The following is a 72,089-nucleotide window of genomic DNA, read 5'->3' on the forward strand; positions in this document are numbered from 1 at the left end:
GTCACCACCACACATCTACCAACTCCCTCCTCAAGGAGTGGTCACCACCACACATCTACCAACTCCCTCCTCAAGGAGTGGTCACCACCACACATCTACCAACTCCCTCCTCAAGGAGTGGTCACCACCACACATCTACCAACTCCCTCCTCAAGGAGTGGTCACCACCACACATCTACCAACTCCCTCTAGGAGTGGTCACCACCACACATCTACCAACTCCCTCTAGGAGCGGTCACCACCACACATCTACCAACTCCCTCCTCAAGGAGTGGTCACCACCACACATCTACCAACTCCCTCCTCAAGGAGTGGTCACCACCACACATCTACCAACTCCCTCCTCAAGGAGTGGTCACCACCACACATCTACCAACTCCCTCTAGGAGTGGTCACCACCACACATCTACCATCTCCCTCTAGGAGTGGTCACCACCACACATCTACCATCTCCCTCTAGGAGTGGTCACCACCACACATCTACCAACTCCCTCTAGGAGTGGTTCTTACATGGGTCTCTTTCCCTAGGCTCCCAAGTCTAAGCTATACGTTTACGTACACCAGTAACAAAAACTATTGTAATAATGATAGTTACCCTTTCTCAATATCAAACTATGCTTTTTTTAAATATACATATGCCCTTGTGGTAAGAATAGTACGACTCTCTATAACAAGCTTCGTACTGGTCTCGAAATAATTGGTTTCCAAAGGCCAAATCTAACTGACATTGATAGTCAGTCGAGTACTTTTCTTCCAGACCCGGCAAAAGAGACATCCCAAATGAATCAAAAAACTGCCTCAGTGCCGTTTTGCATTTTAAAAAGTTAATATTGAAATCTCCAACTACAACTGTTGGAACAGAAGAATCATATTTCATATCGAACAAAGGATTAAAATCCTCAAAAACTAATTTCAAACTGGCTCCGGGAGATTTGTACAACAATACCAGAGATATGGATTCGCCATCTATGGAAACATCTAACCAGCAACGTTCCACATGCGAATTCCTGAATGGTCTGTCGCTTCGTAAAACTCTATTATCCATCTCCTTAACTTCGTTTTCGGGATTGTCTCTCAAATATAATGACGAACCAAAAGCAATTCTGCGTGCCGTCCTTGGCAAGTAAATACCACCTACTTCCCTAAATGACGGCACGCTAAAATTATCATTCTCTTTTTTCCAAGTTTCAACAAAGCATAATAACTGACTACTAATTATTACATTATCTGCTAGAACATCTTCTAAATGAGCATTTAAGGACTGCACATTATGAACGTAAATACTCACCGGCTTTTCCAACAGCGGCAATAAAATGCTCTTTGTTTCTCTCAATCTCTTAAGTTCCAATTCTACTTGGTTGTTTCTGGGCGAAGTAGGATCTTGAAATTTGCCATCAATATATAAACCACAAGCGGTTTTTGCTCTACTACATGCAACATATAAATGCGCTCTTTCTAATTTCCTTGTAGCCTTACAATGCACAACTACCGATGAGTACGTGTCACCTTGACTTTTATGTATTGTAATAGCCTCAGATATAACCAAAGGAAATTGTTTCCTTGAAACTGAAACATTATTTTGTCTCCATTTTCTACTAAATGCCTTAATGACCTTTTCAATAGGCGTCCAAGAACCATTAAAATTATTTTTCACGTATAAACCATGACACTTTTGCCTCAAAGTTTTCCCAACTTTAGAATCGTCAAACTCAATCCAAACCCTGAACGGTATTTTCTCCCCGAACCTATTAGTACCATACTCAATCTTTCTTAACCAACCGGTCGCACCATTAGTTAGTCCGTCAGAAGTGTCAACATTGTTGGTCATCATATACCTTGCACCACACGCAAGAGTCAATTCTTTTGGCAAACCGTACGTATCAGACGTTGCTAGGTTTCCAATTTGGGATAGAACATTTTTTTTAACTTCATTAGTAAGATCACCATTTACAACATCTACAGATATTGAAAAAGCCTTTTCAGTATTCATGTTTAAAAGCTTAGCTTGATTAAATCGGTTCACTTCCGCATTAGTGGCGAAAAGATGAATCGCTTCTTTCGGGGGTACCCGCTGACTGTTTACTTCTAAACTACTGAAAAAATCAATATCGTTCTGAGACATATTTCCTACAGCCATTCTATTCAAAGCTTCAGCAAATGTTTTATCATCTTTCTGCCTCATTATTTCCTCAAGTTCAGCAAATTCAAATTGCTCCCATATTGGGTTTCCAATTAACGTTGCGTAAGGATTATCATTCTCACTTAGAGGTTGAAAAGCGAAATAATCGCGAACGGGTCTAAGTTGGTTAAAATCTCCTACAAGAAGGACAGACACACCACCAAAATAATCAGGGCATCCCATAATCTCTTGTAATCTCGAGTTTACTCGATTAAAGACTTTCGCTCCAACCATGGAAATTTCGTCAATTATTACTAATTTTACTTGACCATATAGTAACCTACATCTATGAAGCGTTTCACTTTCCAATCTCGATATATTTCCTGCAAATTGGCTAACGGGTAAACTAAACGTACTGTGCAAAGTTGCCCCACCTATATTAAAGGCAGCTTTGCCCGTAGGGGCGCAACGGATAACTTTCGCTTCCGATGGATTACTCCCAGGTTGTTTGTTGTAAAACCTTGACACAGATTCAAATATAGCACTAATCAAAAGGCTTTTTCCAACACCAGCGCCCCCTGTAACAAAGAGGCGCAACGGGGTTTCTTTGCTTTTAACATGATACAAAACATGGTAGTATATCTCTCTTTGTTTTGAATTCAGTTTTCTAAGAAGTGAATTGTACTCTGAATCATTAACTAACGCAATTGAAGGGGCAACAGTATTTCCTGTATTACCATCCACAATATCTCTATTGATATTTCCCACAGAATCTTGAACCGTATTAATTAAAAAATCCGAATCATCCATAGCTAGAGACCTATCAATTTCATTTCTATGTTCTAAGTCAGGCTGCATATTAGTAATATCAACTTCAATTTCCCCATTTTCAAAATCTGCTACGGCCTGATCAACGGCCTCTTCGTCAATTTCGTTATGAAATTCTTTCCTAACTTGATTAATAGTTTCGAGACAAAGCTCATATACCGATTTAAAATTCTTCGTCAAAATATCATTAATTTCATCGCGCCAGGGCTTAAACAGCATTATTTGTTCACGATAAAAGTTGTCGGGATCTTTTTTCAAATTGAATCTCCTGTACCGTATAATTTTAGAATGGCCACGTTTCCTGATAAACCCTGAACCATCTTTAAGGTTCAGCCACTTACCACAAGATTCAACTTCATTACTCTCTCCCTCATCAACGTGATTGTGGGCGGCTTTAGTCACTCTACGGGATTTGGAAAATTCGTACCAGGCACCAAATTGAGCTAAGGTTATTGCCTCTAGTTCCTCTGGCCTTTGAACATAATGTTCTAGGATCCCAGAGGCAAAAACTTCCGTACTGTCTTCTGGTAATTCCTCAAGTTCAACTCTACTCTTAATTATGTGGACACGATTTTCAGGGGCATTAGTGTTTATAAAAATGCAGGCGCGACTGCACCTGGAGACAGGAATTTGTAAACCACTGTAAGCCGCTTCCTGCGCGCTTACCTCGTGGGCATTCAAGAACTGATTAGCTATTAGTTTTAACTTCTGTTTTACTGTGCATTTATCATTTTTCGCTTGTTTAGAAGCTTCACGCAGAAGCAATGACATTCCACGTTGAGACTTCCCTATATATGACACAATATACATAACTAGCGCGTAAGCATCAAGAACGAATTGAATGTCCATATTCGCTTGCCAAAGACGCAAAGCGCAGGAATTGTACGGATTAACTCTAGTATCTTTGGGGTGTCTTTTCAATAAAACTGTTTTCCTTTTCAGATCATAAGTAACAGCATTAATATATTCCTCTTCCGTGACACGCAATTTAGCCAACAACTCCTCAAAACTATCTACCCACATTTCTTCTTCCTTAGATTGCAAAATGTCATACAATTTCTTAGACATTTTCTTACATTCGTGTTCTTCCTCAACACTACCAAGCTTTCTTAAATTGGGATCATAAATTATTGTTCTGGGCATGGGTGGAAAAGGAATTCCAAAACGACAAACAGAAATATTATTAACCTTCTTTCTACACGTCGTTGTGTGTTTGTGAACTTGTAAACGTGTTAATAAATCGAAATGTTCGTCATTGTGCTCACTAGCACAAGAAATAACTTTATCAATAAATTCCTCAACTTCCTTGACATTCGAAAAATCATCCTTAAGTTTTGGAGCATCTTTTATCCAAATTAAACCATGTTGGTGGGGCGAGCCCCTTTGCTGTATTTCAACTCTAAAATAATAATCTTCTATAACACCAAGAGGACCTAATTTCTGCAGAGCCTTTAGAAGAGCCCGAAAACGGTGGTCAAAATACCTGGCGCAAGTAACAGGATCATCCTGAATCAGTTTCGCCCTTTCAGAAAAACTTAAATTAACAATATCGTCATTCGGTAAACGCTCCTGCCCAGAGGTTACTCTTAATATATTTAAAAGCTCCGGCCATTTACTTTCTGCAGCAGAAAACGTTATGAAAAAAGTAGCAGAGCCCAGCTGTCTGATCATAGCCATCAATTCTTTTTGCCTGTGTTGCCAATAAGAAGGAGAGCTCTGTAGCCTTTCTAAAACTCTAAAACCATCATCCTGCTTAATTAACGCATCTAGAGAACCTGCAGAGGCTAAAACCCCAGCAGTATAATTCGAGCCATCTGTCCTTTTAGTTTTTCTCATGCAAACTTGAATAGATTGACTAACTTTCAAGGTTTCTAATTTGACAAAGGAATAAAACAATTTCGAGGGATTCTTGGCACAGCGCCTATCGGTATTACGAAGCTCCCATTTAAAAATTTCACCAAAACTTCCCTTAACCTTAAGGTTCCTTTTTTCCCCTACATAAATGCTAGGGAATGACAATTCTTCTGCATCCTCGTCAAAGAGTAAAGACATTGGGGTTTGACCTTCACCAGGAGCAAACTTAACATGCATTGTATTAGTTGGTAAAAAGTCTTTTAAGGAAACTAATAATGTGTCTTGATTCCCAACTGGTAAAGAACTACTTTCGTTGGGTTCATTCCACATATCATCGCTGTCATTACCTGTGTTTTGTGGCACTAGTGGATTATCTCTTGAAATATTATCTTCATTAACCTGACGGTCATTTTCATCAACAATAAAATCAAGTTCTTCAGGAATTGGATCTAATATATCACTCTTAATTGTAATTCCATGTTTAACATACAAAGGGGTATTCACAAGAACATTAAGGGCTTCTAGAATTACTTTCGGTCTAACAGTTTCATACAAAAACGGCGTGTTATACTGCATTCTTCTCATGAACTCAATTTGAATTGTATCCGTGTCTCGAGGTAGCCTAGGTAAAACCGACACAGTAGACTCTACATTGATAGGAACGTTAACCACATTTCCTTTAATTCCCCTTTGTTGGTCACATCCTAGCCTTCTTATTTGCATGAAAGGTATCCGTGGTGATATCATTCTTTCTTCTAAATTACTAATGTTAGCTAATTCTGTAGGAATTTCAGGAAACTGAAATCCATTTTCCCTTGCAAATTTTGGAATTTGGTTTCTCTTAACAGCTTTATTACAAGTACCACACAAAAATATTTCATCATGCAACTCCCGTCGTTCAATACCAGGAACTGACAAAAGACCTATGGACTTAACTATGGTACCAGATGCCTTAAAAAAAAGATTTGAACAACCTTCGCACGGCCATGTTGGACCTTCTTTTATGCTATCAAAATATGTCTGCTCTATAAACAAAGGATTTGCCCGTCTATCTGCCGCAGAAGATCTATTTCTAGAACGTTCAGAAGTTCTAACACCAATATCTTGACGCCTCGCAGCCATACCTGTCTGGTTTCGATCGCGTTCATTATCTCTGTACTCAGGGTTTTGGCGTTTAGCAGCCATACCTGTCTGGTTTCGATCACGTTCATTATCTCTGTACTCAGGGTTTTTGCGTTGAGAAGCCATACCTGTCTGATTTCTAGCTCGTTCATTATCTCTGTACTCAGGGTTTTTGCGTTGAGAAGCCATACCTGTCTGATTTCTAGCTCGTTCACGCTCCCTAAACTCTGGGTCTTGGCGCTTAGCTGACTTACTTAACTGGTTTCTATCACGTTCACGCTCCCTAAACTCTGGGTCTTGGCGCTTAGCTGACTTACTTAACTGGTTTCTATCACGTTCACGCTCCCTAAACTCTGGGTCTTGGCGCTTAGCTGACTTACTTAACTGGTTTCTATCACGTTCACCTTCCCTATACTCTGGGTCTTGGCGCTTAGCTGACTTACTTAACTGGTTTCTATCACGTTCACCTTCCCTATACTCTGGGTCTTGGCGCTTAGCTGACTTACTTAACTGGTTTCTATCACGTTCACCTTCCCTATACTCTGGGTCTTGGCGCTTAGCTGCCTTATATAATTTGTTTCTATCACGTTCACCTTCCCTATACTCTGGGTCTTGGCGCTTAGCTGACTTACTTAACTGGTTTCTATCACGTTCACCTTCCCTATACTCTGGGTCTTGGCGCTTAGCTGCCTTATATAATTGGTTTCTATCACGTTCACCTTCCCTATACTCTGGGTCTTGGCGCTTAGCTGTCTTATATAATTGGTTTCTGACACGCTCTTTCTCCCTATACTCTGGATCTTGGCGTTCAGTAGCCTTACTTAACTGGTTCCTAACACGTTCGCTAGCTCTATACCATTCATCAAGCCTTTTTACCTTATTGGAAAATATACCACCCTGATTTTCAATTTCACGATTTGACTCTTTCTCTCTCTTTCTATATTCTTCATTTTGCCTCAAAATTCTTAATCTCTCTAACGGATACACATTACCATGGGACGTACTAGGTACCTGGTCATTGTTCTCGACAATTTCAGTAATATCTGGATTATTATAATTACGCAAATTATTGGATTGCTCCTCATTAGATATGCCTTCATTTATAGAGCTTACGTCAGCGCTTTCATCTAATTCTTTACCTTTCCTAGGATCATGGCAAACTGGCCGCCCGGTAAGACCAACATTAGGTATACTAGAACCTGTCTCTAAAACTCTAAACTTTTTTCAGCTGCTAACACTCTCCTCCTTTCATTTTCTCGTTTCCTAAATTCAGGATCTGACCTCTTTGCCCTCATTCTTTCCCTTGCCTTACGCTTTCGTATTTCCTCTTTAGTTAAATCATTGTCTTTCTCCATTTTAATAAAATCTACAATACTCACAAAATAAGTGGACAAACTTATGTTCCTCAATTCTTCAACTTTCACATATTATTTCGCCAGTAGTTAATTGATAGTCTACTGACTCTAAATTAGAGTCTAAATTAGAAAAAACACCGGCAGTTAAAAAGGTATTTTTAAAAATAGGTGGGCGTATCAACTCAACTATGTTTCTATGGAGAAATTTTCTAGGATTGAGAACGAAAATCCCTTTGAAATTGAATTAAATGCATCTATATCTAATTTACTATTGCTCCATTGTGGCAGATTGCTAGCAACCAATGAAAATCGGCATTGATAAAAAGCGATTTCTGTTGAATTTCAAATAAAGAATAAGTCTCTCGCGTAAAAAATATCTCTTTACAACTAGGGGACTCCGACTTACCAACACACCTACTTTTGTCGTCACACTTAAAAAATATTGATAGATTGAAAGCATAATTATTACCTTTGATCTTACTACAGCAATTTATCTCTAGCCATAAAGCAAGGAGGATGCACCAAGGGGTGGAAGTTAATAAAAGAAATATGAAATAATTTTGCTAATGTTAAAAAGATTTGCTTGAGATAGCTAAACGAAAGTCTATCGTTATTTAAATTTAATCTATTTCGCTTCCCTGTTTTCGAAGACAACTTCCTTTTATTGAACTTATAAAAGAGTAACTTGTTTTATACTAACTTTATTGAGCCTACACACATGCCTATACCTTACGTCTAGCGTAACAGGGAAAGATGTAATTACTTGTCCTATATTAAATTTTGAGAGAGCAAACGTGATTTGTAATACAATGGAATAATACCTTAACTACTCTTTATCTATTAACTATTAAATGAATATGCATATCGATTTCACAAGCAATCTTCATTACTCGTTCTATATAAACTTTGGCGGGTGTCGTTCCGAAGAAAGAGGTTTTTCTTGATTAGTTAAATAAATATAATTGATATAAATTATTTTAATCGTCTTTAATTAACCTTAATTCTAGTTAAATCGTTTTAAGAAACTTTATTCCCAAATTCATTGTTAACTTTTTAACTTTTGAATTCAAGCGTATGCCTCTTTAATATTTTTTGGAAATTTACGGTATATAAGGCGATTGATAAGAAAATACACAATTGGTGTCTATGTGGTATAAACGAAAGACCAGCAGATGGTGGTGTTAGAAGCCAATAAGTACAGATTGGTGTGTATGTGGTATACACGAAACACTAGTGCATTGTGTTGTTGTTAGAAACAAGTTAATACAAATTGCTGGGGAAGAAGAATTGGCTAGTTAATGAGTGGCATAACTTTCGGAATTTCTGTGAACTGCGAACGCGGTCCGGAAATTGCGAACACGTTTGCCCCGATCTGCCAACTTCGAACGCGGTGTCAGACAGACAGACAGACAGACAAACACACACCCTCACACATCCCGACACGTCCAGTGTAGTAATTCTCCGTGACGTCATCGTCACTCGGAGAGATAAAAAGTCTCTTACACTACATCGTTGAGAATATGATAAAAAATAAATTTTTGCAATCATCAACTTCTAGCGGAACTATTAGATGCGAAAACCAATAAAAAAGAATGTTACCATAGGAGCGGTAAAATAAATTGTTAAGGTCTTAAAAATATTTGAAAAAAAAAAATAATACTTTTTTTTTAGGTAGAAAATAGCCTAAGATTTCATAATTCTGGGTGGGCGAAAGCAGTGCGCAGAAACCAAGTAAATTAACGGCGACAGGGAAAAGCCAGTAATTGACTTGCATTCTAGTCCTGTTTCTCGCGGTGCGTAGTTCTCAATTTACTGCAATCTGGATATTGGGGAAAAATTTCGAAGAAATGTCATTCGTTAAGTAAGTAACCTTTTTACTAATATATATATATATACGATGGTTATAAACTATCAATAAAGAATCATTTAGACGAGGTGTTAAAACATAATTATTTCTAAAACTGCGATTAGTGTTCTACACGAAAAAGACTTTTGAAAGAAATTTGCCTAACCTTAAACTAGGATTGTTCAGAAAATCATCAAACCTATATTTTATATTCGTTGACTTTTGAAATCGGCAGGCTTAGGCATAATTTTAGGAGACTGGAAAGCAGAACAAAGAGGACATTACACCTAAAAAAACCTGGATCCAAATCCAAATCCGGAAAATAATCGACGTTTGTCACTAGATTTCGCTATATTCTTTAAGAAGCCTAATTTATAATCTTTCTCGTGAGAAAAACTAACACAGTTTTAGAAAACAAACAGTGGTTTATTAAAGCATATTTTTTACAATTCGCCTTAAGAGGGTAAAAACATGGATAAATAATACTTATCAGGAAATTTGTTTTCGAGCTACAGGATAGGCAACTCCGACGCCAGCTTATTCGATATTCTAGAGGGCCGGTAGGCCCTTTTAGATAAGAATATACTCGTTCCAGCTTCGGTTGTCAGCACGCGCAAACCTAGTTCTCTATGTAAGGTAGTTTTGTACGTGCTCACAACAGACGAAAGCGATACTGATTTTCAGAATCTAAATGAGTTTCTCTTTCGCCTCTTGTCAGCACGCGCAAAGCTAAAATACATAGAGACCTAGATTTACGCGTGATGACAACTGAAGCTGGAACAGAGTATAATCGAATAATCTACCGTCTGAGATAGGGAGGAGCCTATCCTATTACGAGTAAACAAATTTCGACTCGCGCATTCTTTATCCATGGTAATCAACAAACAATCGTTGGTTACCGTCGTTAACAATACTGCAGGTTTGAAAAACCACCGTTTGTGGTAAAAGTAAAAATTGGAGTGGCGAAAGTCTCTTGCGACGGCATAATACGAAGCGACCTGTATTTATCAAGAATGCCAATGGCATTATGGAAACTTTTCAATGAAAAACCACTTCAAGAAATAGATGACTGCATTAAACGTTTAGAAGATACATCAGATTGTTGTGGGCAAATTTTGGTGAACATAGATGTGTTAGATAAGGTACTTCAAAGCCACAAGGTCCTAGTTTCGACGAAAGACAGTGATTTTTTTCTGGGATGCTATTCTCTTTTTGCTCTGGGAGCAAATGTTAACTTTAGGACCCAAAAGTTGACCTTCAACTTTCCTCTATTGAATGAATTTCACTTGAAAAGAATTTTCAAAAACAAGTACGAAAAGGGCAAAGTAGAAAATTCAGGAAGATTCGTTAAAAATGTGAAATGTTTTCGTTGCGATGGATGGGGACACGTTCTTGCTGAATGCCCCAGTAAAAATAGATATCACCCATATACTGTTTATTCTTCAAAAAATGGTAGTATTGATTTGAAGTCATAACTTTTCATAAAACATGATTATAAACACTTACCGTAATATTTACAGTTTCAAGTCAACAGACACTACCAACAAATGAGTTTTCACGAAGTCTTTCGTTGGAATCGTCGACCAAGAATGGTTTGTATAAATATGTGTTTAATATACTTAATAAATGAAGCCATGTATTGTGATCGTTGTAATAAGTCTATATGTTGGTTTGAAAAGTTCATGAACCTAATATTTTAAAAAAAGGAAATTCATCAAGTACAACTGTCGTTGGAAGTGTGATTAAAGGAAATTTGCAAGATGATATTCAAATTCTAAACAATTCCGTTGAAGAAGATTTTGAAAATGATGTGGAGGAAATGGATAACGCTTTCTTGGATAGCGCGGAAAAAGAAGGTTCGAAAATGTTAAATTATGTGTATAACGTGTAAGCTATAATTTTCTATTGTTACTGAAGCATCATTGCTCGGAAGCGAAGACAACGGGGAATATAGTTTTTCACCAGACGTTTCAGGAAGAAGTTCTTCGGAAAAAACTGATTCGCTGGAATCTTCACAATCTTCGACATCATCTCCAATGAAACTTAAAACTAAATTAACTCTAGCTTTAATTTTTGCTACTAATGAGCCTGGAACATCATGTACTGCAGATAATTAAAAATAAAGTATTTCAGACGTCTTTTGTGCGTGTCTCCATTTTATTAGTTAATTTCAGGACTCTGGTTATTTAATTTTCAATAGGAAAAACTAGCAGCTAATAGTAATCCTTTAAATTATTATCATCCTCCATTTTATTAATCAACTAAATAAATACAAACATCGGCAAAAGCAAACTACCGTCCTGAAAACGTCGTTTTTATAAATATTCAAGTAGATTTAGTGATAAACTGCTATTGTTAAATTTCTAAAAAAGAATAATTCTAACGCGTAAAAAAGGTATATTTACAATAAGGGGTGTATCAACAAAACAAGTTCTTCTCATCAGATTTTAACAACCAAAGAATATGGACCAAGAAGTAGAAATTTTAGATTTATAAAAATATTTCTAATAATCTAAGCTTGGTCTATTAGGTAGGAAATCAATCTTCATTAATTGTCCTATTTGATACGAGTTGCAGCTAAGGGTTTTCATAGAAAAAATGGGAGGCGGAAGCACAAGATGGTTATTTAATAATTTTTAGACTGAGCCTTTCGGATGAGTTTAGTTTCCTGACTTGGGTTACATTGATTTTGAAAAATGTAACGTTTTCTTAACTCGTTCTATATTAACTTCGGAGTGTTTCCACCATTTGTAATATCTTGTGGGCGAGAATAAGGTTTTGAGTTTCGAAAAATTCCTTATATACCAACGCGAGGCAAAAAATAGCAGGGAGTATGAACCAAGGAATAGAAAATGTATAGGAAATGTTGTAGTTTATCTTTAAATAAATTTAAGTGTGACGCAATGTAGCTTTTCTTGTTGATTTCCTATATTATGAAAAACTACTTCTCTACCATAAACGAGTCACAAGAGATACTTCGTTTCTCATTTAAGCTAAAAAGACATATATATGTTGATTTCATAAACATTAAGTGCCAACTATACTTACTTGTCCTATATTAACTTTGGAGAGAGTTTCCATGTTTTGTAATAAAATGGGGTAAGATCCAAATTACTCGTTCTATATTAATTATGAAATGTATGTACTGAATCAGCTTCACACGCAATCTTTAATACTCGTCCTATGTTAACTTCGGCAAAAGAAATTTCCATTGACAGAGGTTTTACGTAAATAATTTAATAAATATATTTGATATTAATTATTTTCATAGCCTGTTACTGAAATTAATTCAAGCTATATCATTTTAATAAGCTTTAGTCCTAGTATCATTTGAAACATTATATATTATATAATCTAAGCCTATGTATTTAACTTTCGGCCCACTCTGAACCGTTAATGTCTCTGCATTAGAGAAACGAAAACCAAACCCAAGCGTTTACTTTTGGGTTCACTAGGCCTATTGACAAATAAAAGGTCATTTGACCGACACAGTAGCGTTCTTCTTATTATCAAGAATGAAAGGATTATGGTATAAACAGATGTAGTATAGCTCAAGTAATATATAAACATCCATTTCAAATAATAATTATAAAAAATATTCTTGGGATATCAAAATAAAACAGAGCTTTAAAGCTACAAAAGTACTAAATGCATCGTAACTACGAAAACAATTTTCAAATATTCACTTTATATTATGGAAAAAGTGAATATTAAGGTTCTGTAGGATTTCTTAACACATCAAAACAAAGCGAACTGCTAACTCGGCGCACTAGTGTGACAACGGACAGACACACACAGACAAAAAAATAGACTGCTTTTTAGCTCTTTCCGTATTAATTTTGAATTGAGAAAAGAGATTATCTTAAATATTAAAATAAATATAATTAATATTAAATATTTTCTTCGTTAGTTGTTCGCCTTATTGTGCGTTACATAATTTTTAAAAAGAACTATTAAACATTCTTGAGAGACTTGACTAATATTGGCGTTTGAAATGAGGCATACGCCGGTTGCTTGGCCTTACTCAAATAGGTAGTATATAAGGGTGTCGAACTACAGTTAAAAGCAAGAACAACCGCAATTGCGAAAACCTTCGGTGGTCGATCCCACCTTAGGCTGGCTAGACGTTTCTCGTAACCCTAGTTGATCGCCGCGAATGTCTTAAACCAAACGATGACGATGGAGTAGAAGCCAGGTGTACAGACTGGTGTCCATGTGGGATGGACAAAAACAAAGACAAGAAGATGGTGGTGTTAGAAGCCAGGTGTACAGACTGGTGTTCATGTGGGATGGCCAAAAACGAAGACAAGAAGATGGTGGTGTTAGAAGTCAGGTGTACAGGCCGGTGTCCATGTGGGATGGACAATGACCAGAAGATGGTGGTGATTAGAAGCCAGTGTGTACAGACTGGTGTCCATGTCGGATGGACAATGACCAGAAGATGGTGGTGTGAGAACTCAAGTAGAGGAGCCATTTCCGTGACTGTGAAAGCAGTTCGGAAATGGCGAACACGTTTGCTCCGATTTGCCAACTGCGAACGCGGTGACAGACAGACAGACAGACAGACAGACAGACACACACACACACACACAGACACGGTCAGTGTATTACCTCTCCGTGACGTCATCGTCACTCGGAGAGGTAAAAAGATCCTTATTCAAAAAGGTGGATTTTTACCTCTTTTGTTAGCACTCCTCTTATCACTTGTTAGCACTGCTGCTGGTGCAGCTATAAGTAGAGCAATTAAAAATGGCTAGAAAGATGATTTTGGTACCTGAAGAGGTTTACCGCCGATTAAACTCACAACCAAAAGTTGAACATAGTGAAAATTTGGATACGAAGACTGTTTTGGTAGACAAAAAATTGAACCAGACGCAAAAAGTTAACATGTACAATCATTTACTAACGAGTGCTATTAACAAAAGAAAAAAGAAGAAACTTGTTAAACAACTGAAAAAGAAAGATGGGTATTCTGAAATAGCCATGACAGTACCAGATTCACACCTCAAACCAGCCATTGCTTTATACAAGTGGATTGATATCAACTCCAAGATTAATTGGTCTCCTAACGGGGAACTTATACAGGGGACAACCAATCGTCGGGTCGAATATTATGGATATTTTACACGAATCCGTTAAAGGTTATAAAAGTAAACCGAAACACACTGTCGTTGGAATAAATCAGTTTTACGAAAAGTTAATAAAAGAAAATGTACCAAAAACTATCGTGAGAAACAAATTCCCATTTGGAAACTCTACTAGTGTTGTACCAAATACCTATCTCGATGTATCTAAAAGCGAATTACCGAACATTGATTATTATCCCCCAACCCCGGATTCCCACTACGGTAATGGTCTCCACACCTGGATAAACTTGAAATAAAAAGAATATATATCAATATCACGTTTCATTTCTTTCACAAATTACTTACACGTTATCATGGAAGGATGTAACGACCCTTCTCTCACAGGGCTTCTAGCCTCCCTGTCCGTTTCATTTTTAAATAATCCCAAAGTTATTACGGCGCTTTTGATATTATTTCTTATTATAATTATCGAGTTATCTGATTTCGCTTATTGGTATACTCAAATAACCTTAAACTGCACGACTAATGGATAAACTAGAAAAAATATACTTCAATGAAAAAGATCCGGGGAGCTTCGGAGGTGTACAAGGACTATATAAGGCTGCGAGGGAAAAGGGGATTAACGTTTCCTTAAATGATGTTATTGAGTTCCTACAACGTCAAGATACGTATACACTGCACAAACCCGCGAGGCACAACTTCAGAAGGATCAAGACTATTGTGTACGGTATAGATGAACAATGGCAACTTGATCTGGCAGACATGCTAAACATTAAGCGTCATAATGACGGATATAGATTTCTACTGTGCTGTATTGACGTATTCAGTAAATTTGCTTTCGCCGTCGCTATTAAAGACAAGAAAGGGCCTACGATGGTTGCGGCGTTTAGATCCGTTTTAGAGTCTGGTAGAAAACCCAAGATTGTTCAGTCAGATCATGGGAATGAATTTCTAAATAAAGAACTGCAAAGTGAATTGAAACGTTTGGACATCAAGTTTTTCGCCACACACTCGGAAGTGAAATGTAGTATCGTTGAACGATTTAATCGAACCTTGAAGGAGCGAATGTACCGCTATTTTACGCAAAACGACACCTACAAATACATTGACGTATTACCCGACTTATTGGAATCGTATAATAACAACTACCACAAATCAATTAAATATAAACCCACTGAAGTGACAGAGGAAAATTCGAAAGAAATCTGGTTAAATTTGTACGGAAAAGTAAACTTTTCGCCGCCAGTTTCATACCCCTTTGAAATTGATGATTTAGTTAGAATTAGCAAAAATAAAAGAACGTTTGAAAAAGGGTATTTGGCCAATTATACCGAAGAACTATTCAAAGTAACAGAACGAATCCCGAGAGATCCACCGGTATATAAACTGAAGGATTTGAACTCCGAGCTCATTTCCGGTGTGTTCTACAAAGAGGAAATACAGAGAGTTGGCAAGGACCTAGAAAACTGTAAATTTAAAATTGAAAAAGTATTACGAAAACGTAAAAAACCTGACGGTACTAAAGAACTCCTCGTACGGTGGAGAGGGTATAGTTTCGAATTTGATTCCTGGGTGCAAGAAATCGACGTAAAATGAGTTTCTACATCACACTACCCTCTGACTCGTCAACGCAATATTTCAAAGGAAATACTATAAGCAAGTTCAGAACGTATCTACCAGAACCTACAATTCTAGAGGGATCTCACGAGGTTGCTCTGGCTGAAATAAGCTATCCTAGAACTTGGAATAATGTAAATAGGGAATGCGCAGTTCGCATTTGGGATAATTCGTTCGTAGGTGTTGCTTCGGATGCAATGGATGAATTCCCAGAAGAGGGATCTGGTTTTGGTGAAAGTGGACAGACAATTAACGGAGTGAATGAAAACCGGGGTATATCGATAATTATACTTCCCGGATATTACGGTTCTGTAGAGGAATTACTCGAAATATTGTCAGCCGACGACGATGCTGGTGCTACTGAAAAAATAAAATCTAGGGTTGAGTTTTCATACAACAAACCAAATCGACGGGTGATGGTTGAGTTAAAAGGGACGAACCAACTTTATATCCCAAGCGAAATTGCCATTATATTAGGGTTCACGAGGAATTCCAAAAAAGACTTCACTGTGGTCGCCTCTATGACGGCCCCATTCAGTTGTGATATGGATGCTGGAATGCACTCCTTATTCGTATACTCTGATATAATTCAGTCTCGATCGGTAGGAGACTCTGACGTCCCTCTCTTAAGAATTATAAGTATCAACGGGAAAGGAGGTGACACGGTGGAAAAAGAGTTTGCTAAACCCCATTACATGCCCATAGCGAAAAACAACTTCCAAACAATTGAAATAAACATTATGAGTGAAATGGGTAAACCGGTTAAGTTCGAACGTGGGAAAGTTCACGTCACTCTGCATTTCAGGCCCAGAAGAACTTGGCACTTGTTATAAGAACTACGTTGAATTCAATCTCCGCCCCATTTATGACGTGATTGTCAAAGTGTAAGGATGTCTCCATATAATACGGGTCACGTTTCTGTTAAGGATTATGAGGACTATTATCTAAATCAAATTGGACATGGATCCATCCCAGTATATAGAGGTTTGGCCGTGCAACGTGGTTATGGCCTGGGGTCAATTATCTCCTCGGCGTTCAGATCGGCCATGCCATTACTTAAAAGGGGTGCCACGTTCCTAGGTCGAAAGTTTTTAAACACTGGCGCGAAAATTGCGACGGATTATAAAAGCGGTGTACCCATTAAACAAGCATTGAGAACTAGGGGTAAAGAAGCGGGTAAGGAAACATTGAGAAGGGCCGCCGAAGAAGTGACCAAGCTAACTGGAAACGGACGTAAAAGGAAACGCAAAGTGTCACCCATCATCAGTTCTGTTCGAGCTAAGAAGAAGAGAAGGTCGTCATCTTTACACCCGGATATATTTTCATAATGTCGCTCGCACACCCAAACTCTATGAACAGCGTCAGCTCGGAACTAAATGTTTTTCACGTACCCTATACCCAAACTGGGATAGTAGGAAGTCAATGGGTGGAGTATAACTCTACCTCCAATGTGGATGAAAATCAGGCTATTATATTTCCCGTCACCGGGAACTCCGAGACATACATGGACTTGAAAAACACGCTCCTGCATTTACAAGTAAAAGTGGTTAAAGCGGATGGGTCTCTACCTAAAGCCGCTGTGTACGATGCGAATGGTGATATAACTACTCAGGCGGATAAAGTTGGACCCGAAAACCTATTACTCTCCAGTCTTTTTAGTGAACTACACGTATCGTTGAATGATAGATCAGTTACATCATGTCCTCAACAATACGCATTCAAGAGCATGATTCAAACGCTATTGACATTTGGTGGTCCAGCGAAAAAGAGTTTTTTGACCGGGGCACTATTCTACAAAGATACGGCGGGACATTTTGACGACTTTTCCGAAAATGAAGGGTTTTTGAAACGGAGTGAATTCGCCCAAAATGGGGTTATAGACTTGATTGGCGTCGTACACGCCGATATATGTCAGCAAAATCGCTTTATCCCCAATCTGGTCGATGTGAATTTTAAATTTATCAAAAGTCCCAACGAATTCTGCTTACATGCGGATGGAAATAAAGCGAAAGTTATATTTACCCACGCTTCGTTATTCATAAGAAGAGTTAAACTAACCCCCGAGATTATGATATCACACGCCAAAACCCTGGAATTGGCCACGATGAAATACCCCATAACACGTACGGAATGTAATACATTTTACATATCTCAAGGAAGTAAAATAGCAGTCAAAGACAATTTATTTAGCGGTCAACAACCGAATAAAGTTGTAATTGGATTTGTAGACCAGAACGCGTTTTTGGGTGATTATAAAATGTCGCCTTTTAATTTTAAAAATGAAGCGGTGACTCAAATCACCATATCCGTTGATGGGGTTAGCGTACCCCATAAACCCTTAAACCCCAACTTTAAGGATAACCTATTTATGAGATCGTACGCCAATCTCTTTCTTCAAACCGAGCAATGGAATATCGACGAGGGTAATTTCATTGACCGTGACGAGTTCGCCAATGGTAATGCTCTTTTCGTATTCGACTTGACCCCCGACCTGAAAGGTAGTTCGACTGAAAGTTTCAACTTTATAAAGAACGGTAGTGTCCGATTGGAGTTAATTTTTGCCGAAGCGCTACCGGCTACAATTGCCGTCGTTTACTATTCCGAATTCCAATCTTTGATTGAAATTGACAAAAACCGAGCCGTTTTATTCAATCAAAGCTCATAATGGACTCTCGACAACTTGAGAAAATATTAAGGCGCGATCCATACACTAGAAATTTGTTCCGGGGAATATTTCCGGCGGATAAACTACCACTAACTGTTAAAACATTTCCATCGCTGTATATTGTGAACACTGATACGTCTTAAGGGAAAGGCCATCATTGGACGGCTATATACATTTCGAGGAAAAAGAATACTGAATTCTTTGAAAGCTATGGAAATCCTCCGGATTTATTTAAATTTAACGATTTTGTAGAGCGAAACAGCCTAACTGTTACGTTTAATTCACGCCAACTACAGGGGGAATTAAGTCAAACTTGAGGTGGATATTGCGTTTACTTTTCATTGTATAAATGTAGGGGAGTTAAAATGTTTGATATAAAAACGATTTACTAAAAATAAAAATGTTAATGATCGTATGATATCTGAATATATCAAGAGAAAATAGAAGAGAGTATAATACTTCAGCCTCCGCGTGCTGCGCCTTGTTTGAGGGGTTATATATCTACCGCTCTAGCGTTGCGACCCCCCCTCCCAGGATAGCCTCCTCACAATTTTTAGAGAGAAAAAATAGTTCCCGCAAAATTGAGTTTAAAGCGCGCTACAAGAGATGGCAGTACATGAGTGTACATCATAGTGTAGTCTGTCTTCTGCTAGTAACTCTGGACTTGGACTTAGTGATGTGGCTGTAGACTAGTTACATCTTGATAAATTATATGTTATATCATTGTATTTAACCATGGATGAAGAGGGTAACGTTGACTTAGATTTACTCTTGGATGACTTTAAGGATGAATTCTTCACTGTTGATGAAACTGGACGTCGAAAAGAGTTAGTGTTATCTTGGATCAATAATCGGGAGCTAGAAAGCTTAATTAAAGCTATGTGTACCCAATACATTACGTTTTACGACAAATTTAAAGAAGAAAAAAGTGGTTATTCGCGTTTTCTTTATTCCTGGAGTGAATTTATTATCGGGTTGGTAGCTAAAGTACAGAAAGGGAAAGAATTTGAAAATGAAATTGGTGTTACTTTGCAATGGTTTGGTTTTAAAATTATGGATTTGTATGCGAAAGCCAAGCAAGAAAAACTATGCCATCCAACAACCTCTACTAATCATCAAGAAGCCGTGACCAATTCAGTTCATAAGAACACTGTGAGGCGACATAGGAACACAGATAAATTGTATACCATGACGCGATTAGGTGGAGGAGCTCTTGGAGAAATATGGAGGTTGAACAAAGACAATCTCAATGAAAGTGTAAGACAATTTAAAGGGAAAAGACCACTTGGAAAAATAGAGAAAGAAAAGTCAGAACTACTTTTAAAAATCGCCCAATCAATGCGTAATTTTGATAAGTTGCCTCGGGATTTACCACCAGCTCTAATTAAACTAGATAGAGGAGGAATGTTATTTCCGAATGTAGCCCTAATGCCATATGTTAACGCAGTTAATGATCTAGTCATTGAAAATTTTAGAAGATTGAGTGTCAGCTACGCTCCTGCAAATACAATAAGTAAGCACAATAAATATTTAAAATATTTAGAAGTTATTTTAATAAACATTCTGTTATCTTTAGAAGTAGTAATGGGAAGAGTCACGAATGATGAAGCGCTTAGGGAAATGTTCCGCTTCACAACTTCATTAATACCAGAAACTCAAACCTTCTCAATACATGAATTAGAAATGTTTAGAACAGTCTGGCAGAGGAAGATTGCCCACGGAAAATTGGCCGATTTAATCAGATGCCAAGTAAACAGAAGGAACGAGGTGAAAGGAAATAGGAGTCGTGGAGGCCAGAATTTGAGGTGCAAACTATTCAGCATTGGGACAAAATGTAAAATTACCAATAAGAAACGAAAAAATCAAAAGAGATCAGAGATAAAAGGAAGAAAGGATTCCAAAACACGAAAATGTGCCAATGGAAAGGGAAAACCTAAAACCAAATGTGATAAAAAACAAGTAAAAGTGAAAGCCAAGGGTAAAGCCACAAAAAACGTACAAACATCAAAATTAAAGGCAGCAGCTTCAGTTCCAAAACGATCTCAAGTTAATTCTAAATTGGGGGCTGAATGTTTAAAGGATAAAGATGCTAGTCAAGTTGTTATTAGCCCCGTCCGGGTTCGACGTCAAAGTGAGAGAATTATGAAAAAAAGGATCTTCAAAGATTAAATAGTCAAAAGCAACTGTGATTTTTAATAACGTTTTTTCATGATTAATAACTATTCAGTATTTTTAAAATTAACTGTTTACAAACAAAATAAATTTTTATAAGACATTCTTTTCAAGGTTTTCTAATCCACTTTTTCTATAACCCACTTCCGCGTTTTGAGCAGTGGCTGTGCAATTTTTAACATACAAGGCTCTTTTCACGGTTGGAAAGTTTATGCTGGTTAACTTGGACGCTGCGATGTATTTCATTTGGCTGAACACAGTTTCTACAGCAGATCCATTAATACGAACTGGGTAGATATGTTGGTTAGGATTTCTCGCGTTGAAATCTTCAACAAAAGCAACAAAACCGTAAACTGAAATACGTAGTAGTTCCCAAGTTTGCCATGCTAAAAATCTTCTGTCATTCCCAATTTCACCGCCAGCATCAATAAACTGCCGAGCCCAATTTTCAAAATAACTAAGCCCCTCCAACATCGATTTTATTGGAGCAGAATCAATTGAAGACACAGGCTGTTTAGATAACAAACCATTTTCGAATATTTTATTGCAGGCTCGCAGATATTCATGGCATGCCATTACTTCTTCATAGTCTGTGGGTTTTTCCAGACTCCCTTCTCTACCAGAGTTTTCTTCTTGCATTGGGTTAGCATAATTATAAAGCTCGCTAAGAACGGAATCTTGTTGCATGATGCGAGCAGGTGTTACGTTGAGCTTAGTCCATGCGTCTCTAATTATATGTTCTTTCCGTAGACCTTTAACGTGAACAAGTTCATAATTTTCCCTGCGATCATCTTCTCTCTCCTTCATTTCAATAAGTTGCTTCCAACCAAACTGAACCCATTCGCCATTCTTCATGATAGAAAATTCTCTTGTGTCTTCGTCTTTCGAATGATTGAGCGCGTTGATCATGTTTTTTAATTGATGACTTGGACACATAATCCAATAGATAGAAGCATCTTTTTTGGTAGGGTGCTGAAACTTCGGCATAATTTTAAAGTTTACTGTTCCATTATCAGTAATTGTGTGGGTAGGAAGGCGATCAACTCCTAAACTTTGACGTAATGAAGCAATGTTAGAAGATCCACCATCGCAAACTAAGCCAGTAACACTCAAGTTGACAGACTCGAAGGCGCTGATACATCTCAGAACTGTGTTCGATATGACTGAATTTGGAACCGGTTTATCCATCATGAAATAAGGGCCATTTATGTCAAACTTGCCAGCTGAACACCTCCAAAGGAATTGTAGAACATACTCAGCTTCAAGAAGTTCTGACAAATTTTGTTCCTTATAAATATCTTGCATTGAAAGAAAATCATTCGGATCCATAGCAGTACCCATAAATTTATGGTTGCGGGAATTCCACTGGAGCTTTCCAATAACTTTTACCTCGTCAAATATCAAAACTCCCTCCTTTGGGGGTTTAATATTGTTAGGGTAATTTTTCACAAAGTCATCAAATCGGTTTGACTCGCTTTTAAGGAATTGCAAGTTTATTCCAGGTTCAATTGGTATTTCTCTCGCTTTTTTCTTTACTGTGTAAATGCTAGGTAGCTGCAAAATTTCAAATGATGCTAAAGCCTCATAAGCAGCTGGCGATCGGCAGTAAATAGCAAGAGCAATTCTATACGTCAAAGGACTCCATCTGTTACCATTAGATCCACTCTTACACCTTTTTTGATCTTTAAAAAAATCGTTAACATTTTCTTCAGAATCCATTTCCCAAGATTTTTTCATAGCATGACCAATTGAAGGATTTTTAGTGGCTGCTTCTTGAAGAATTTTTTTTAGTTCTTCCGCTCCGTTCTTATTAATTTCAGAGACCAATGAACTAAGTTCATAGTTTTGCCTTTCTGACAGTTCAAGCCTAGCTTTCCCTAATTTCTTCTCCAACTCTTTAATTTGCTTTTTTTGACTATTTCTCAAGCTTTTATTTCTAATGATTCTCTTCTTCCTTGAATTTGGAGTTAGCATGCCTATTGGACAACTTGAGCTACAAAGCGTTCTTTTAAGTTTCCGAGTTGGTGATAACGTCTGAGCTTTTTTATTTCGATCTTTTAAGTACCTAAGGAATCACACATTAAGTTTGATTAGTCTTAATCTGCAACAAGGTTTTTGTCATTATCGAAGGGTAGATAACTCCCTTGGTTTACACAAATATCAATCAAATAGTTTAGATACTTGAGATTCCGATTAAAATGTTTACATTGTTCAGATTGTTACTTGTTGCCCACACCATAACCATGAGTTATCTGGCCCTTGGCCACCGAAATATATTTATTGCTTTCAAAAAATAACATAACAATTGAATCATTAGTCGTTACCAATTTAAACTTCTGCAATCTGGGCATTGATAAGTTCCGTCCAGAAGTTGTACTTTCGCCACATTTGGTGGTGAACTGAACCATGTTTTACAATGAATTGATTGATATCTTTCAAAAGGAGTGTTAAAGCAGAGTAGAGTCTTGGTCAATAATAAATTGGCGCAGTCAACCTACATAAGTATTTGAATACGGAGTTAAAGAGTTGTTTCAGAATACAGCAAGGCACTCCAAAAAAAATAACTTCTAATATCAACGGGTAGAAGTTAAATTTTTTCTTTGCTCAACTTAATCTGTCTAATATCCAATTAATAAATAAATAAACAATATATACTTTGGGGATCCCAGGACAAAAATAATGAGACTCATTCAGTTTATCCATCGCATTCATTATAACACCGAGATCAAGATTTTCAGTTTCTGCATTATAATACTGAACTCTATCACACTTTTGAAATAGAGTAGATATAATCAATTTTCCATCTTTACGGAATATCAATTTAATGGGTGTTTCTCCATAAAAAGACACATCGACTGTGTTTTCCCTCATCACTTCAAGCTGATCAATCTCCCCGAAGAAATTTTTTTTAAATAATCGTTGAACCCCTTCTGTTATGATAAGAATTAAGGTTGTAGGTAAAATTGGATACTATTAATTATAATTAGTAAAGAAAAGTCTTACTGAAATTCAGAATTGAAAGATAATCATCCAAAAGAGAGAGAACTGATGTTTGTTCAGGAACTTCAGGGTTAGAAATTATTGCAGCTTCCGATTTTTCATTTTGTAATGTTTTTCTTATTTTAGTTGGTGGTGATAATACTTCCGAAAGTAATAGGGCTTCATCGATTGAAGTTCCAATATCTCGCTTTCGTTTTTTCCCCTCAAATGAATTTAAATTATTCCACACCGATTGTGGTACTAACATCCCAAATATTTCTGTTTGAGCGCAATTTTCCTTTGAAACTTTTGGTAAGCCTTGGTCATAACAATCGGTTTGAATACTTTTATGAGTAATTTGCTTCAAAAAAAAGTTACACTGTGAAACCTGATTTTTTAGCATTGGCTTAGAAACACTAGTTTTTGATTTTATCGGAGGCATAGTTAAATTGTCATCTAAAATAAACAAAAGAAGCTAATTTAAAACCTTATCTCACTGACGAGGCGAATCCAGTCGGAAGCAGACTACGCTTAGAGGCGGCGAACGAAGAGTGACTCCCTTTCCCACAATCCCTTGAACTGCACTACTTTTGAAAAAACACAATATATAACCTCTAGCCTCCTGATTGGCTACTTGAAGTTTAAGGGGGGTAAAAACCTGGGCGACCCTCAAACGAGGTGGAAAGCAGGGCGAAAGCTAAATTTTGAACCAAGTATTATACTCTCTTCTATTTTCTCTTGAATATATGTATAAGAATTACTCAATAAATTTGTCATAATTTTTAATTTTATATTGTTTTAATATGCCCGTGGGCTAGTGTGGTAATGCCATCATTTAATATAAAACGTTTATCGTCGCATGGGTTTAAACAGAGTTTTGTTTGTCTTATAGTTTTAACAATGTGCTTCTCACTAACGATTCTAACCATCTCCGCGGTGGTCAACTCGCGGTTCAGTAAGCATTCGCGATAATGCGCGTGCCGGACGCGTTTCCGCACGACGCGCTTGCAGACTCCCTTACACGTCTTCTTCTCTCCCTTGGCCGACAGGATACTAAACATTTTGGGTCTAAGCCCACAAAACTCCATGATCGGAGTACCGTCCAATTCATCTTTGAATTTGCCCAGTCGTTTTTTATTAGCATCGCTGTTAAGTGGATGGTCACGTGGGTACCCCGAGAAGTCATACAGTTCAGCCCGAGTGGCGAAGTCCGCGTAGAGATCTTTAGTCTCGATGTGATAGGTGAGACTGTCTGTAAATAAACGGTTTGTTAACATGGAAACAAATAACATTTAAAACATCGGACACAAATAACATATGTAAAACATACCAGTATCGGTGAAAAGGAGTTTCGCTCTATCCCCGTATTGTGCCCGAGTTTCATCGTAATGAAATCGGTACATCAATAACTTTGACAAGTCCAAGATGACGAACCCTGTATATATAGGCCGGTTCAACACCAACTTCTTCTTCATTGAATGAATCCCAACCAGTTCATTGTGAAAAACCGTGAATTTTTCAAAGGCGGGAGAACTGGCCTTTTTGACCGCCTTTTCCCGAGTGGTTACTAATTTGAAATCCTGTCGATTTCTCAGGTTTTCCATGGTTTTTCCTGAAAAACAAGGGAAAAAATATATTTTTATTAGTCTACTTATTATTGTTATTGTTTATTAATTGCATACCAAATACTGCGTTGTTCATTAGTTTGAAAAGATCCTTCTCGAAGTCGTCTGTAGCCAATTTCCTTTTTTCAGTGTTAAAATCAATGTACTCCTTTAGCCAAGCACCTTGCTCAAACTTTAAGATCCGGTGGATTTTGGTGATTTTTAACCCTTTCGATACGTAATACTTCAAATTTCGATAATCCACCACGTATCTCTCCTTGTTGAATAGATTTGGGACTAGTTTTGGTAAGGATTCCTTAATTTTTATATTCAATTATGTCATCTGGTTCTTGGAATATTCCGAGAGCATCTGAGGTTTTATCGTCATAGATTCCGGAACCAGTGGATAGCAGTTATGTTCATTGTGGAGTGATTCGGGGTATTCTAAATCCACTTCTACTATATATCCCTCTGGTGCTGTATCCGTACACTCTAAAACGTCACGTTCGGAATCCTCTGTGGGATGAACCCATCGGAATTTTTTCATTGGTAATGCGTCGCACATGACCGTCCCGTAGAGGTTATTGCAATCTGTTGATATGATATGTTAGTCACTATCTCCAATATTAGTTTGATTAAAATACATACCCAGATAACATATGTATCCTTCTGGTTTTGAACCATCATATCCATCTATATATTTATTATTGGCCTCTGCGAGTCGGTGACTTATCATTGAAACTCCTCCTCGAATTCCCTTTTCAATGAAGAGGTGCATATCTTCGTCCAAAAGTAGATCTAACCGCACCTTTGTCATGTGTAGAGCCGCCTGCCAAGCGTAACCGAGGACCGGTATAGGAGTGAGCCGGATCAAGGTGGTAGTACCTCATGCACATTTTCCTGAAGTTCTGGAAGACATCGGCCAAAAGTAGGGTGTCAGTCAAGACGTACAAGTTGTGGTACTCCCCTGTAAAGATATGGTTTAGTTATTTTATGTAATCCTCTCTAAAAAATATATATATATTTACCTAAATCTTGAATATTGAATGCTCGCCACACGTTTTGTGCGTGGGTGTAGTCGTCTTGGCTCAGGGGTTCGTCTGTTAAATCGTTGTGGAAACAGTCTATTGGGGGTAGTTGTTTCTCAAGAAAGCGCTCCTCTGAATCCATGTACGAGTATGGATACACCCCCTTTCGAACCAGAAATGACACCTCCGTTGGGTTGAAAACGGAGTTCAAGAAAGGGAATTTAGTTTGTCCCCCTTTCGCTACGTTGGAAACTAAGGTTTCGAGGGATGCGGGAAGGAAACGAATGCTGTCGATGAATCGAAGACTACCGAGGGAGAATGAAATATAAGTCCCGCTATTGGATGCGATACAGTCAATCTTCTTTTCTTTAATAATGGCGATATGTTGTATTATAAGATGCGCGTCATATCTATGGATGGAAATTGTTGCATATAGAGAAACCAATCACACAATTAACAACAGAGAATTAAAAAACAAATACCTGCTAAGGTTGTGCATGACGACTGGGATAAATTTAGGTGCTTTTAACTTGAGGTTGCAAGATTGACATGCGCTCCCCCTATATGCGCCTGTATAGTGGTCGTGATCACGTGTTTTCACAGATCGTTCTGTGAATGGCTCTTCACAAACGTAGCAAAAAGTGGATGCTTGAAACGCCGCCTCCTCATCTGGTGTTAGTTGCATCGGGATGTTCACCTTCAATTTTTCAGCTATAACGTCCGATTCGTCTAAGAGCATTTTTAGAAATTTGATGGCTCCATCATCACCTCTATACGTCTCATGTTTGACGAGATTCCCTGAAAATAAATTATGTGTTAGATAAACCGAAGTATGTTTATCGAATTTTCATCTAACCTGTTGGACCAATGATAACATATGAAAATACACATGTTTTATGCAAAGCCAAAGTCGTTGTCGATGATAGTGACGTGTCAGGCAAACATGTTGAGACTTTTGAAAGTAAGGACTCAAAGTCCGCAACGATAATATATGGAACCTGTAAAGGAATAATAGTTGTACACACACACACCCATAATTATATAAATAGCTAAACAAAGAAAAATAAATACCATTTGATTCCATCCGAAGTTTTTGAATCTTAAAATTGGTTCGTCGTGTGGCATAATCACGCGTTGAGGATCATGAACATTACACTCACGCACGTGCTCATCGTGGGTTCGAATTGACGCGCTTCGTTTCAAACAGCGACGACAGTAAAATGATTGATGCGCGTGTTTGGTAAAACCACTGAGAAGGCGACTTAGGTTGCGAATCAAAACAAAATGTTTTGATTCCCCGTTTGACACCAAGACCAAATCAACTTCCCTATCTTTGGGAACTTGTCTTTCGCTCACGTAACGTGGGAAGTACCCCTTTTCATATGCGAATATATTTATGGACAAATTTTTTACTTCCTCAAAACGTTTAAGTTTAAACGAATCGAGTTCAAATGGGAATGTAATTCCACACAAGTTTAGTTCATTCTCGTACTGTTGATAATGGGTGATACGAGATGGGTCGCCTACAACTGGGTGGATTTTGGCGATAATCGACCATAAAAAACACTTATTGTCCCGTATATCTTCCGGATTAACGTTCACGGTAGCCCTTTTGTTTTCAATTACAGACGGTAATTGGAAATACGTTCCACCTACTAGCGGTAGGTATTGAATCATGTTAATTTGAATGTATAAAATACGGTCAATCTCCCAACCACTCCCCATAGACTCGAATGCATTCATACTTTCGGCTATTTATCCCGACTGGCGTTGACCTGTCGCGGAATAACTTCTGGTGATATAGTGGCGTGTGTAAACCCCCGAAAGTACGGACTAATTTCAGTCACAGCGCCCGTGTTCCCTAACTCACGCGTGTATCTCGCGTGTACAACAAGGTACCATTTAATACCTTTCTTCTCACTCAGTTTGTTTCTAACGTAACCCTCTAGCTTTCCTCTATGTTCATTTATGAACAAAATAGGGTCCGTTACACCATCAGGTGCAGTGATTCGAGCCGAAAAAATCGCGTCATGGAACGCGTTAATTTCCTCAATTTCCGGTGGTGGAGGATTCCCGGGTGGATCGACTGCGTTTTGTTCGGCTTCCCAATTCTCCATGAATTCAGCCAATCCAAGATCATCTTGAGAATGTAATTCCTCATGATCTTGTTGCGCTTCGAAATTATCCATAAACTCCCCAAGACCATCGTTATCTTGGGAGAGTAAGACGTCACCGCTTGGATCATCTTCGTAAATACGTTTGAAATTAATTCTTATACCAATTTAAAAACCGAGCTTGTCTTAAACACCTGGTAGTTAGCTACACCCCCCTCGCATCAAAGTGTGGCGGGTAAGACACGTTACAGGGGAAATAAACCAAATATTTACCATTTTCAACTCTGATTCGTTTTCTTTTCTCTGGAATCGGTGCCGCTTTTCTCTTTACGGGCGAATTAGGAGGGGTGACGCGGTGTGATGGCCCGGGTTGTGGAGACGCTGGACGCGTAATATTCTCCGCGACGTGGTTTTCCACGACATTATTTCCCGCGGGGTGACCGCGATGTATTGGCCGTTGATGGCGGTTTAAATTATCTCTCCGCGAAAATAACCTATCGCAAACTGGACACGCAAAAGAAATATTACCGTGTTTGGTCCGCATATGACGGCTGAGGTTCCGCTGGTTGGTGAAGACATCGGCACAAGTAGAGCAGGAGTACATCTTGAAATCGAATGTGACCATAGTACCCATTTCACCTCCCTTTTATACAATTTTTAGGCTTACGTATATATTGTTTCACCCTTTCCCGTGATTCCCATTGGATAAAAATATTGTCAGGCTTAAACAGTGTCTTTTTCCTTGGATTTTCCGGGGTTTCCCCATCAACGTACAGAAATCCAATTGCGCCTGGTTAAGATGGTGTAATATGGAAGACCCAAAAAGAACATTCTAGAAACAATGGAATGTTCTGGAATCGGAAAGAATATTCTAGATGGTCCGAGGTGATCGACACTTCATTGTACATCCGAATTCGGCTTATATTGTAGGTAGTGTAAAGTCAACAATGACGCTTTGATGTGAAGACTCCCTCGAGTCTAAGAAATTTACTCCTCTGATAAAAACCCAAACTGTATCTTAAACTATAGTAGCAGGTACATGCGTACACGAGGGGTTGTAGCAGGTACATTAGTACACGAGGAGTTTGTCACTCGAGTTCCGAATGTATATATATGTTATAGCGTTTGCCCACCCAGAATAGAGGCTGGATATCACCTCGGTCGAGACGTCAAGTTGACATGTTAGGTTAAGACGCACGTGTTTTCGCCTTCTAGATGGTTCGAAACGAGGGGTCGGATACATCTTATTCTATACACTATATCTTTTGAGTTATCAGTATATTTCAAACTGGTAACCGACCACACAGCATCGGGCTTGATTTCTTCGCGCTTTTTTGGGTTTTTTGGGGAATCCCCGAAAGAAACCAGTGATTAATATATGTATGGTTTTTAATCCCACAATTCATGCTAACTGTTTGAAGTTCTATTGTGATTTTGGAGAAAATACGTGGAAGTGTTAGACGTTTTCATACTAACCAAATTTGAAAAAAAGTAGGAAAAAATAAATAAAAGTAAATTAATGAAAATTTACAATTTGAATTTCATTTTTGTTCGTCTCCTAGATTTTTATTTACAATTTCTTTGTGGTTGTAAATCCATTCAGAAAATAATACACATTTCGATAGTGCACACAAATACTTCATATTATTACGGACAGGTTTATGATTAAGCATGCATGTAACCATCGGACCATCATCGTCGATTTCATTGGCTTTGGGACATCCCACTCCATTCAAGTCTATAACCTCCCGATTAATAATGTCCGACAAAAAGCAGCACTTCTCGTCCCCTTTGCAAAATACCCGTTCGTAGCTTTGTACAGCGGCTCTCAGACACTCCCGGAGTTTATCGTAGGGCGTTACTCCATCATCCCAGGCTAGACCATGTAGATTATTCAGCATCCACCTGTTTTGTCGTTTGGCATCATGCGTTAGTTCTTTTTCGGCGTATGGGGGCGCGAAAGACCATGATCCGACTCTCGGAGTTTTCTCGACACTTGTTACGGCTACTTGCTTGGCAATTTTTTCCCGTCCATCAATTGTAGCGCGCCCGTCGAGGAAATCAAAATCTACGACGATGTATTTCTTAAACCTATGGGTGAGAAAGAATAATTTCCCATTAACACTGATATTTTTCAGTGATGCAAAAGATAGTATAAAAATACTACTTACATTGTACTTGTTGGATGGTTCTTCCTTCCTCGGTGAACTTTAGTGAGATTGTGATGGATGTTTAACTTGGGTTCCTGGCTATTTATACTATTTAATAAGATCATCATCCTAGCTTTGACTGTACATTGATGGTGTTTACGCCGTGGGTTTTTTCGGGAAGATTATTCTCGAACAATCTACAACTTTGATTGTACATTTTACGTCATGGCCTTAAACAACGTTAACCTGGGTTTTATGGGGTATTTTAAATTATCTGGAATGATCTAGAATAATCGGTAGAGCTGGGTTTTTACTGGGATTCTTTATTTTCCCCCAACGTCATCTGGAGTTTCATACCCCCTTAACCATTTGATTAATACGGGAGAAATTAATGGTTCAAATTTTGATCTAATTAACGTATTAAAATACTGTTTATTTCTTAAATCATAATTCACCCTATCTTCATACTCCAATGTATGTACTTCTACATCCGAGAATCGAACACGCTTCATTGACCTGTCAATCAAAAACACCCCTTGCAGGTGCGGGGATGAGAGGGGTGAGTCAATCAAAAACGCCCCCTTACAGGTCTGAGATAGGGGTGAGTCAATCAAAAGGTTTACGTTTTCTCCCCCATCATCTTGTTTTCCCATCCCCCAATCCTCACTCCTCTCTCCTCTCTCCTCTATCCTCACTCCTCACTCCTCAATCCTCACTCCTCCCCTGCCTTCCACTGTATGTTTTGGGACCGGCACGAAGACCCTACTATTATTTATAATTTTCTCAAGATTTCACGTGATTTCCAGTGATTATCGGAGATTTCTGATTACCTTTGATTACCCGCAGAAATGATTTTGATTACTAATGATTTTCAAAGAATTCTAGAAATCAAGTAATCGATTTCTGCGGTTTTGTACACCTGATTATTCAAGTGACTAACCCCTCGATGAGTTCCATCTGACTGAAGACTAAAACGCAATCCAAATCCGTTTATATAATAGCAGAAAATAGGTTATAATTTTTTTCGCATGGAATTTTTGCACCACCTCTGCCTTCCACAGTGCTTGGCCCGGGAGACTCTTATGTACCCTAATGGTATGTTAATTTAAATACATTTTAATATAAATTTTAACATAATAACTACGCTAGTTCTTTACGGCATGGAAATCCCATGTAAAAGCCAAAACCTCTAAGGCCAATATTGGCAAGACTGGTGGTGGGCCACCTCCTGAGTCCATTACGGATTTGGAGCGGAGGTTTAACCAAATTTTTGGGAAGGGGTTAATCACGGGCCTAGAGTCGGTTATTGACGCTGGGTTCCCCGAAGATCCTACCCCATCAACATCTTCCCTCCGTACTCCTGCCTACAACGGTTCCTCGACGGAACCCGCATCGTCATTCGTTCCCTTAGATGACACCTTCGAGGTTTATGTGGCACCGATTGTTACAATGGTGGTTGAAGAACCGACCATTACTACTCGAACCAGCCGCGAGATTTCCGGTGGAGAATCGAGCGGAAACGAAGAATTGGGTTTTGTTCCAAACTCCGTGTCAGACTCTGCAAAGTATTTTTACATAGCAAATAATTTAAGCTAATCCTGACATTTACTAACAAGTATAACAAATTTATAGAATTAAATGAGACACTGAAAAAGAGAAGGGCCGAAATCCGTAAAACGCCCTATGAACGGGCCGCGGAGCTTTTGGGGGAGACCCAAACTGCCCAAAATAGAGAATATGGAGGCATGCGGAAAGCTCTTGAGGCTATAGCCGCGTCCCAAGCAAAACTGGCTGAGGCGGTAACGACATTGGCCAATGCCTCAGTTTTGCAGGCTAATGCCTCAGTTAGGCAGGCTAATGCCTTTGAAATAATTGCGCAGGCCTTAAGGGACAGAGTCTGAGCATTGGCGAAGGAAAAAACAGCCCTTTTAAGGGCTACTCGTCAATAATATACTGTCGAAATAAAGGGTTAAATTTTTTTAAAAATTGAGTCGTCACGCATGATGACTTGACCGTCGGATCCCTTGTGACGAGGAGATTAGTAAAAAAATTGAACTCCTTATTTTGGCGCTATATTGTTGGCCATTGACACTTGAAGTTCCGATTTAATCTCATATATAGGCTAATGTCGTGAACATGTGCGGAGTATATTGCCTTCTCGTGGCAAGTGTCGTAAACTTGCTTTGCAAGGCCGAAATATACACGCTTTCTTAGAATAATACAGTTATAAATTTCACAAAAATATAATTTATCATAATATAATATGGTTTTTATAAACTAACCATCTTATTACATTATTACTTCCATTAAAGTAAACTCTAAGTAAATGTGTATGAAAAACTTGAAACAAAATTTTTATTTAATAACATAAAAGAAAAAAATGTAAACGTTTTCAAAGAAATATTTAAAAGAAACGTTTATGAGAAATATGAAAACATTGAAACAAAATTTTTATTTAATAACATGATAAAAGAAAAAAAACAATCTTAGCCCTACGAAAATTGAAACGTAAAAAATTAATAATTTCTAAATTAACTAATTTTGCACCTATCAATTTTTTACCTATCAAAAGGCGAACTCTCACCGTCTCAATATCATACTAAACACATTAAAGAATCAAAATTTAAGCAAATAAAATGCAAAACACCGGAACGAAAACTTTCTATCTAATAATTTTGTACAAACGGATGCTTCACAAGCTTCATTCCAAAACATAAAAAAATAAGTACAACATTCAAGTCCAGTTGACTAGTTTTTATCAAATCATTTTCCAAATTTTGTGTTTTTTCCCTTGGTTAGCTCTGTCAGTCGGTGCTCCCTATAAAACACAATTTGCGCAATTCTTTCGTTTGAAATATTAGCTCTTCTGGCCCTTTGTAGCCAACCAGCAAGACTGAAAAGCCGTTTTTTGCAAGCTGAGCTAGTCTATCGAAAAAAAACTAGGTTAAAACCTGGAAAATACTAAATTTTTAAAGTATTTAGCTAAATTGATAACTGACAATGAAGTGCAATTACATTTGATTTTTTTTATTCTTACAGTACGGAAATTTGTAGTGGCTTTTTTTCCAATAGCTTAAGGGGTCATCAAGTAAACTTTGTTCTTCGGCTAAATATTTGTCAACCTCCTGAATATTTTGAGTTACGCTGCTTTTAGGTAAAACATCATTTAGGTAACTAAAAATTCCCGCTACAGGAACATTTCAGGTCGGATTTTCAGTTCTTGAATTTTCCCCTTCATCCTGGTCAGACTGTTCAGAATCAGACGCAGGAAACCAGGTTTCCAAGTCTGTATTCAATAACTTAGGGTACGTTCAGTAACCAACTTTGATCACAGTGCTTACTAAGCGATGTCCGATTTTCCCTACTGTACGCTTTTTCGCTTTTCCGGTTTTGACGTCATGATGCTCAGCGCTTGCCCATCAAAAAACCATCTAATCGATATGGTTTTTTGATGGTGTGACGTAGCGCTTGACTGTTGAACACTCGACTGACGAAACGTTGGCGCGGGATTTAAAAATTAAATTCCAAAAATGCTATTCCTGTAGTAGTTTTATTACTTATTTTTGCAAAACTTTTTCTACCATTCAAATGGACATAATTTTCTTAAACAATTTCATTATTTGCGAGCCCGTTAATAATTGAAAAGAGCCATTTGCGCTTCGTAACGTTTTGAGGGCCAGTAAGACGTTTACCCAACTCCATTTTCGAAAACAGCGCTAACTTCAAAATGTCACTTTTCCGTTCAACAACATTTTACGTCACTGTGACGTCTTGAGTCCATCAACCAAACATCAAGAAAACAGCTATTTCCTTGAGATTTTCGTTACTGAACGTACCCTTAATTGCATCTTCCTTCGAAGCTAGTCCAAGATGTTTCGCAAAAGGAGGTGCAAATTAGCGTTTTATCCCAATATCAGTATTAGATTTAACTTAAAAAAGATGGTAAATTCCTAGTCTCCAACTGCATACCTTCAAAAATTCCAGCTTTTTGCCGAGGATGAAGCATAGTTGCAATAAGATAGGAGTCGTGTCGTAATATGTCTTTGAATCTTATTTAAAATAGTTCAATGAGACGCTTTTGGAAATTTGTCAAATACACGAGATTGACTTTTCCAATTTTCTCAATCGTAGCTGTAATTAAGGCTATCAGGTAGCATGATTTAACGCCACTGAACTGCAAAAAGTCGGTAGCCAACTGGGCAGGCTTTAGCAAAGCTAACATTTCCCTCATCATCGTTCTCTAAGAAAAATGCGCTGATTTTTACTCTCTACGCCAAAAGCACAAATAAAACCACTACCGATTAGTTTTTCTTGGTGGATTGATTTTAATTGTTTTTTTCGCATAGGCAGCAACCATTATCTGTTGAGCCGCTAAAAATACCTCCTCCTGCGTAAATAAAACCGTTAGTGTGTTAGATAAACATTTTCCAAAGATGAGTCAAGGAAATTACTTCTTGTAGTCTCTCAACAGCCATAAGCACACTGTTCCATCTAGTATTTACTGGCAATATTAAGTCGTTTTAGCATTGCTCTCGCAAATTAGCTAGAATGAAGTTACTAATTCAGTGGACTGTGGATGGGACTCGACTCCCTCATTAGTGCCATTTTCATGACATTACATGGTATTGCACACTCACCGCCATAATGGTGACGTTGTCGGAAAAATACTATAATCTTGGTTACATATTTAAGCATATCGTTTGCCATATCATCGTTTTTAATGGCAGAATTTACCGCTAATTGAAGAGTATGCGCTGCACAACCCATCCTTTCCCATATTAGTTTATTGAGATCTGGTTCATAATCTTGAAAAAGAATTGGGATTTAATCTTTTATAAAGCAAAAAAAAAATTATACCACAATTTTCAGGTTCCAACTCTTCATTATTAAGGTCATCGTTATCATCATCAGAGTTTAAGACATCATTTACGATAAAACTATTATTTTCCACGATTCATACACCTGAGTTTCTTCTTCGTTTGGAATAACAAATGCCTTAGTTATGTTGCTTGCGTTGTCCGCCATTATCTTTCCAACCTATGATATAAATAAGTAGATTAACCTAATAATAAACTTGAGTGAAAAGTTTCTGAACGAAACATTAGGTTAATAAATCAGAATGCCCTGCCACTCTCGAGCCTGCACTACTTACTTTATACGGTGGAATCCCAACGTTTTTTTAAGACGGCTTATACTTTTTCTTTGATATTCACTCCAGTATGTCTTTCTTTGAAAGTACAAAATCCAATTGTCATTTCTTTCAGTTTGAACTGGTGGTCAGTCCAGTGGGCTTTAACACTAATTACACCGTCTCGCTTTCGTGAAGACCATAAGTCTAACGATAGATGAATTCTGCCATTTGGAATGTCCTTGAGAGCATGTTTTAATTTTGGTAAAACCCGTTGTTCAAAGCTTTGCTTTAGCTTCCTTGTTACGGTTCTCCTGCTAGACTGATTAACACCAGGGGCTAGCTTATTATACAGCAACTGAAACCCAAAATGATCAGGCTGGCTAAGTGGAGATCCATCAATACAAATCATATCCAATATGCCCTGCTCGTAGGTCTTTAGAAGAATAGTGTTACTTCCAAGTTTTGCACTTTTGGAAGGTACGAGAAACTGATCAATTGAGCCTCTTTGTGACTCATCTGGAGCAGGTTTGCTCTTTCCAATGTCTCTCCATTTGGGCGCGGTAGGATGTTGACTCTATAAAATATAACTTTTAATGTTTACTTCTCAAAGGAGATATTACGATGATGTATCATATATGTAGTTTATGACAAGATACCTCTGTGTGTCGCTTGAAATTTGATATGGTGTCCCCGCAGCTTCCCCTAATAGGCTTATCACAATAACAACAGAGCAAGACGGCAATGGTTGGTTTTTTCGTGACGCTATCTATTATGTGACCATAATATGAATAGTGTGGCTGGACCTTTCTCCCAAGTAAAGTGGCTTGAAAGTTCTTGTAGTCTTCTAAATCGCGAACCTGATCATTCTTCTATACTTCACAATAGTTCTCAGTATCATCAGAATGTAACTCTTTGGAACAGGAAGCCAAGTTTGTGGCAACAGTATCATATTTGTCCTTCTCCAAAGCTAAAGTGACTTTGTTTGGTTCACTGACGTTACTAAGAACATCCAGATCTTGTTGAAGAGAAACATTTTCATTCTCTTTGAAGTAGCTGTCTCGCTTGACGTTAAAAATCTGGTTCGCATCGGAACTAACAGATTTCTCTGACGTAGTCGCCATATTTGGAAGAGTTGTTGAAGGTCCAGGTGTTTGAGCCTTTGAGGACTCTTGTGACGGTGTAGAAGGAACATCTTGAACATCAGAATGACAGCTATGTGAACCACTTTGGACGCTTGACAATGATGGTGGTGACGATGGCACGCTTTTGGTTTTAGTTTCGAACTTGTTGGGCGTCATCGAAGACTTCACTGTTTTCTTTAGGAACGGGTTTTTTTGTGGCATTCCATGTTGAGAGTGCCTATACGATCAGCGATATTATAATAATTACCCGGCTATTTCAAATAGTGTTCTTACCTCTTACATGTATAATTTCCTATTAGCAGCAGCTTCTTGCTTTGAGTAACAAGCGTACGTATAAGCCATATAGCGTGTAAGATAGACTCTGTCGTGATTCGCGACACGCAACTTAAAAAGTCACGTGTTCAAGCCAAGCCGACCGGGAGGGTGGGACCGTGGGAGGGGTGGCGAGAGTAAGAAAACGACTGAACTGGACGAGCTCATTGTAAAATATGCAAGGGTGAGGGGTTCTAGTTCAGCCTTGCCCTCGGCCTCCCATCTCACCGTCTCACGTAGTTCGTACAGGGAGGAGGAATGTTGTAAAGGAGTGGTCTACGCACGTTGTAAAAAGAGAGAGAATTCTCGCAGATTCTGGGTTAGAGCTCTGAGACCTAACCGAGGCTCTTTTTTTTCAGACGCATGCGCGATTTTTTTCTCCGGGCCGTCGGCCGCTAAAATTTACTCTCGCGTGAGTCGCGACGGCGCGAGTCGTTAGGCTTATAAAAATTTGAAACTTGGTTTTTTCTCTCTCTAACGTCAGTGCTGACGTACTTGCGCACCGCTGATGCGTAGTAGCTACTAGTCGGCCTCGGGTAGATCTCTCTCTCCAGACCGCTAAATGGAGACCTCTCCGTAATACCTTTGGCCACTCCTCTACATTCCTCTTCCCTGGTTCGTAGACCCTATTAGGATATAGGGGTGAAGGAGTCTTCAACTGCCCGTTTCCCATTAAAACAGTTTTGGGAGATTCTTAGCCGCGCACCTTGTTCCGCGCTCATCGTCATCGGGCGTCGTCTGTTCGTTTGTTTTAATTTTTGTTAAAGGCGCTGCATTTTTTAGTTCTTTAACGGAACATTTATCATTATTTTATTTTTTATTAATAGTAAATTATGGTTCTAGATAAAACTGAAGTAAAGGTAACGCTTTTTTACTCTTTCCCAACACCAAAAACTCTACTAGATAAGTGTTTAAGGTAGATTAAAGCTGTGGGAGGGTCGAATTAACGCCCGATAAAATTAAAAAATATCTCTACATGTGCAGTGAACACGTAATTTAGGCGGTGTTGCTTCAAAGACCTAAGCTAGCACGAAAAACCCGCTATTTTTTTAATTGGATTTGCGTGGTCACGTGATGCGCGTAACCAATGTAACTAGGTACGCGTCCACGAATTTCCAATCGGTGAGGTCGAAACCCGAGCTCTAAGAACGGGCAGTCGAAGACTCCTTCACCCCTATTTCCTCCTAGGTAGACCATCTTATACCGGGAAGAGGAAAGGAAGGAATTCACTAAAATTTTATTAAATATATTAGAAATATCATTTTTGCTTTCAAATATTTTAATAGGTAGCGATACCTATCAAATTTAAATCAAATTAAACATTCTTAAAAACTAATGAATCAGGAAAAGTGTAAAAAAAATTCCTTAGGAATCGGAACTTTCAAACTCAATTTTTCATGCCTATCATTTAGGTTGATCTATCACTATCAAAATCGGTCAAATGATACCTAGATTTTTTTCCAACTATCAAATAAAGTATCAGATTCAAAAAAGCTATGATAGTGCCCATCGCTGTCCCCAAGGCCATTCGCCTTACACATGTTATGTAAAACAACACATGCCATAACGATTTGTGCCGCGAATTTCGGATAGTAATGGAGAGCCCTAGCCTATAGCAAACACCGAAAGCGTTGCTTTAGACCAGCGCTTCTCTAACTGTGGTCCGTGGACCGGCACCTGTCCGCGGACATGCGGCTGGTATGGTCCGTGATACATAGTTGAAAAAAACCGGTCCGCAAGGTTAAAAAGTTTGAGAAGCGCTGCTTTAGACATCCATTACACCTTTCAATGGTACATCTAGCTTTAAAAAAAGCTGACATAAACCGAAATTCTGGGGTACACTCTTCGGGCCCTATTATGGGGACCAATAACCATGGAGTTAATGGATAGCCACTATCTCCTACAAAAATAAACAATAAATAAATAAATAAATCAAAAAATTTATTAAAAATTGGGCTTTGTGACTTTAAACTAACCCAACTCAAAATTGAAAAAAAACAGTCACACCTCCCCATATAAAATTAAATTGGTTAAAATAATTTGGTCAATGAAATCCGCTCGCAATGAATATATTGGTTGGCACATACTAGCTCCCTATTATTACTTGTAATTTTGTGGAGGGTCAGTTTTTAGTCATGATAGAGATAAGCAATATAATTAATAATTACCAATTATCCAAGAATAATTTAATGACCCATTTAAGTATGACCGTTCCAAATGTCTTGAAACATTTGTACTTCGGTAAATAAATGAGTCGTGCGTTGACCCCGTGAACTTGGCATTAGCCGCAAGAATTTTCAAATTAGAGGTGTGCGGTTAACGGTTTCAATCGAATAATTCGATCAAATACCGAACCGAATTATTCGATTCGGTATTCGATAAGCCCATTTTCACTATTCGATACGAATATCGAATAAATACCGATCTGACTATTCGGTTAAAGTTCGACTACCATAAATTTAGGTCCTTGGCACTAGAGAGACCCACCTTATTTTAAAAAATATCATTCCGATTTTATTTGTCCTCTATCAAAAACTACCATCAAGTTCCTAGGAAAAGTTTAAAAAATACTTGGCCACCAATGAGGAGAGGTATTTTGAAATTTAGGAGCTTCTAAATGTTTTTCTCATTTCTTTGTATTAACTATTTGCGAATATAAGGGTTACCACCCGATTAATCGGGAATAGTTAAGCCTAGTATTCGCAAGTATTAGGGTTAACTATTCGCGAATACTAGGCTTATCTATTCACGATTAATCGGTTAGTAAAATATTTACCAAGGCCTAACTATTCGGTATTCGATTTGGAATAAACTATTCGATTCGGTATTTGATAAGGAAAATTTTTTAGTATTCGATAACCGGTTCGATGCCCAAAAAGTGGTATTCGCACACCCCTAGTTCAAATCATAGTCGCAGACTAGTTGAACATTTAAGGAATGATAAGACTTCCGGTTTACATAAGAGCTCTTCGGAAAGTCGGGATCATTGTTCGGAGGTGGCACGATTGCAACGTGGGTGCAATCGATTACTCCGATAGTTCCGGGGAAATTGCACTCATCTTCAAACCTCATTTTGATGGCATGCTTTTCTACCTCCGTTACAGGAAATTTTATGTGCATCGGTACTAGATGTCGGTTTATAGCCCTAGTAACGTCTCTTAGACTTCGGCTTACGCTAGATTGGCATACACCAAGAAAAATGTTTTGCCCAACATCTAACTGGTATGAACCCCTACCGTAAAACCTCAGTGCAATGAGAACTTATAGCGAATTCCACTTACTGCTCTCGGAGCGCTCCCATGGAGCAATAAATATAGGAGACCCTGATTTAGCAAAAACAGTCTTTAACGAAGCCGAGAACTACTTCTCCCATTTATATGGCTCCATGGGAGCGCTCCGCGAGCAGTCAGTGGAAATCGCTACTAGAAAAACAACGTCGATTAATCGTAAATTATAATCCAATTTTGTGGAACTCGTGAGATTATTATACATTCATTAATGTAGATCATTAGCCTTCTATCAATAATTTTAATAGAAGCTAAACGAAACAACCTAATTTAATCTAGTAATTCCTAATAATTTATGCAATTGGTCAAGAATAGGTGGTTCTAACCAACCAGCCCCGTTACAAAAATTATTCAATTGACAATTAAATGTGTTAATTAATGTAATTGCATCTAGCGAAATGATCCCTTAATTGTATGATAAATTTAACGTTTTCTTACGTTTAAATCTAGTGGCAAAGCCGACGATCTAATACCTTGTAGAGGCTCGGTCAACGTTTCGCAAAGGCCTAAAGCCATATCCCGCGTTAACCTAAAATTTTGCCTGAACCGGAGATCATCTAACTCCCACGCTTGATTTAAGTCTCGAAAAACCCTTTGAACTCGTAAGTCGCGACGGGCAAGGCGATTACCACGTTCAAATCGCAAGCGATGAAGCTCGAGTTGAAAAAACAAAGCAGCCATACCACAGCCCACTCGATCACGCAAGTTGCACGCGCTATAGAAGCCCGTTCAAACAGCGAAAAGTCAAGAATATGACCGATTAGTACTCCTTGGTCAAACGAGTTTAAGAATTAGCATTATGTCTATGGGAAAATGCCGTTTTTTGGAGTAAAATGGGCGTAATTTCGCTTTTTGTGGATCAAATGTCGTGAAATTTTAAGAACACGTGCGTTGTAACGTTTTCTAAAGTCCTACAAATATTCAAGTTTAAAGAGTGAATGGTTTTTCAGTAAAAAAATAAACACTAGGCCCAACCGATAACGTTCGTCAAAGCAGTCTAACAATTAGCATTATCTCTATGGGAAAATGCCGTTTTTTGAAGTAAAATGGGCGTAATTTCGCTTTTTGTAGATCAAATGTCGTGAAATTTTAGGAAGAGGTGCGTAGTAACGTTTTCTAAAGTCCTACAAATTTTCAAGTTTCAAGAGTGAATAGTTTTTCAGTAAAAAAATAAACACTAGGCCCAACCGATAACGTTCGTCAAAGCAGTCTAAGAATTAGCATTATCTCTATGGGAAAATGCCCGCTGATATGTTCTTCATCAAAATTTTGTATTTAAGGTCTTATATTTTATTTATTATTACAATTAACTAGTCTTTAAAACTGTTTGTGAAATATGTGACTGAAATACAAGAACTACAAGTATGGGGGGAAAAATTATTTATTTGAAAAATTGAAGTGTTTTGAATCAAATATCATGGTATTTAAGTTAAATGTGTTATTTATTTCAATTAACTAATGGTTACAATTAATTGGCAAGTAAGTGAAAAGCAAGAACTACAAGTATTGGGAGAAATATTGTCAATTATAGTGGGCACAAGCTTTTCGCAAATGATATTGGCAACTAGCAAAATATGCTCCCCATCATCATTAAACTCACACAGAAGGACTGGTGAACGTTGGATTTTTTTCTCCAAAATTGCTGTTATATTGGAGCGGATCTGAGGAGCGCTTTGCAAATGCGGTACTGCTCTGTCTACGAAAGATACCACTGTGGATATCAGCGAGACAAATGCTGGGCTTGGATAGCGAAGTTCACCCTGATCTGTGCTTCTTATCAGGTCAAGCAGAGGCGTTCGAAGACGTGGTTCAGATATGTTTAATTGGCAAAAGCCACAAAATTTCCTTTCTTCCATCAATCTGATAATGTATCCCGCTAATCCAGCAACACTAGCTAGGTTTAGTGTTGCTCTCTGCGGAGCTGGGAGTTCTGATAGCTCATCTAGAATGGAAATAACGTTTAAGGGAAGTTTTGGTTCTAATACTGTACCTGACGTTGTTAATTGGTCATGAAAATCGGTGTTAGAAAGGGCAGGATGTTCTGGGAAATCTTCAGCTTGAACATTTGCTCCGCTGGAAGAAGCGTTCATTTTCCTTTTTTTTCAAAATGTTTTCCAGACTAAACAGAGTTGCTCTGGCATCAAGCATGCCATTTCCACCTGACATAGATCGAAGTTTAGAGAAAAAGAGCTCAACATTGTCACTCGTTAGCTAACAGGTCAAAACGTAGTGGAAACTTTGCTCGAGAAGATAGCCAACACAAGCGACAGTCGACTCGGTGGTGACCTTAAATGCCTCGAAAGTTTCTGTTGTAAAAATGAATTTCTGTTTATCGAATTTTATGTCGTTAATATATTGCAAAAAAGTGGTTTGGAGCCACTCCAGCCTTTCGTCATCAATGGTGGTGAATGGTGCTTTGTTGTCATTACGAGATTGGTAACATTGTCTCTTATTGCAGATGTTGTGCAAATCGAACCACTTTGCACCACTTACATGTACTCGATATTAGGTCCAGCCCAACTAAATTTGTACGCTTGCGGGTGACTGTTGCTATGCGTGCACAGGTATTCAATGGCAGCGATGACTGGTGTAGAAAATATGTCAACTGCTCTCTGGACATTCATTTTCTCAAAGTTAGATGAATAAACATGTTTTCGTGTCAAACGTCTAACTGGCTTGACCGTTTCGTTTTTTTGAAGTTCGTAAAGTTGAATTACGAATTTTCCAGATATCAGTGAAGAATCATAATCTGTTTCAATGTCCATGAATCTATTTCTGAGGTTCTGTAATATATGACTTGGGTCAAAGCTTAAAAAAGCCGCCTGGTTTCATCATTAGGATGCTGAATGTTACATTCCAGTTTGCAACGAGGGCCACTGCTACTTCGGCGCATCATGGCCACATTTGTCTTGGCATAGTCAGTGATCACTCTCACAATTGAAAATCCACATTCTTCAACATCCTAAATTACCATTATAACTAGGCGATGCAAGTCTTCCCTAGTTGTCTGTCTGGTAAAAAAAATATGAAACTGGTATTGTGTGTGATGTAGAAAGACCATTAATCACAAAGCACAGGAGCTGATTTGCGACTACAGGTTCCTTTGGCCTTTCACTTAGACACTCATCAATGTCATCCATTGACAAATTTGAAGAAAATTCTGCGGGTGGTTTAAGTCTTTCAACCCAAACACTCTATCAATGCGTTTGCCATAAACTAGTTTGGGGTTTATTGCCATTTCGTCAATGATCCGTGATACAAATATTTCTTGGGGTTCTAGATGTTTTCATTCTGCTTCAAGGCGTTCCTTCACCAACTTGGTATAACCAGTCTCCCCATCAACTACACAAGTATACCTTTTAAGTGTACTTGTCGTAGGAAGAGTTAGAAATCCAGATTTCTTTGGATGGTTATAACCTTTTGGTGAGGTGAAATTCCAAACAGCACACTGTCGAACTACTTCCAAATTCCAAGAAGGCCTTTTGGTAGGATTGCACTTTATCTAACTAACTCAACTAACAGCGGTTTATGACTAATTAGACCACGGGGAGTTCGGAACAAATAGTTAAAAATTCTAAACCCGCCTCAAATTGGTGAAATTTTTTTTTTAAAAATTTAAAATTGCATGTATTTACCCTTACCCCCGAGAATTCCAGAAAAACCTAACTCCGTCGTCTGCAGTCGAGCTCGATCTTACCAAATGGACTCGCGACGAAAATAGTGTTATAGCTTATTCAAGATGTTACTAAGAAAAGGTAAATCTACAAAAATTATGAGATTTATGCTAATAGTATTTGAAAAAGTGGATTTTAATTGAGAAAAAAATTAGGAAAAGGTCTCATTTTATTTGAGTTGTAAAAGAAGTAAGCATCAAAATTTTGGAAAAGGCGGATTTTAGAAATATTTCCGAAAAGGTTGCATTCTATTTGGGTTGTAAATGAAATAATCATCTAGTTTTTGCCAGAGGCTTCAAATAATTTGAGAAGTAAATCAAATAATTTGGGAAGCAAATGAAAGTTAAGGCAAAATTTTGGAAAATTAAGCGAATTATTTGGAAATTAATGGTAATATTTGGAAAAGGCGTCATATTTTACATCAATATTTTGGAAAAGGCGTCATATTTTACGGCAATATTTTGGAAAAGGCGTCGTATTTTACGGCAATATTTTGGAAAAGGCGTCATATTTTACGGCAATATTTTGGAAAGGCGTCATATTTTACAGCAATATTTTGGAAAAGTAGTCATATTTTACAGCAATATTTTGGAAAAGGCGTCATATTTTACAGCAATATTTTGGAAAGGCGTCATATTTTACAGCAATATTTTGGAAAGGCATCATATTTTACGGCAATATTTTGGAAAAGGTGTCATATTTTACGGCAATAATTTGGAAAAGGCGTCATATAATACGGCAATAATTTGGAAAAGGCGTCATATTTTACGGCAATATTTTGGAAACGGCGTCATATTTTACGGCAATATTTTGGATAAGGCGTCATATTTTACGGCAATATTTTGGAAAAGGCGTCATATTTTACGGCAATATTTTGGAAAAGGCGTAAAATTTTACAGCAATATTTTGAAAAAGGCTTCTTATTCTTTTTGAAATATCTAACCACAAAAAGCGATATTTTGGAAAGGGTTTCAAATTACCAGGGAAGAACTAAATACAATTAGAAATTCCAAATATATTTATGGTTATGCAGTAATGTGTGGCACTTAACGCTACCCGAGAAACACCACTTGGAGGTGGCCACACTTCGTTTCTCATTTAGAGTTTTTTTATGGCAGGTCCCCTTGCCTACTGCCGGCTTCAATATCCTGGGGAGTTTTCATTTGGAAGGCCCCCCTACCTATATAATGTCGACCTCATTGCCCTGCCAAATCAAAACTCCTCAGGACATCGGGGCGCCATCTGACATTATCACTGACCCCGGAGCTATGTATTTCGCCATTTGGGTCCACAAAACCGTCCTGGACTTATTCCTGACCTTCAAAAAATGACCATCCTTCGTATCTCTGCAATAAATACCAAAGATACCAATGGTCTCTCCGGCCAATTGAGCCCCACGGTGGTACTTTCTAGAGTGCAAGTATGTTTCGTCCATTTTTACAAACAATCCTGGTCCTCCAATCTGCACCTTGTCGGCCCTGTTCGAAATGACAATCTCAGCCACCTCGCGACACATGGAAAAGTAATCCACGACGGTATGGCTGGCACATTCATTGTGGATTATAGCGTTAGATACGCTCATTTTGGAAACCCACAGGAACACGAGAAAGAGATTGTCGGTAACCGACAGGTTTTAATTGTAAAACCAGGTGTTTTTCGAAGAGACGAAAGCCTTCGTGCACTCGGCCGCCAAATACTCTGGTACCTTCTTTTTGGATGCTTTTAAGGCGTTGCGCTTGTTAGCGCGAGACTGGGCTGCGGAACATCTTATCGAATAGCCAAATCGGCTCTGGGCATTGCCAACCCCATCAAGATATCCATTTTAATTCCCCATCATCGTTTTTATTCCCACATCCGCAAGGTGTCTTTCCTTCATTGAAGGATTCAAGACGCGGGACAAGCTACAAAGAATGTACTTGGGCAATGGCATCCCTCTCTGACCTCGGTTTTAGGGCATCATCCATCCCGGGAAAAAACCCTCCCCAATTCTTCAAGGACACCATTTTAAAAAAATGTTCCTCATTCCCAAAATTTGGGTTTTCATACGCCTCGTTTTCCAAATTAGCATGAGCCATTTAGAAATTAAACCTAATAAACCCCCAGAAAATATAATTTGACAGCAGTAATAATTATCTCTCAAGAAAGCCTCTTCAAAAAAACACGTCTAATCACGTTGAAAATCAACGAGTCTCTGCTCAGTAAGTTCTCGTTTCCATGGCAACCCGCGAGGCGGGAAGTGGCGCGAATCGAGGGGAGGCGTTAAGGGGCGGCCAGCGGATTCAGTGACAGTTTTAGCGGGGAAGGAATACCAAATATTTCAAAGCTATTAAAGGTAAGGTTAGGTTAGGTTTGGTTACTAATTAGCTAATTTACCACCTTTTCCAAAATTTTTGTTTGCGATTGAGCCTAGTTACTTAAAACCAATTAGTGCCTTTTTTTCCAAAATATTGGTTTACTTTTAAATATTTCCCAAAAGTTTAAAGCTTTTTTTAGAAACTAAAATATCGCAAATGTAGTTTTCGCCATTTCTCGCTTATATTCCTCTTTTCCTTATTTTTGGCATTTCGAATTTTTTTACGCAATTTCTTGAAAATTTCTCAGATTACTTTTCGATCACAGTACCAAAAATGAATGGTTTTGCTAAATTCAGTTGGTCTTAAAAATTGCATAGCTATACTTTCGTCGCGAGTCCTTATAGTTGACAAACTTGCGGCGGGTTTAGAATTTTTTACTATTTTTTCCGAACTCCCCGTGGTCTAATAAGTCTGTAACCGCTGTTAGTTGAGTTATTTAGATAAAGTGCAATCCTACCCTATAATCGTTTCGGTCGCGTCGGAACGTTCCTTTGCCTGTTCAGACAAGATAGCAGACGACAGTGACGACCAAAAAGTGAGTGAGATATACTCTGATTTTTGAACCAATCAGGAGCTTGTTCAGTTAAGGCGGGAAATTTTGAAAGTGAAAAATACGTTTGAATTGAATTAGGCCTATTTCGAACAAGTATGAACTCCGAAGAGACTTCTGCCCTAATTTTGCAAAATAATAATTTCTCAGCAAGTTATTTTTTCATTAGAAGAGCTAAAAATCAATCAAATAGGCAAATTTGGGTGAGAGAAGTCTTCGCAGATAGATTCACAGACGGAGATTTTCATAATCTCTTACCAAAACTTCAAATGGCTTTTGAAATTAGGGAAGACCCTTTATTTTTGGAATATTGTCGGATGACGCCTAGTCAAGTTGAATATGCTTTAGGCTTGATAGAAAGTAAAATATGTGTTGAAGAGTTGCACTTGAGGGATAGTATTTCAGCGAATGATCGCCTGTTCATAACACTGAGGTATTTAGTCTCATTAATGCCACAAACAAAAATTTGATCTTTTTTATATATAAAGATTTTTGGCTACTGGAGATTGCTACGGCTCCATTTCTCTCGCTTTCCGCGTTGGAAAAGCGACGGTTTCACGAATAAACCCCATTGTTTGCCAAGCCTTATGGGATGCCCTGCATCATATATCTTCTACCGATGAACAAACACAATATGGCTGTGGCAGCGCAGGGCTTTTTAGAAAAGTGGAACTTTTCCAACTGTGTAGGAGCTGCTGATGGGAAGCACGTCAACATAGTAAAATGACCCTGACTAAATCAGGGTCATTGTACTATAATTACAAAGGGCACCACAGTGTTGTCCTTATGGCAAATTGTGACGCCCATTACAAATTTACATTTGTCAATGTTGGAAACTTTGGACGAATTAGTGATGGTGGTATTTTCAACGCTAATTCATTGTGAGACGCTGTAAAAAAATTCCGAATTTTTCCCGTTTCCAAAATCCTTGCCTGGGGCAGATTTATTAATTCCAGTGCCATACTGTTCAGTTGGAGATGAGGCATTCCCGCTTTCCAAACATCACATGAAGCCATATTTTTCCAAAGATTTGACTAGAAAAAGACGGATCTTTAATTATAGATTGTCTAGAGCGCGTAATTGTATCGAAAACGCTTTTGGAATAATGGCAGCGCGATTTGGAGTTTTGGGCGATGCGATGACGCTGATGCCTCAAAATGCTCAGAAGGTAGTTTGGGACCGTCCATAAACTACGTCACGTGATAAAAAGCATTTTCTGACCCCTCGTCCCCCCAGATCACGCTTCGTCACGCTTTTCTCAGACCCCTCCCCTAAAAACCACGTCACATTTCTTTAACCCCCCCCCTCCGCACTATGATTTGTCTTAATTTACAAATTAAATTTGATTAATTTCTTGAGTGATATGCCGCCCTCTCACAAATATTTTGCTCGGCTGAAAATTCAAGTTCTCTTCCGTTTTAAGCTTTTTCCCTCTGATTGACCTTTAGAATTTTAATATCTGGATGTGTTTTTTATAAGCTTCAAAAAAGTTCCATAAAGCTTAGTTAAAGGGGCACACTTTTTAGGTTTCGACACTGTCACCGAAAACAGACTAATCGAGCTTGAGATTTAGAAAATTTGCCAAAGAATCGAAACCATTTCAATCGGCAGGGGGATTTGATTCATCCTCACAAATAATAGGCCCGAATAAACAGAGACATAAGAGAGTCCACGCTGTTTATTTTAAATGCGCTATTTAAATTGGCTATATAAAAGTGTAAATAGTTGATAATTGCTTAAATTTTCTACTATTAAAGCGATGATGGAATAACAATTTTGGTAAATTATTGTAACGGTGGACTATGGAATGTTGTTTTTCTTCTTCTATAACATAAGAGCGCCAATCGGCCTCTTACTGACTTCGTAACAAAATCAATGCTAAATGTGACGTCACGCATAGAAAAACCCCTCCCTCTCCCTTGTCACGGACCGTCACAAATTTAGAAACCCCCCTCCCTCCCATAAGAGTGTGACGTTGTTTATGGACGGTACCTGTAACTTGACTGCTTGGAAGTTGTTGGTTCATTCATTAAAGGTTCTTTGGACGCATTGTTTTCAATATTATTTTTATTGACAAAAGTAGGTTCATAACGAAGTAGTTCATCTGTTTTATCAATGAAACGTTAAATTAGAGCTACTACCTTTATAAATTATACTGAATTTTTCGGAAATATGCTGCCAAATTTTTATCTATACTCTCAAAGTATTTCTTTGCTTAAAAAGTTATCTCTTGAATTACCTTCTTCGTTGTTATCCAAGTTCATTTTGTTTAACCCTGACTTCAGCTGATCGACGCTAATTATTTTTTATCGTTACTTTTTTTGGCGCGTATTCGTTGATTTTAACTGTGGGCTGCATGTTACTCGATAAGAATGATGTTTTGTGTTTTGGAAGTTTGTCATAGTTCGGGTCACCGTTTCTAAAAAATGTTTAGAATTGTTAATATAACATGGTTGAAGTTAAGTTAATTGTAGTGTTTGATGTTCAATGGGAAAGGCGCCCTCAACTGCCCTCTATTATAATTTTTCATCTCTGGGAATGGTAGGTTCGATATCCCGTATATATTCATTCATCTCTCATTAATGGGCAGACGAATAAGCCTTACCCTTGTTACTTACTTAAGAATTTCATCTAGCGAAATCAAGTGAAAAGCTAAAATTAAAAAAAGAACCGATCAATCCTATTAGTTTACTGCAACCAAGCACACACAAATGTAACTTTTTAGTCTTTACCAAGCACCTATAAATGGGATTGTTATCTAAGCGCTTGATACTTACAGGAAAAACCCTCCACATTCTGCTTAACGAAACAGAGAAATTCATTTCGGCCTGGAGATGGCAATGGTGTAAGTAAAATTAGTTCTTTCAGTTCTTTATCTTTTAGTTTGTCAAGAAGTCTAATGGTATTAATTTTCAGGTTGCTCAAAATTCTAGATTGTTTCGTTCTTGCGTACTGTAAAAATTTCCACATTGTATAAATATTTAAGTTTCATTAGTAAAAATTGAATAAATGCCAACTTTTTTAATTCCATGTTCCCTGTAGACAGAATTATTTTATTTCCGGTAATTTTCCCTATTACTCTCGTAAGATCTTCCAATCTTGAACTATACCTTGCAAAACCTATTACCCGATGCCTGTAATTATTACGGTCCCACTGAATACCTTCATGAATAAAAATTATATTTAAAATTAAAATTTTCCATAAAAACCTTTAAAACTTGCTAGTTAAATTATTCTAAATTTCCAACTTTAAATTTACAATGATAAAAAGTAGCGCAGCTTCTTATTAGCCCTTAACATGCTGGTTAATTATCTACACAGAAAATTTATCTTGCGAATGACACGAACCAATTAGAAGCCTTACATTATCTAAAATTATTTTTCCCCCATATTGCTAATAGACGATTTTTACGGCATTACTCCCATTAACTGCAGATTACTCATGCATTTTGAAATAAAGAAATGGTTTTCTACTCAAAACTATTTACTTTCTTCATAGCCCATGCACTTCAGCAACTCTAGGGCGACAAAATCTCCAACACCAACAAACCCCAGGAAATTAGGAATGTCACCTACATAATCAAAAATTAATGCAAGCAAGTCAGTCATTGTTTAGCCCTTAATTGCTGAAATATGTAAAATATATCTTGTTTCTTAACATTTCATGCAGGGTTCATACAACTTTTGGAAAACAAATTTCCCTGTTATTTCCAGGTTTTTTCCCATATACTTCCCAGAATTTTCCAGGTTATTCCCGTATATGGAGTATCCTATGGAGCAAATGCTAACGAAGGAGGGGGCAAATGGGACTATTACATAATCAAAGGACATCCCCGCATCTCTAATATAACCTGAGTTATGAGCCTCCAAAGTATAGTGTAATATTAATCCTATGGCGGGTATGTTCACGAACATTTCGCTTAATTACTCGGCCCCTGTTTGACACAAATTTCTATAAAAATTTTAAATTTCCCTAAATATTCGAAATTTCCCTGAGGTTTTTGTCAGCTATTTGTTTCCGTGATTTTTACAGGTTTGTATGAACCCTGTCATGGTAACGCATAAAAATTGTTTGTAAAGACTATTTTCTTTCACACACGGAGCTATTTACTAAATATCAAGGTTGGGGTGCTGCTGATTTACTTTTAAGTCAAAATTAAGTCACCGGTATCAGCCCCGCTTCTCTAAAGACTAAAAATTAGATTCAATGACAACAGGACATTTCTTTTAGAACCTGTACGTAAAACCCATGACTCTAACATCTCAAATACCTACTCAAAACCAGAAATTTTAATACTCATAACATGTGCTTTCATGCACCCGTCAAACTAAGAAGCTTGCAAAGGCAAATTACGTTACCTTATTATTATGAAAAAGAGACAATCATCTTACTTGGGTTTTCCATTTCATTTTCTTCGGTGTTATTATTATTACTTCGTCTTTCCATTTCATTTTATCTGGTGTTATTACTCTTACATCGTCCTACGATAATTCATAGAAATTAATTTATTAGTATAGGTCGTTTGCCCACATGAAGGATTCTAACCATTTACACGTGAAGGTCCGGCTCCCTGGAAGACAATAGCAGATCGGCTTTTGTCCTCTAGTTAGCCAGGCTTCACGGTGCAAATCATATGAATACTCCATGTGAGTAAACCATCTATTCAAAAATACATCCAATGTAACTACTCGAAATTATATTTAAATTTAAAAAAAAATTGTAATGGCTTTAAACGATTTTCGTTATAGAATATAAGTGGCCTTATATCCCAGAGATCTGTATTTACATAGAGATATTAATGAGAATTAGGTCCTTAGAAACATTACTTTAAAATAAATAAGCTTCATTTCACAGAAGCAGCCCAACAACTGGCCAACAGCCCAACATGCGTGTACATGCCAAGGCCCAACGAAATTTACAAATTGAAGATTTAAGTCTTTAACTCACTTTTGTATTCGTTAGAAGCGTCACGCCAAAATTCTTTAGAATTTTCTAACCTCCTCTTTCTGTACCTCGAATCCATATTCGTCGATTGCGTTTTTAATAACTATCAATTTACCAATATTTAAAAAGAAAACGAGCCTATTAGAGAGCGAAGCCGTTGACATCCATGCACACACGGGTGACACGAGGCAAGAAGAACAAAGAAAGAATGAAATCGCGAACGTTAAGTTGAGCCGCTGAGCAAGAGAATGGCTCTACGGGGTTTAAACCGCAGTTTAAAAATCAAAGCTGTAAATAAGGATATTCTATACACCCTTTCTACCAGTCTAAGAGGGAAAGTCGCGGGGGTAAAACTCTGCCTTCCATCTCGCATTTTAGCGCCTGCGCTGTACACGTTTTGGAGCTGAGAATGCGCAAACACGGCACTGGAGCAACACCCGTGTTATCTCCCAGGGAGATATCAAGGGAGGAGACTCAGGAGAGTCAAAGATAGATGGGGGAAGGCAAGCTATAACGGCCGGGCACCATGGCTCTGAAGCGCACCTACCTCCGGGCACAGCCGAGGAATAAGACGTCACGTGATCCTTTGAGAAGGAAATTCAAAAAGGGTAAACACGAAAATACGGTTAGAGGCTCACACTACACACGTGACACTACAGGGAGCACTATTTTTGTGCTCACTGTATCTCCCGACACTAACCCTTTACCCATCGGAAGGGTGTATTAGTGGGGAACAGTGTCCCCTTCAGGGTGGGAAATAAGGATATTTTTTTAAACAGGACATTAGGTAATTGACCGAGACCCCATGGATTCAAATAAATAAAATGGTCCCTGACCAGGGCAAGGCGTACTCTAAACTAGAGAATTGCATATTAAAAAGATTTAAGTTAATCTCTGGACTCATCACCCTTGAATTTTCAGTGTGTTTACGCGGACCACTGAGAAAATTCAGATTTATGTCTTAAACTAGAGAAGATAATTGTGAAACTGGTCATTTCCCCTGTGCCACCGCCTCATTTCCCACGTGGACCCACATTATCACAATATTTTAATTGGTTAATGATTCTAGGGGGTTGCAATAATTAATGTATCGGAAAACATTTACTACTCTGCTTGATTAGTGAGCCCACAGATTTTTTTGATTATTTGTACTATTAAATGTGGCAACCAGGGCTTTACAAAAGACACTATTTAATAAATACTTTATGAAAATGCACAAGGAAAATATTTTTTTTTTGTAATTTCATGTAATGAAATGTTTGTTAATTTTAACAACTTGCTAATCAATCAGTGTCAATTTTAGTGAATAAAATAAATTAATTTTAAAAATAGTTGTTTCTTTTAGTATGCTCTTTAAGCGTCTGTAGCTGTTTTTCTCCGTGTTGGTTTTTACTTCCTGGGCAACTTGTGGAGTTTTAGACTGCAAGGCCTTCCACGTTGATGCTTGGTTTTCTTTTTTGTTCTAGCTCGCTTTAATTATCTTCTTGCTTTAGATTTTGCCGTTAAGGTTAATCCCGAAGCAAGGTCAGTGATATTTCCAGCAGGAAGAAATTGTTTTGGTAATTATTGTATTCTTTTTCTAAATTTTAATTACCGATTTTGACCTCTCTATAAGACTACCTCATGCCTTTGATGTAGGCCTAAACAGTAATAAATGAAGTATTCTACAATAATGTTTACACTAGGTTATGATAGCATGTAAATTAAAGGTCTAAAAGTTCATTGCAATACCCGAAACCCTCTGAAATATTTAGTTCATTGTTATAATTTGAGCATCTAGGCTCCATTTACCCCCCCTCACTTTGTTTTTGGTTTTCAGTCAAGTTTAAGGTTTTGCCTATATTATACAAAATTGAGCATCTAGGCTCCAATTCCCGCCCCCCAACCTCACTTATTTTTGTTTTCAGTCAAGTTTAAGGTTTTCCCTATATTATTGAAAATTGGGCGAAATAGGGGAATTGTTTTAATATTGAATTAGTACTTCTATATTTAAACATTTTCAGAAGTATATAATACTTCTCTTCGAGAGAAGTGTACCACAAAGCGGGGTAAGTGTAACGTCACTCTTCCCAACATCGGAACATTTAGAGCAAGGTTACTAAAACGAATCACATACGCGATAAATAGTTCCCTCATCATTTCTCTATTAGCGTTTAAATATTTGGCATTTTTGTCCCACGTAAAGATGAGGTTTGTGGGATGATTGCTGGGGATTTAGTGCCAAACAATTATAGAATTCACCTTACGGTGCGATGCCTATTTGTAGTTTGATGAGCGGGAAAGCAAACTAAAAGGGTGAGCCTGGGAAGAATGACGTTACATAACTAAAGCATTAAGAGGATACAGAGTGGCATCCTTCTTCTATTATTCCCTTCTGATAATTTGTATTTTTCAAAAAGGTTTTCCGCTATTTTATCTAAAAAAAATGGAGGACCAAAACTATGACGGAATGGCGAAGCCAACCGTCTTCAACTTTGAAAATGGGAGTGGTACGAACCGATCACTTATCCCACAAACGTCCAACCCACAGAAAATATGGGTATGGTTCATCAAAATTACGACGGAATGGTCAAGCCAACCGTCAAAAACACTGCAAATGGGCGTGGTTCGGAACAACCGACCACGGACCCGACAAATGTCCAACCCATAGAAAATGTGGGTATGGTTCAACAGGACTACAACGGAATGGTCAAGCCAACCGTCAAAAACACTGGCAATGGGCTTGGTACGGAGCAACCGACCACAAACCCGACAAATGTCCAACCCATAGAAAATATGGGTATGGTTCATCAGAACTACGAAGGAATGGTGAAGCCAACAGTCGTAAAGACTGGTAATGGGCGTGGTACGGAACAAACGACCACAGACCCGACAACTGTCCGACCCATAGAAAATATGGGTACGGTCCATCGAAATAATCATGTGATTCATAAGGAAACTTCACATACTGACCATCTGGATAAACCTTTCTCTGATACTGAATCAAGTGAAGATGAATACATTACTAATAATGATCCTATACCTGAAATGAATGTTGAGACATTTGGTGTTTTCTGCAGCAATTGCTCCCATAAATTAGGGATTGTAGAAGCTGAACAGATATTGAAATCTATTTTGAAAGGAAAGCAAAGTGGCCCCATCTACAGAACTGTTCTGCCAAACACTTTCACTCCAAAAGGAGGACAAATAATAGCTTTTCTAGTTCCCGTTGAGGAAGAAACGGATGTTATATGCTCCGACCGAATTTTTGGAAATTATCCAGAACAACTGGAATTTTGCCACCTATAAAACCTGTTATTCGACAATATTATTATGTTAGACCTGGAACGAGCCTTAAAATGAATTCTGGTTTCTCCAGAATTGTTTTCAAACTCCGAAATAATAAAAATAGAAAACATGTCGCTATTTTAATTCAGTACTGGGGCGACTCAAGTTTGGTAGAACGTCGTTGCCATGGTAATTCCATAAAAAATCAACGAGTTTTTACTTCAACTATGAGAACTGTACGAAAAAATATTAAAGAAAATCTTGGCAAAGGTATGACTCCTAGAAACGCTTACAATAGCATTTTAGATAAAACTGAATTAGTTTTCAAATCCAAAACATTTGTAAAACCTGAAATCAAGGTTTGTCACCATTTCAAATCCAAAACATTTGTTGAACCTGAAATCAAGGTTTGTCACCATGAAGTAGAAGACATTGGAGCCCCAGACCTTAAACAGACTCAAAATTTTAAGTACAGGATGGACCATGAAAATATGATTTCAAACGATCCCTATTTCAATTTAATGCAACTTTCAAAAGGACCACTAAAAGACTCAATTTTTGAAGTTTCATATTTGCAAAATTTCTCAGTAATAATGAGTCATCCAGATGTTTTGAACCTTGGTCTTCGTTTTTTAAAAGCGTCGTCCGAAGATTCTGACTTGGAACAACTAATATCTTATGACACAACTTTTGAAGTGGGAAATTTTTATGTTTCCTTTGTTACAATGAAAAATACTGAGCTTGTTGAACAGCCGATATTTCCTATTTTTGCCATGATGCATAACCGTAAATTGAAAGGAACACATCTTCATTTCTAGAAAGATTTTGTTGCTCCTCAATTGATGCTTGATGTCTATGGAAAAAATGTTCCAATTATGTGCGACCGCGAACCTGGCTTGATAATCGCAATTTCAAAGAGTTCTGAAGTTGGAAGAACTAACATTTGCTATTGCCATAATCACGTAAACCGAAATGTTACTGACTGGCTTAAGACTACGGACGCAACTCCTGAACAAACACAGGCTTTTAAAGAGTTTGTTAAGGATTTGATGAATTGCGAGAGTGTTGAAAAGTTTGACGAAATATATGAAACTTTTAGGATCATATGGGCTCGTGAATTTCTCTTGTACGCTGACAAAAACCTCAAGTTTGCTTTACGTAAAGGGTGTATTAATGCTGTGACTAAAAGGTTTGCTGCTTTCAAAAACTGTGTACCCACCAACAACAACAGTGAAAGCATTCACGCAGACTTCAAAAAATATATTGGCAAGGAATTGAAAGTGAATGACGCTGTAATAGCTATCATTAACTTCCAGTTGATGAAACTGAGAGAGGCCAATCGGGCTTACGTTAATCTAGGTTCTTATCATTTGAAAAGCCATTTAAAGGACCCAAATTTTAAAGGTATTCAGAATCCAGATTTGCAGATATTGCCAAATGTATACAATTGGTCAAACAAGGATATCATTGATAAAATCAAGGATCCTACTAACAGTGCAAAAGCCAAATATTCTTCAAATAGTTCTTTTGAGGCTCTTACTTCTATTTGCCTTGAAAATCATTGGATATCATACGATGCTAAAAGCCAGTGTCACATTGTGAGAAATCCAATAGATCAAGTTTATCATGCTGTCGAACCTCTAAAGAACGCGTGCACTTGCGGATTGAAGGGTTGTTTCCATTTATACGCCGTTAGGCGTTTACTTGGTCACACTAAGAGTCCAATCACCACTGCAACCGTTTTGTTAAAACCAAAGGTTCGCAGTGGGCGAAAGAAACCCAGAATTGACGATTATGACTATTCGTTCACAGCTGCTCCAGACTCAATTTACTGCGAGAGAGACACTGACAATGATGAATCTTTTTGTAAAACCATAGACGTTTCTATAATAAGCAGTGAGAACGATGAAATGGACAGTGAGTTTCAAGATATCGAGGATCTTGACAATGTTGAGCGTAGAACTGAATTAGAAGCGAAAAGACACGAAGTCAGAAATGTGGACAGTTGTAAAGTCAACCAAAAGAAAGAAGGGGTTTTTACACCATCCAAAATCGGGAAAGAGACATGTCAAGAACAGGGTGATTGTACAAGTACAGCAGAGGACCCCGTACAATATCTACATGATGATATATTTATTGAAAATAGTACTATACTGGAAAGCCACGGAGAATTGGTAATGCCTGACCCAAATGAAACATACGACGTTTATGTTAAGGCTGATTTGGAAGACCATGAAAAAAATAACATAATTAATTATTACGAAGGAATGGAATATGAACAGGTTTCCGAAAATCCTCCAACACTGGAAAAGCACGGGGAATCCGTAGTTTCTGCGAAAAACGAAACGTACATTGTTCGTGAAATGCCTGATTTGGAAGAGCTTAAAAACTATAACACTATTAATTACGATGAAGAAATGAAATCGCTAGTAGAACGTGGAGAATCTGTAATGCCTGGGCTAAATGAAACGTACTTTGTTCGTGAAATGCCTAGTTTGGAAGAGCAGGAAAATCCTACAACACTGGAAAAGCACGGGGAATCGGTAATTCCTGCGACAAACGAAACGTACATTGTTCGTGAAATACCTGATTTGGAAGAGCTGGAAAACCATAACACAATTAATCACGACGAAGAAATGAAATCGCTAGAAAAACATGGAGAATCTGTAATGCCTGGGCTAAATGAAACGTACTTCGTTCGTGAAATGCCTCTTTTGGTAAAGCAGGAAAACAATATTCAAATTTATACTGACGGACAAGTAGGAAACGAAATGTTTCCTGAAAATCGAACAACTTTGAAAAAGTCCGAATTAATGAAAGACGATATGGGAAAGTTACAAAATTCACGACTTGATATTATAATTGATAAACTTGAAAAGTCACTTATATCTCAACCCCTAAATGAAAACATATTGTCTGGCACTTCATCTGAAAGTTCAAGTGACCAGCTAAACTTGGAATATGATTATGGTAAGTTCATTACAAAGACTTACAGCAAACAATACAAACGCAAAGCCTTATGTTGAATAAAGAAGTTAGCAGTTTCGTTATTTAAAACTGCATGCAAAATTTGGTAAAAGCGTGTAATGCCGAGAAACACGTCTTAGTAATAGAAAGCGGAATGTTTGTTAATTTGCACAAATCTCTTAATGGGCTGCTTAATATTGACGACGATGATGATGACGAACTTAACCTCGTCAAACGCTACTATGAAACAGTATTCAAATATCTAGACAGAAATGAAGCCGCAAATAAAGATGTTTTGGCCATTTTATTTCCGTTAGATGTAATGAACAGATCTGGTAAACATTGGTTTTTGGGGCTAGTAAATTTTGAAAGAAAAATGATTTGCGTTTTAGATGGAATGCACACAAACCCATCTCATATCTCAAAACACGTAAAAACGCTCATTACTTTTGTTATTCTTACTTACCACACTATTAACTTGCCTTTCGAACGAGAAAAGTGGTCCTTACAAGTCAGTAACGACTGTTCTACCCAGTCTTTAACTTCCAACGACTGTGGTCTTTTTGTATTGTAAGGTGTAAGGACTATCCTACCAAAACTACACGGTAGGAAGTGGGCATTTTATGTAAATTCATTAATCTTACCGTCGAAAATGTACAAAGAAATTAGGCCTAAATATGCAATAAACGAAACAGACATTTCAATACCAAAGAGTGAATCGATTGCCTTAAGACTCTGGAGAAGTATGCCTCTAAAATTCGGACAAACGGAAGGTGAAATTAGTACATGGCTAAAAAAGTATATCAACCCCAACGACACTAAATGTGGTGCATTTATTTGCCCTGGATTTGATAGTACAATGCATTGTGTCATGTGCGTCATGTGCCGCAATTGGTACCATGATGCGTGTGAAAATAACCCTAATTACTCTAACTAAACGTATTACGAATGTCAGCAGTGCATTTCCGTAAAATTCTAGATTTATCTGACATACAATAAAATAATGTGTCCTAAATCCTTAATGAAAATTAATTCAATAAAGTTAAAAACCTAGAAACTTTAAATAGGTCTTTAGAGCACACATTAAATTAAATATCCAAAATAGCTCTGAAGCATAGTGAGAATAATAGCTGTACCTTCTACCTTCGTGGAAACGTAAAACAATACTCATTTGGGTTTAGAATTATTTTTTGGCAACCGCAGCCACCTTGAAAGATAGTGGTCAGAAATGGAAACCAGATGCTCAAGACCATTATTAAAGCCACATCGTTCCTGTAATCCAGCTATGATTAGGTACACTGTCCTGTTGAAGATAAGCGGTAAATTAAACAATATTTTATTTTACCAAAAAGAATTTACTTGAGCTATAATTTGGCAATTAACCTCTCAATGCGCTACGCTTTCTTCAATGAATTTACTTCTATTACAACTGTAATTGTGCGACACAAACAGGTAAAACGAGCTACGTTTAGCAGTGCTAAAATGTTATACATTAAAGGCAGTATCAAGTCTTATCTGAGAGAGCTACCGCTATCTCAGAATTACCAGTAACACTTACTGCAATAACATGAATAACGTCAGTATGTGTCGGAGAGCGGGAGTAATTTGGATTCAGAACCGGGTCATTAATTATACCGATAAAAAATAATAGTCTGTTCGGGCAGACGGGAAAAAACACGAAATTTATTTTAAAAAAGAACAAAAAAAGGAAAATTATTAAAAAGAGGAGAAAGTTAATTGCTACGGCAATGGAGTTTGTATTTCGCGTTAACTCGCGATCCAAATTATTAACCCGTGAGTTAGGAATAAGAATGTGAAACGACCCCATAGGTTTCGTTCTTTCAAGGATGTTATTCGAACTCTACAAAAGGGGGGGTATAGGTGGGTTTATCGGCCTAATGTACCAACAAGTATGATCACGATCCTGGTTACCAACAGTTCTTTTTTAAAGAAAGGGTTTTGGGGTATTAAAATGGGGCTTCCAAATGCAGGTATGCAATTTTGGGCACTGAAACCCGAAAAATAGCTCTTTTCAAAAATAAACACCATTTTTGTAAACGAAAATCTCACCAAAAAACATCTCTGTAAAAATATGCCAAGTTGTTTGGCCGTAAAAAGAAGTGAGATCTAAAATACGGTCAAGTTATTATCTCCAGGTGAACCAACATTTTATTCGACTTAAAACTTCTCAAGAATGTTTTTCTGACTTGGCCATTTGCATATCAAGGATTCGTTTAATTCCAGATATGGATCGAAATTAAAATATTAAATCAAATTGGTTAAATATTCTTGATAAGCCTTTGTGGTTAAACTTGTAATTTCCGTTATTAACCTTCACGGGTGAAAAGAAGAAGGATGCAAGTTTGGAATGCTAATGGCCAAGTCAGAAAAACATTCTTGAGAAGTTTTAAGTCGAATAAAATGTTGGTTCACCTGGAGATAATAACTTGGCCGTATTTTAGATCTCACTTCTTTTTACGGCCAAACAACTTGGCATATTTTTACAGAGATGTTTTTGGTGAGATTTCACTCCTTTTTGTACGTGCATGTTCTTGTAGATTTATAGAAGTAGGATTATGAAGTGAAATAAACATTTGTACTTTTAGAGTTTTATTTGTTCTTTCCAAGAGTTTTACTTGGCTTTGCCTTTTTCAACTTTTTTGCATTCAACTTTCTTTTTTTTTCTCAGGCTGTGATAATTATTAACCGTATTTCTATTCGAAGAACACAATATTGTGGCAAGTAACACTTTTAATCAACAGAATAGATTTAAGAAAAACTAAATGAATCAAAACACGCTTAGAACCATTTCAGACGAAATGAAAAGGAAATGAGTAAAAAATTTAATTGCTAAAACATTATGTAAAAAACATAAATTTTGCAATAATACGAAAGAATCATATTAGTAAAAAATATTAATATTAAAAGACGAAAAAATTAAATTATAATGTCCTATTACGAGGGGATATAAATTATAAAACCCCCATTTCAGGGGCTAACAGGGGAAAATTCCCGCTTTTGGGACTTTTTCATTTCTTTGTATGCCAAGTCCTACTTGTATGCCAAATTGTATCATTCCTGCAACACCGGAAGTGCCCTAGAGGTTTAGATGATGACTCTAATTCTAAACCCTCATTTCAGGGGCTAAAAGGGGAAAACTCCCGCTTTTGGGACTTTTCCCTTTCTTTGTATGCCAAGTCCTACTTGTATGCCAAATTGTATCATTCCTGCAACACCGGAAGTGCCCTAGAGGTTTAGATGATGACTCTAATTCTAAACCCTCATTTCAGGGGCTAAAAGGGGAAAACTCCCGCTTTTGGGACTTTTCCCTTTCTTTGTATGCTAAGTCCTACTTGTATGCCAAATTTTATCATTCCCGCAACACCGGAAGTGCCCTAGAGGTTTAGATGATGACTCTAATTTTAAACCCCCATTTCAGGGGCTAAAAGGGGGAAACTCCCGCTTTTGGGACTTTTCCCTTTGCTTGTATGCTTAGTGGTACAAGTATGCCAAATTTCATCATTCTAGCACCACCGGAAATGCCCTAGAGGTTTTGATGATGTGTCAGTCAGTCAGTCAGTCAGTCTTATAATGTGTCATTTTCACATAGGATTATCACAGAAACCAAATGAGTTAGAAAGCTGGAAGTTGGAGGACTTCCTAGGATTAACACTGTGCCCTTGAGGTGCAAATATGAGTGGTGTACTATTCCCCAGTACCGAGTTAAGAGGGGGTCAAAATGAGGCTGAAATGTTTCGGGTAAAGGATTGCTGGTAGTGCACGACAACTTGGCGGGTGCACTGCCGTGCACCCAGATAATAACTAAATTTAATGTTTGAAACGTTTATGAATTATCACGCATAATTCCTCGAATCTGGGTGCAGTGCTCCCAGCCAAGTCGAACACTGACATCCTTTTCTCGAAGCAACTCGTGGCACTTTTAAGCCCACTGTAACTTCGTGATGGGTGCAGGTAAAAGTCTAAAATTTTGCTTGCCGCGAGGACTTTCAATCCTAGCTATAGTTTCCAAATTTCAAGTTCCTACCCTATATACTTTTCGAAATATCGCAGGTGAAATTTGCCTTATTTTGTCACTCACTCACTCACTCATCGATCATCAAAATTCTAAGGTACTTCTAGGGGAGATAGAAACTTAATATTCATGATTTAGTTTTCATTTATTTTATAACGCATAGATAAATTAAAACATCCCGAAATTTTTATAAAATTGTTCTTTAGTTCTTTATTTTAAAACTAGATGGCGCTGCCGTCTTTTCAACAGAAATAGTGTGTGTTCTTGATGAAAGGACGTAATGGTCCAAAGTTAAACGAAAGTTAAATATATATTAAAGCTAACAGGATTAGTAGTTTAAAAGAAATGTGTCGTAACTGATGCTACATTTGCGTACAATCGTTATTGCATATACTCTGCGGGTCGAAAGGGGTAATTCAGCGTAAATATGGACAAACGCTAGCGATTATATTGGCAAACGAAGTACCACGAGAGGGTCTTTTTTAATATAACTACCGAAGTATAACGAGAGGGTCTACAAAAAGAAGTGAGATCCTATGAAAAACATTAACATGTACAAAAATGGGCCAAGCCTCGCTTCGAGCCCTCTCCGCCGTAAAACGTTCTGAGATCCCATGAAGAGCCAAGTCTGCCTTTTGTTCTCATTCAATCCCCAATTGAACAATTATGTTATAAATTAAGTCCTTTTCCTAATTAATAACCAATATTCTTAGACTCTATCATTATTATACATCTTTGTTCGTATCAAAAATATCGTGACTTGGCAAGCGCAGGTAATTACTTTATAAACGTGTACATAAGGTTATGCATAACTCGCCTTATAAACTTGTACATATCCCCTCGACCATAAACGATTTAGTGAATATCCCTTCGATTATTTTAAAATCGGCAACGATTTAGTGAATATCCCCTCGACTTCCTTTTAATATTACTTACTTGCGATTGCCAAGTCACGATATTTTTGATACGAACAAAGATGTATAATAATGATAGAGTCAAAGAATATTGGTTATTAATTAGGAAAAGGACTTAATTTATAACATAATTGTTCAATTGGCGATTGATTGAGAACAAAAGGCAGACTTGGCTCTTCATGGGATCTCAGAACGTTTTACGGCGGAGAGGGCTCGAAGCGAGGCTTGGCCCATTTTTGTACATGTTTATGTTTTTCATAGGATATATATATTGTAACATGGCTGCCAGAATCTTTGGAGCATCCACTACTTGGTTCTGGCAGGGCATCTAGCCTCCATGTTACAAGCCACTCCCCCTTCCACAGTTGTAATATAGAATATGTTATCAGTTGTGTTATCAGTACTACTGTTGACGGTTGAAGAGAATAGTTCTCTCGTTATGTAACATTGATACGGAGTTGTTTTGTATTAACCAAGTTGGGTTACGGGATCATTATCCCTTAGTTGTTTTCGTTAATAAACTAAAGAAGAATTGTCTTCTTATTTTGGATTATTAAAGTAAGTTGTCTTTATTTCTTTTTATGGCCCTCGGGAGTCTTCCTCCCTTAGTTAAATTATTCTACGGAGGGTTACAATATATATGAGCAATGTCTAATATTATGCATTGTAATATAATAAAGTAATGCATTGTAAAAATTATATTATATAATAATAAATTACATTATATAATATATAATAATATATAATAATATATTACATTATATAATATATAATAATATATAATAATATATATATATATATATATAATAATATATTACATTATATAATATATAATAATATATTACATTATATTATATATAATGCAATATATATTATATATAATATACAATGTACTATATCATTGGTAAAATATAAAAAATACCAAAATTACCCATTACACTTTATTTACAATTATCTATTTAGTATACTTGTTATCGCTTTTAATTAACATGTGATGTTTTTGTTTTGGTTACTTTTGTTAATATTAACTTTAAATGTTTAAGAAAACAAAATTAGAAATTTTAAGTAATATAAGTATAAATCTTTTATATAAGTATTCGAAATTTAAATATCGAAATATGAAAATTAAAAATACTTCAAAGGAAAATGAATAGGGAAATTGATATACGTTATAATTTAACTAGAAATATGTACTGATGTATATGAATGGTTCTATGCCAAGCGTTGTTAAGGAAAATATTGTGCGCAACGTAAGTGAAAGAGGGTTTCACTGGAGTGCTACATGCCACTAGTCCATTATCTGTGCCTTTTGATTTTCAAAACTTGATATTTTGGTCGAAATCTTAATTGTAAAATACGTACTTCCCGCTGGATATCAACACATCACGCTCTTGTATTGTAGGATTATTACAAAATACGCATGGCACCTCTGTTAATCTCATCCCTTTTTCTAGAGATTTCCAATCAATTTTATCTCGGTTTTCTAGTGGAAGATTGAAAATGTTGCTTTCAACAATATTCTCCGAATTTTTTTCAACTTGACATTTGGGGCATTTGGTAAAGTTTCGCGACTTTGACCAAAAAAGATCTTTTAGAGCCTTAGAGTAATTGGCTTCCATTTCTTGGCTTAGTGTCGTCAAGAGCACCATCAAAAATTCACTGGCGTCTTGTTGATCGTTTTGCGTAAAATGATTTCCGACGGCCATTCTCAGTTCCAACCCTTTACGACTGAAACTTCCTTGAGAACTCTCTATGTCGTTTATCGTGTTTTGGAGGCAACGTAAAACCGGTTGTTCAATGAATGACCCATTGTAAGATTTAACCAATTCTCTTAATTCCAGCACTAATAAGAGCAGTTGCAAAACGCTATTAGAGTAGCACGTTACTTGATCATCGTTAGCTAAACCCTTCAAGGGCAAACTATCCAAACTCTGTTGGGCTTTCCTTTTCTTCTTCGGTGTTTCTTCACATCTCTCTTCCTCGCCTTCTAAAAGGCTTTTAGATAGTGTAGGCGCACTTCTTTTCCCACCTCGACTTTCTTTCGACTCCGTTATTTCCAAAAGAGGCAGATCTGGCTTATATTTTTTGCGAAGCCTGTTTTACTCCGTAATGGCTCGTCCATCCGCCTTAATTTTAGTCGGATCTAACTGTAATAGATGGAGTCCGGCCAAGGACGTCACTCTCGATAAAGCGACGTACGCCATGCCGGTTCCGAATAAATTCGGACCTAAATCTATAATGGCGCATTTTAAACTCATGCCTTGGCTTTTGTGTATCGTAATAGCGTACGCCAGGATGACGGGAAACATGGCAAAAATTTAACGCTAATTTTCTCAACTAAGAAATCGGAGATATCGTCGTCGTTATTCGGTTTGCGATCTACTCTGAGAAAAATACCAGTAACGTTTCCTTGTTCATCCTTCTTGAATCCAGTTACGAAACCCATCGTACCATTTACAACGCCTTTTTCAAAACTGATATTCCTTCTGACAGATCATTGGCTTCTCCCTCAGAAAGTTTTCGCAACAAAGCCCGGGCTGTGTTAAAATTTTGTAGACGTTGCCTGGGTCAAGGCTAGACTGATTTTCATCCTGCTCCTGCATGCTAGAAGCGTTTTGGTCACCTTGACCGTCGTGAGGACCATCCGCTGGTCCTTCTGTTGGAACCGCAGCGGAAGCGCGTGTCACCGCATCAGATCCATCGTTAAGCAACGCAAGTGGATCTGTTACGCTCAGTAATTCATGGGGAGTCAATGAATTTTCATTTCCATCAATATCTTGCGTTCCACAAATATATTCCTCGCTCAATGCCGAAATATCAATGTCCTTATACAATGGATTAATTTTTTTCAGCACAGTGAACGCATTCAACACTTTTTCGAGGCAAACAACCTGTTGCCAAACCTTTTTGTCCGCAGTGGGAACGCCATTGACTAGGATATGCAGTTCGTGATTTTTGGGCAATGTCTTGGGAATCATCTTCAAATTTTTCTCCACTGGTATTGGAAGATAAATTACTCTTCCCTTTAAAGCTTTAACCGTACCGAACTGCATGTTGGAATTGGTTTTAGTACCTAACCGCACCACAGTGTGGAAGGGCTTCACAAGCTGAATTAAAACTTTCTCAAACATGTTTAAATCAGTGACATCTGTCGGAGGATTGTCAACCAACAAGTTGTTCAGGAAGCATCTGATGGGAACTTTTCCCTTTCGTAAATCCGTAGAGCAGTAACGACATAGAAGCTTGTCTGCCTCTCTTGTTTCTGAATTGTTCATTATCCAGCCAGCTCTTAAAATGAGATAGGCCTCGTTATCGAAAACAGCACTGTCTACCATTTTTTCTATTGATCTCAAATCCGATTTTTTGTACAATCTTAAGCAGCAGTCACAGGAAGTGTCGTGAAATTGTTCATTATTTAGCGCCGCTCGAACAAATTGACTTTCGTAAAGACTCAATATTTCACTTTCATCGAGACTCGGTCTTGGAGCGTTTGCGCTTCCTGTGGACGGATGGTTTTCCTCGTTATTTAAATTTTTTCCTCTTGCGGCAAGGATTTTTCTCAATTCCCCCATGATTTTGGTGAGAGAATCGTAATCACCAGTTTCAATTTCATTCGAAATCTTTGTTAACGCGTTAAGTAACGCCTTCACGTGATAAATATTATTCAAAATAGTTCTAATTCCCGAATAATGAGGAGCCAGTTCAGCAAAAGAACGTAAATAGCTTTGGCAATCTTCACTATCAGCGCAATGAGCCGCGTGTCCCAGGAAAGGAACTATTCTCACCACGATCTCAGAACCATCTGGTGGTAAAGACACGTTGGATTTAGAGCAAAATTTATTTCTAAAATCGCAAAGGTCCAAACCTGCCTCAAAAATTTTAGTCACAGATTTTTCATTCGCATTCGCAACCGTGTTTATGAAAGTTAGCACTTTCGCAATGGCTCGAGTTCGAATATTACAAATATCACTGCATTCCCAATAAACGGTTTTGGGTTTAGTTTCTGTAAGACCACTTTCATTGATCACGAAATTTCTTTTCGGATTTTTCTCCTCAGTTTCAACAATGTTGAAAAGATTCGTGACAACTCCCAAATTATTTACTTGAAAGACTCTCTCAACTTCACCAGCTTTGTTGTTATTTTTAATGTCAACGAAATTGCCCATTTCGTCAATGAATAATTCTTTATTGCCCTGGGTACCGCGGTCTCTTAGCACTTTACGTACATGACCATCAGCATCCAATTGGATAACTTTGGCGTAGCGTAACTCGTGGTCATTTTTCAATATATTGCCATTATTTCCAATTGGAAAATAGGTGGTTTCGTGGAAATAGGCCTCTTTGAGACTACTGTGAAGCCTTTTACCACCCACAACATCCGTTAAATTGTTCTGATTAACAGACCCAATTTTTTGGACTTTCTCGGCAATATCTTTAAATTCACTAATCATCCCTGTAAGATGGTAATTGTATGCCGAGTATAATTGCCTTTTCAAATGCAAAATTCTACCCGCTAACAATTGGCATTTTAGATTGCGAGAGATTAACTTCGAATTCCCCTCTTTAGACAAGCTGTCCAAAGATTTTTTCGCAGACAATCTTTCAGTGAGCCTTGTCACTAAAAATCGTTTGAAACTTTCAGCTATGATTTTCTTGTTTCTTGTTTTAAAAATTCCTTTATTGAGGGTTTTTTTCGGGAAACCCTTTTTACCCACCGGAAAAGCTTTCTTACTGGGCTTTTTATTTTTTGCCAGAACATTAGTGGCGCCACCTGGTGGCATAGCTCTCTTATTTTTCTTTGCTCTCTCAATCGTAGATTTGCGCGTCGCATTGTTTTTTGAATTTCTTTTCTCATGATACTCCTTGCTTTTCAAGTAGTATTTCATATTCACAAGTTTTTTAGCTTTTTTTTTCAAAGCTTTACTCCGTTGAGTTCGTTTTAACCAACCCTGTTGGTTTTTATGTCTCTTAGCTCTTTCTCGAGAAACCATTTTAAATATTGAATCCAATTAGAAGAATTAGTTATCGTAACGATATCCAATTTAGTTGTTCTCACAGAAGAGTTTGGTACCGTAAAGATATCCAATATAGTGGTTCACGCAGAACACTTTGGAATCACAAAGATATTGAAAAGAGTGGTTCACGCAGAACACTTTGGAATCACAAAGATATTGAATAGAGTGATTCACGCAGAACACTTTGGAATCACAAAGATATTCAAAAGAGTGGTTCACGCAGAACACTTTGGAATCACAAAGATATTGAATAGAGTGATTCACGCAGAACACTTTGGAATCACAAAGATATTGAAAAGAGTGGTTCACGCAGAACACTTTGGAATCACAAAGATATTCAATAGAATGGTTCACGCAGAACACTTTGGAGTCACAAAGATATGAAATAATTGGGTGGACGATTCACACGCAGAACTGCGAATCCAAAGTACATCCAAAATAAAAATCACGTCTTAATATTGTAATACTCTGAATGAAATATACATAAAAGGAAGTTAAATAATGTAAAAAATGAGAAATACTCGAACGATATGAAAAAAATACCTTAATGAAAGTGAAAGTTATTAGTACAGTTTATGTACAAAAAAAAGGATAACAAAAACTAATAATATTTTATTTAGTAACAGTCTGTACTCTGTTACAGGCAACCACAGAAGGCCAAGGCCTGTAAAGTGAGAAGCCTAAATACGGCTCAAAAGTTTAATCAAGATTATTAAAACTTCCTTGAAGATTACCTTTAATCAACGCAAAGTCCTTGACTGGACAAGAAACATACGGACGACGGTTCTTCTGGTCAAATTTTATAAGTGAAACGTGACCAAGAATCCACGTGGTGAATTCTGGCCCAATCTTGTCTCGCGGTAATTTTTCTGCTATTTTGGTTCACCTCGGTTCAACCAGTCCTACGGTCCTTGACTAGGATCTGTTTACGTATGGTAAAAATCTGAACTGAACTACTTCTCTATCGAGTATCGACACTGTAGCTGTAGGGTTTTCAAAATGGCCTCTTCAACGGAGTACGATGTGTTTATCAATAACAATAATAGCGCAATTTCAAGAATAAAGTATTTAAAAAGTTGACATGTTTAAGATATCATTGTCAGGATTTTATAAATACGCGTATTACAACGAAGGAGATCGAAAACGATATCTAATGGAAGGTCAGGAGAATATTTTATAAATAAATAAAAAGTGCAAGCACGTCGTACGACCGAGGCTTAACAATCGTAGAGAGCTATGATTTAAAAAAAAAGTGATTTTCAGGGGGCTCAGCCTCATAAAATAATCTGTCAATTGAAAGGTGAAGATGAATAATAATAATAATGGCCACACTAAACATGTGGCTTGTTTACAGGTGGGTGCCTTTACAATGAGTAAAGAGGTGCAGCGCATATACTATTACCGTTAACCTCCGCAACTTCTGACGGAAAGGAGAATTCACTATTGAGTCTTCTTGTGCTGCAGGATTCAGCAGAAAATGTAAATACTGCTTAATTCTGCCTCCAAAATGGCGAATGGGCGGAGTTTAATGTCACCCTCCCTGTAACCGATATAACTCTATACTTTACTGTGCAAATTAATAAATTTGCCAGATGCTCTTCCTCCATAAGCTCTACTCAAAAATGTAATCAAACCAGCAGGAGATACGCCGACCAAAATTTTAACCATATAGTTACCCTTTTTATGAGACAAGATTTTACATTTAAGGCATTTAGGTGTTTCTATTGTAATTTTGATACATTCCAATAGCACCACAGTTTTTTCAAAGCCTTTAAAACATTTCGGCATGCAATTAATGATTTCTTCCCTAGAGGACCATTTGATTGCGCGTTTAAAAACATCAGCAACAATAAATACTGTTTGTTTAAAGCAAAGCGCGGGTCCAGCGGGTCCCCTACAAGGCGACTTTCCTCCTGTACTCCCGTTTTAGCTTGGCAAAGGCTAGTGGGCGGGATTTATATGGGCACTTATAAATCCCGCCCACAAATGCCTCCTGCCAAGCCAAAACTGAAGTTCGTAAGGAAAGTCAACTTGTAGGGGATCCGCTGGACCCGCGCTTTGCTTTAAAGTATTTGCGGCAACTGGTATCAGACATATTAAAGACAGTAGAAAGAACATCGTACGTCAAGTTTAGTTTGATTTTCATTAAAACAAGAAGAGAAAGTCCTTTTATTGGGATGTGAACTTTAAAATTTATTAACATCGTCATAGATTCCACAAGGGCGTAAAATAATAATTTGAAATTGGAAATACTGGTCATACGGTTTAAATCCTCAGTTTTAACTGTTAACTGAATTCATAATACTAAAGGACTCAGAAAAGTAAGTGTTTAGTTTCACTGAAACATCTTTTCTCTCTTCAAGTATGGTGGGTCAATATAAGCAAGCATTGTGAAGGGAAAGTTCCAAGCTTTAGTTTCCTTTCCCTTGTGGGCATATCTGAAGTAACAAGCACATTAAATCCCGGTCTTCAATTCATAATACTTAAAAAAAAAAACTTACCAGGAAAAAAGTAATCAGTATTCTTGAAATGCTAACTGCATACAACCATGTGATTTGAAACATATTTTCGAATTTTAAGGACGCGTTTCCATTGTTTACGAAACTTGATTTCTTTTGGAAAACTATGCATACTTAAACCTGGGAAATTTAGTTTTAATCTGGAATTACACTGTGGGACACAGCAATACTTTTTGCTAGGCGCCATGTAGTATAGTTGTTAACGCTGTTATGATCATATAACTTAAGCCTTGCGAAATGTACAGCCTCGCCTTCCTCCTTCCTTACTCCCAATACTCCGTTAGAGCAGTTTCCAAAACTACCGCTAAATGTCGCGTCACTCTTTGGCGATAGCCAATAGCGTCTCTTTGGTTATAGCCAATAGGAAAACCTCATTTTATCCCTAATTTTTCAAACAAAACTGTTACATCAAAAGTAAGATCTGATATGTAATAATTTAATAAGTCATAATTTTCCATTTGTTTTTAAACTTCGGCGTAAAATTAGATTTATCAACACTTAATTTAGTTGCCGAAATTAAAAATGAATGAAAAATAATGACATTTTTTATTGTTTTAATCAACTAATTTGTCGTCTATTGTTTAGGCTTAGCAACATGAACGTAAGGGATTGCAAAGTTACTGTTTTCAACAGTTTTGGGAACAGCGGTCGCGGCAATCGTGGTGGACGTGGTGGGAGAGGAGGTGGCAGAGGAGGTGGGAGAGGGGGTAAGAGACCCCGAGGGAAAAAAATTTGTTATAATTGCCGAGAAGAAGGGCATTTTGCCCGAAATTGCCCAAAAAAATTAGGTATGGTATTATTTTAATAAATTTATCTGTGGTTCCTGACGTTTTTAGGCGCTACTGCTACTGTTATTGTTTTATTTATATAAGCATAGTTGAAATAAGTAATGTTCATTAAATTTTATTCTTTGATGAAGAAGAGGAGAAAAAAAACGAGGAGGAGAAAAAAAACTTGCCAGAAATGGATTGTTCCGAAGAGAAAAAAAAAGATTAATTTTTAAAAATGTAAGTCACAGGTCATAGTTTTAGTGGTATAGAGCGTTTCGGAAATTACATTCAGAGATAGCAAAACCATGGATAAAGAATGCGCGTGAGGAAATTTGTTTTCACGCTATAGGATAGGCAACTCTCTATCTCGAACGACAGCTTATTCTGTATACACTCTGTTACAACATCGGTTGTCAGTACGCGCAAAGCTCTTTCTCTATGTAACGTAGCTTTGTGCGTGCTGTCAAGAGATTAAAAACTTCAGGATTTAAAATACCCGCGAGTTTTTTCCCTAGAGTGCACGGACCGCTAGGCTTTAGTTTCAAATACCTTTAGCAGGCTGTAAGAAATTTGACAAGTATTTGAAACTAAGACCTAGAGGTCCGTGCACTCGAGCTAAAAAACTCGCCGATATTTTAAATCCTGAAAATCCTGACGTTTTCTGTAATT

The 72,089-nt window shown here is 37.6% G+C and overlaps 5 protein-coding genes across 8 annotated transcripts; 2 read left to right on the forward strand and 3 right to left on the reverse strand.

Annotated features, from left to right (window-relative positions):
- The first annotated feature begins 17,155 nt into the window (after positions 1 to 17,155).
- LOC149583078 (uncharacterized protein F54H12.2-like) lies at positions 17,156 to 18,493 on the forward strand. Its single transcript, XM_089864100.1, has one exon. The coding sequence runs from the start codon at positions 17,156 to 17,158 to the stop codon at positions 18,491 to 18,493; it is 1,338 nt and encodes a 445-aa protein (XP_089720226.1).
- A 450-nt stretch (positions 18,494 to 18,943) lies between these two features.
- Positions 18,944 to 20,667, forward strand: LOC149583079 (uncharacterized). Its single transcript, XM_089864081.1, has 2 exons — positions 18,944 to 20,006; positions 20,070 to 20,667. The coding sequence occupies exons 1-2, from the start codon at positions 19,229 to 19,231 to the stop codon at positions 20,660 to 20,662; spliced, it is 1,371 nt and encodes a 456-aa protein (XP_089720207.1). The 5' UTR covers positions 18,944 to 19,228; the 3' UTR covers positions 20,663 to 20,667.
- LOC149583080 (uncharacterized) lies at positions 20,665 to 24,376 on the reverse strand. Of its 4 annotated transcripts, none has more exons than XM_089864078.1 (5): positions 23,669 to 24,376; positions 23,476 to 23,595; positions 23,321 to 23,406; positions 22,990 to 23,159; positions 20,665 to 22,730 (listed from the first exon to the last, which is right to left on the reverse strand). In XM_089864078.1, exons 1-5 carry the CDS (start codon positions 24,084 to 24,086, stop codon positions 20,759 to 20,761), a joined length of 2,766 nt encoding a protein of 921 aa, XP_089720204.1. In that variant the 5' UTR covers positions 24,087 to 24,376; the 3' UTR covers positions 20,665 to 20,758. The 4 variants fall into 4 exon arrangements, with proteins under 4 accessions (XP_089720204.1, XP_089720203.1, XP_089720202.1 ...); XM_089864077.1 differs by having other exon boundaries at positions 20,665 to 21,936; positions 22,003 to 22,730; positions 23,321 to 23,595; XM_089864079.1 differs by having other exon boundaries at positions 20,666 to 22,730; positions 23,321 to 23,595; positions 23,669 to 24,005; positions 24,132 to 24,376.
- Positions 24,377 to 24,432: 56 nt separating this feature from the next.
- Positions 24,433 to 27,953, reverse strand: LOC149583081 (uncharacterized). Its single transcript, XM_089864101.1, has 10 exons — positions 27,348 to 27,953; positions 27,133 to 27,274; positions 26,759 to 27,074; positions 26,277 to 26,686; positions 26,052 to 26,215; positions 25,897 to 26,005; positions 25,649 to 25,839; positions 25,327 to 25,564; positions 24,975 to 25,256; positions 24,433 to 24,896 (listed from the first exon to the last, which is right to left on the reverse strand). Exons 1-10 carry the CDS (start codon positions 27,951 to 27,953, stop codon positions 24,433 to 24,435), a joined length of 2,922 nt encoding a protein of 973 aa, XP_089720227.1.
- A 7,094-nt stretch (positions 27,954 to 35,047) lies between these two features.
- LOC149583082 (uncharacterized) lies at positions 35,048 to 37,131 on the reverse strand. The gene is made up of 4 exons (XM_089864088.1): positions 36,328 to 37,131; positions 35,693 to 36,245; positions 35,398 to 35,577; positions 35,048 to 35,345 (listed from the first exon to the last, which is right to left on the reverse strand). Exon 1 carries the CDS (start codon positions 37,012 to 37,014, stop codon positions 36,541 to 36,543), a length of 474 nt encoding a protein of 157 aa, XP_089720214.1. The 5' UTR covers positions 37,015 to 37,131; the 3' UTR covers positions 35,048 to 35,345; positions 35,398 to 35,577; positions 35,693 to 36,245; positions 36,328 to 36,540.
- Between the last annotated feature and the right edge of the window lie 34,958 nt (positions 37,132 to 72,089).

Source organism: Phalangium opilio, unplaced genomic scaffold (genome assembly GCF_054372755.1).
Source record: "Phalangium opilio isolate 3A_F unplaced genomic scaffold, DU_Popi_V2 ptg001662l_1, whole genome shotgun sequence".
Taxonomy (NCBI): Eukaryota; Metazoa; Arthropoda; class Arachnida; order Opiliones; family Phalangiidae; genus Phalangium; species Phalangium opilio.

Coding starts and splice junctions, on each gene's coding strand:
- LOC149583078 (XM_089864100.1), top strand. CDS start 17,156: ATGTCGCTCGCACACCCAAACTCTATGAACAGCGTCAGCTCGGAACTA.
- LOC149583079 (XM_089864081.1), top strand. CDS start 19,229: ATGGATGAAGAGGGTAACGTTGACTTAGATTTACTCTTGGATGACTTT. Junction 20,007..20,069: donor CGCTCCTGCAAATACAATAA/GTAAGCACAATA, acceptor TGTTATCTTTAG/AAGTAGTAATGGGAAGAGTC.
- LOC149583080 (XM_089864076.1), bottom strand. CDS start 24,086: ATGCCTCCGATAAAATCAAAAACTAGTGTTTCTAAGCCAATGCTAAAA. Junction 23,596..23,668: donor TCTTTCAATTCTGAATTTCA/GTAAGACTTTTC, acceptor TTATCATAACAG/AAGGGGTTCAACGATTATTT. Junction 23,160..23,320: donor TTTGTCCTGGGATCCCCAAA/GTATATATTGTT, acceptor ATACTTATGTAG/GTTGACTGCGCCAATTTATT.
- LOC149583081 (XM_089864101.1), bottom strand. CDS start 27,953: ATGATTCAATACCTACCGCTAGTAGGTGGAACGTATTTCCAATTACCG. Junction 26,006..26,051: donor CTACACATGACAAAGGTGCG/GTTAGATCTACT, acceptor TTCATTGAAAAG/GGAATTCGAGGAGGAGTTTC. Junction 25,257..25,326: donor AATGAACAACGCAGTATTTG/GTATGCAATTAA, acceptor CTTGTTTTTCAG/GAAAAACCATGGAAAACCTG.
- LOC149583082 (XM_089864088.1), bottom strand. CDS start 37,014: ATGCCACAAAAAAACCCGTTCCTAAAGAAAACAGTGAAGTCTTCGATG.